This window comes from Euleptes europaea, chromosome 9 (assembly GCF_029931775.1).
Source record: "Euleptes europaea isolate rEulEur1 chromosome 9, rEulEur1.hap1, whole genome shotgun sequence".
In the NCBI taxonomy this organism is placed as follows: domain Eukaryota; kingdom Metazoa; phylum Chordata; class Lepidosauria; order Squamata; family Sphaerodactylidae; genus Euleptes; species Euleptes europaea.
The window spans coordinates 494,638-551,380 of NC_079320.1; the positions used below are offsets into that span (position 1 = coordinate 494,638).

At 53.6% G+C, this 56,743-nt stretch overlaps 4 protein-coding genes across 5 annotated transcripts; 3 read left to right on the top strand and 1 right to left on the bottom strand.

Annotated features, from left to right (window-relative positions):
* The first annotated feature begins 4,347 nt into the window (after positions 1–4,347).
* Positions 4,348–10,165, top strand: LOC130482832 (rho-related BTB domain-containing protein 2-like). The gene is made up of 9 exons (XM_056855702.1): positions 4,348–4,539; positions 4,655–4,758; positions 5,318–5,503; positions 5,650–6,557; positions 6,692–6,810; positions 8,201–8,351; positions 8,826–8,914; positions 9,256–9,361; positions 9,958–10,165. Exons 1-9 carry the CDS (start codon positions 4,348–4,350, stop codon positions 10,131–10,133), a joined length of 2,031 nt encoding a protein of 676 aa, XP_056711680.1. The 3' UTR covers positions 10,134–10,165.
* A 2,956-nt stretch (positions 10,166–13,121) lies between these two features.
* Positions 13,122–21,218, bottom strand: WDR54 (WD repeat domain 54). Of its 2 annotated transcripts, XM_056855799.1 has the most exons (10): positions 20,994–21,218; positions 20,079–20,141; positions 19,835–19,901; positions 19,490–19,546; positions 18,946–19,050; positions 18,802–18,841; positions 14,950–15,042; positions 14,589–14,751; positions 14,231–14,305; positions 13,122–13,253 (listed from the first exon to the last, which is right to left on the bottom strand). In XM_056855799.1, exons 1-10 carry the CDS (start codon positions 21,216–21,218, stop codon positions 13,122–13,124), a joined length of 1,020 nt encoding a protein of 339 aa, XP_056711777.1. The 2 variants fall into 2 exon arrangements, with proteins under 2 accessions (XP_056711777.1, XP_056711776.1); XM_056855798.1 differs by lacking the exon at positions 18,802–18,841 and having other exon boundaries at positions 14,950–15,050; positions 18,923–19,050.
* Positions 21,219–22,853: 1,635 nt separating this feature from the next.
* On the top strand, positions 22,854–37,496 carry C9H2orf81 (chromosome 9 C2orf81 homolog). The gene is made up of 5 exons (XM_056855748.1): positions 22,854–23,078; positions 33,889–34,099; positions 34,159–34,175; positions 36,195–37,007; positions 37,299–37,496. Exons 1-5 carry the CDS (start codon positions 22,854–22,856, stop codon positions 37,494–37,496), a joined length of 1,464 nt encoding a protein of 487 aa, XP_056711726.1.
* Positions 37,497–42,600: 5,104 nt separating this feature from the next.
* LOC130482872 (retinol dehydrogenase 14-like) lies at positions 42,601–50,937 on the top strand. The gene is made up of 6 exons (XM_056855749.1): positions 42,601–42,745; positions 46,610–46,849; positions 47,669–47,758; positions 48,142–48,330; positions 50,139–50,245; positions 50,743–50,937. Exons 1-6 carry the CDS (start codon positions 42,601–42,603, stop codon positions 50,935–50,937), a joined length of 966 nt encoding a protein of 321 aa, XP_056711727.1.
* The last annotated feature ends 5,806 nt before the right edge of the window (positions 50,938–56,743 follow it).

Genomic DNA, 56,743 nt, shown 5'->3' on the forward strand with positions numbered 1-56,743 from the left:
AAACTAACCAGGGCTGACCCTGCTTAGCTTCCGAGATCTGACGAGATCAGGCTGGCCTGGGCCATCCGGGTCTGAGGTAAAACCCTTGGCTTTTCCACAAGCCTAGGAATTCCCACAGTAGACATGTGGGCTCCCTCCGGGGAAAATCCAGTTCTGTGCCTGCTTCTCCCAGAAGTCCAGCCCTGACACCCGTGCAGGTCTCCTGAGAAAGGGGTTTATTTATTTTACAAAATTTATATCCCCTTTCTGCCATCTGAAGGACGACCAAATCAGCTAACAAAACATACATAAAATCATATTTTAAAACCATTAAGAACAACAACACAATATTAAAGCACCAAAAACAAAAGACACAAAAACAACAAACCCTGGGCAGCAAGAAGGGATCCCTGAGGGAATGCCAGGCGAAACAAGTCGTCACCTGCTGTTGGAAGGTGGCAACAGAGGGCGACAGGTGAAGTTCCCTGGGGAGAGAGATCCAGAGTTTCGGTGCCATGACCAAAAAGGCCCTTTCCTGGGCTTCCTCCTGTCTAATCTCAGAAGGCGGGGGCACCCAAAGCAGGGCCTCAGAAGATGACAACTAGCAGTTGGGTACATTTATAAGGGAGTGGGTGGTCCCAGACCATACAGGGCTTTAAAGGTCAGCACCAACACCTTGAATCGTGCCCAGAAACGGACTGGAGACCAAGTCCGATGAGGAAAGGTTGAAGGAGCGGGGTATGTTTAGCCTGAAGAGGAGAAGACTGAGAGGGGATAGGATAACCATCTTCAAGCACTTGAAGGGCTGTCATATGGAGGAGGGTGCCGAGTTGTTTTCTGTTGCCCCAGAAGGTCGGACCAGAACCAACGGGTTGAAATTAAATCCAGAGTTTCCGTCTAGACCACTGGTTCCCAACCAGGGGTCCGTGGACCCCCAGGAGTCCGCGAGAATTAAATTAAGGTCCACAAAAGAAAGTTATAAACCCATAATAAATTAATATTTTCAATTAAAAGTTCTCTATTATAAAAAATATATTCAAATATTATTCTAAGTTTAATGTTTAACTAACAGTTATGATTAAAGTTTATTTTCAAATTCTCGGAATTTTTATTTTGAACCATGGGGTCCCTGCACCGAACAAAAAAGTCCTAGTGGTCCCTGGTCAAAAAAAGGTTGGGAACCACTGGTCTAGACATTAGGAAGAATTTTCTAACCGTTAGAGCGGTTCCTCAGTGGAACAGGCTTCCTCAGGAGGTGGTAAGCTCTCCTTCCCTGGAGGTATTTAAGAAGAGGTTAGATGGCCATCTGTCAGCAATGCTGATTCTGTGACCTTAGGCAGATGATGAGAGGGAGGGCATCTTGGCCATCTTCTGGTCACTAGGGGTGTGGAGGGGGGAGGTAGTTGTGATTTTCCTGCATTGTGCAGGGGGTTGGACTGGATGACCCTGGTGGTCCCTTCCAACTCTATGATTCTAAGTAGGCCAAGACTGTTTGTTGTGAACCTCTCCAGTCAACATCCTGGCAGCAGCCTTCTGCCACCGCTGAAACCCTCCAACCCCTCCGTTCTCAAACTTTGGAGGCTCAAACCGGCCTGCCTGACTCAGAGTGGCAGTCTGGCTGCTTTCCTTTCCCCATCTGGCTCCTTCAGGCATCCATGGGCCCTGACTGGCGCTCAGGTGCCCGACGGACACTCCACACAGGAATGAACGGGCCTGGAGACAGACAGAAAGGGCTGGGACCTTCACCCATCCAACACAGGGAACACTTGTTTCCAGCTCACCTGGACTGACCTGGTGTCAGAAGACAGACTTTGAAGCTCTCCTGCATCCATCACCTGATGGAAGGCCCTCAGTGTACTCAGCTTCTGGGGGAGGGAGGAAAATGACCCAGCGGGGGATTCTGGAAAAACAAATTCATTGCTCCTCCTTTGACTAGAGCAACACCTCGGCCCTGATTCTGTAGCCAGAGAACCCACAAGCAGCCCTAGTCATAGTCACTGGAGGCTGCCGGGACATACAACTGAACCAAACAGAGCAGGGAAGAATGCATTGCATCACCAGCCAAGCGACTGATAGAGAGCTGGTGGAGAAATCTCCTCCCTAGAAGCCACCCCAATAACTCAACCATTGAGGCTGCCCTCCCTTCATGAGCCGGGACCTGGCTTGCCGCTTTGTAGCTGACCGAATAGGAAAGGTGCCAGGGGATGAGTCACCAAGTTCCAGGCACAGAACTGTCCAGTGCTTAGTAAAGCAAATGGCTCTGGCCAGAGCAAGACAAAAGGCTTACCATCTCACACCACGACTAGAATGCCACGCCTAAAGGGACAGAGAATGGGAAAGCCCAAAGACTAGCATGTATTTTCTTCCTTTTGAGGTAATCAGGACTGACCCCATAGGGACGTGGCCTCTTAAGGGGAGGTTATAAGTTCTCTGGACAGGAGCAGGAAGCTGCTTCTATTAGTTCCTCAGATGGGTCCGAGCCATGAAGGACTTGGCCTTCACCCGGGGACTCCTCCGTCTTGTCCATGTGTTGAGGGGCAATGGAAGAAGTCCCAGTTCTGTGAACAAAGGGACTGACGGACTTCTGAAAGTGGCAACTTCAAGTTTGACTAGTCTATCCTAACAGCTACATTGTTAGGATAGGCAAAGAACTTGGGGTTTGGAGGGTTGTTTGCACTGCTTCTTATTAACCCATTTTCAGCCTAATGCTTTCACAGACCCTGTGTACTCTTTTTATTTATTAAACTTTCATACACTTTGGATGCTCAAAGCCTGATTTTTGCACAAAGATGCCATGCCTGTTCAGAGAGCGGTAAATGGGAGGGGCAGCAGGCACCCCTGGAGTGCAAACGCTGGAAGGTTCGATTGCTCATCCTCGTGCTGGCTGGCAGGAGCCACGTGGGGTGTGCAGCCGCTAGGCAGAGCCTTTAAGGGCAGAACAAAGAGCACTAGAGGTACAAATCCGCCTAGCGGGAGGGAGGTACTCTCAGATGTGTTGGTAGCAGTGGTTACTACCCAGAGAGAAGCTGGAATCCCCCCCCCCCCAGGAAGGGAAAGGGGAGGGCATTGCTGGGTGGGGGGCCTGAGACAGGCGCAGGGCTTTTCTGAGCCCCCTGGAACCTGGGGGGGGGGATGGGGGCTTGCGATTCTTCCTCATCTTCAATGCACTGGCTGGTGAGACAAGGGTAAAACCTCTGGGATGTTGCCTCCTGGGCAGGAGCTGGATCTTCACAGTGGGATAAAGTGGGGAGACCCCTTCAGCCAAGAGCAGACAAACTAGAAACTAACCCTTTCGCAACTGCCTGAGAAAGGAACTGTTGCTGCATGGATGCTCATCTCGGGGGGTGCGCCCACCTCCCTCTCTCTCCTCTTCGGGGGGGATTGTCGCACCCGGCCCCGAGAGGCGGGCTGCCTTCTCGCCCATCAGAGAGGAGCAGAGGGTCTGAAGGAGAAGGCCCCGAGAGGCCGACTCCGGAGCCTGCCCCCAACCCAGCCAGCCCCGGCTCCCCTTGGCCCAGGGCTCGGCGCTTTGCTCTCTCGGCCTTGAACCCTTGGACCAGGCGATGCTGCCCGGGACTGGAGCAGAGACCCCGCCGCGCGCCCCCCAGGCCCTCGGCCATGGGCCCAGGGCCCGTGGCCTGAAGGCGCCAAAGGCAAGAGGGCCACCCCTCCCTTCTCCCCCCCCCAAAAAAAAGCCCGAAGCCCCCTGGGGCAGCCTGTGTGGTGGGTGCCTGCAAGCCAGGCAGGCCGTCGGGCGCGCGGAGCCGCGGGGAGCCTGGCAGCCGCACGAGCGTGTGCGATAAGCGGCGGGGCGGGGCGGGGGGGGGCGGCCTCGGAGCCCCTCTGGGCGCGCCCAGCCCAGCGCCACCGGGCCAGCTTCCCTGGCAGAGGCCCGCAGGGGACGGCAGCCTTTCGGAGCCCCCGCCGCCTCCCCCGACACGGGCGGACAGACGGCCCCGGCCTCCTTCGCCGGCGACCCCTCCCCTCGCCCCGCGGCCCGCGGCCAGGGCTGGCCGCTTCCCCGCCAGGAGGGCTGGCGAGCCCGCCGCCCCCTCCCCCGCCCCCGAGGGCCGGAGCCGCGGGAGCCGCGCCCCACGCCCTTTGCCCGGGCGGGGGGGGGGAGCGGGGGGGGGCGGGCGCTGCGGCTGGCCGCCGTCTCCTTTGTCCGGGGCGGGGGGCGGCGCCTGGCCGCCATTGGCCGCGCGCGGCGGGGGGCGTGGACACGCGGGGGGGTGGGTTGGGGGGTGGGCGGCGGCGGCGATGGCATGGCGCCCCCGAGACGGCCCCGGCGGGCGGCGCTGAAGGGCGGGCGAGGCGGCCCCTGCCGCGCCGTGGGGCGGGGGCGTGGGGGGCGCCGTGGGGGCCGCGATGGAGCTGGACGTGGACTACGAGCGGCCCAACGTGGAGACGCTCAAGTGCGTGGTGGTGGGCGACAACGCGGCGGGCAAGACGCGGCTCATCTGCGCGCGGGCCTGCAACGCCACCCTCTCGCAGTACCAGCTGCTCGCCACCCACGTGCCCACCGTCTGGGCCATCGACCAGTACCGCGTCTGCCAGGAGGTAGGGGGGGCGGCCGGGCGGACGGGACCCTCCCTCCCCCCTGCCCCCCCGGGGCTCCTCCGCCCCGCCCTAACCCCCCGCCTGCCTGCCTGCCTCCCCCCCCCCCCCCGGGCAGGTGCTGGAGCGCTCGCGGGACGTGGTGGACGAAGTCAGCGTCTCGCTGCGCCTTTGGGACACCTTCGGCGACCACCACAAGGACCGGCGCTTCGCCTACGGCAGGTACGGACGGGGCGGGACGGGGCGGGACGGGGCGGGCCCGCCTCCTTGGCTCCGGCCCGCCGCGGAGCATTCCTGGCCGCCACGCGCTGACCCCCCCCCGGGCCGGGCGGAGGGGGCTGATGTGCGCCGAGGCGGGGGGCCCTGCGGCCGGCCCACCTCGGGGGCTCCCCCCGCCAGTTTGGGGTAGGGAAGCGGAGCAGAGGGGGGCCCGCCTGTGGCTGCAGGGGGGGCTGGGGAGGGGGGCAGAATCGGAAAGCAAGAAAGGGGGCCGGTTTAAAGGGGCCCAGAACTTCGCTACGGGGGGGGGGCAAGGGGTGGAGACCAGCTGTTGCAGCGTCTCGCTGTGTGTGCATGGGGGGGGGGACCCGTGCTTGCAGTGGCAGGAAGGTTGGGTGGTGGTCTTCACCTCCCGTCATCTGCTGGTCCTGCAAGAGCTCCGCCATGGTGCCTGGGCGTGTCCCCCTTCTGGGGCTGGGGGGGCCTTCCTTCCTTCCTGGTGGCCCTAGCCGCGCGCCTACACCCGCTCTCCTCCGTCTCTGTCCCGCCTTCCCCTCCGCAGGTCTGACGTGGTGGTTCTCTGCTTCTCCTTGGCCAACCCCAACTCTCTGCGGCACGTGAAGACCATGTGGTACCCCGAGATCAAGCACTTCTGCCCGCGCACGCCCATCGTGCTGGTCGGCTGCCAGCTGGACCTCCGCTACGCAGACCTGGAGGCCGTGAACCGCGCACGCAGGCCCTTGGCCAAGTACGGAGCCCCTTGCCCCCCGGGGGGGGGGAGAGTGGTGGGCGCCCCTTGCCGTGAAGCATGTCGAGGGTGCCTCTGTTGACACACACTCCCTCAGATCGAGAAGGCTTCCCCTTCTGAGTCCTGCCCCTCTCACCTCTTCCCAGGCCCATCAAGCCGTCGGACATCCTGCCTCCCGAGTGTGGCCACGAGGTGGCCAAGGAGCTGGGCATCCCCTACTACGAGACCAGCGTGGTGGCCCAGTTTGGCATCAAGGACGTCTTCGACAACGCCATCCGGGCCGCTCTGATCTCGCGCCGCCACTTGCAGTTCTGGAAGTCTCACCTCAAGAAGGTGCAGCGGCCCCTGCTACAGGCCCCCTTCCTCCCCCCCAAGCCACCCCCGCCCGTCATCCGCATCCCAGAGCCCACCCCCGAGGAAGGCCGGGGCCCCGGCAGCCTCTTCCAGGAGCCCCTTTGTGCCGACGTGGTGTTCTGCCTGCAGGGCGGGCACCAGGTCTTTGCCCACCGCGTGTACCTGGCGACCTCCTGCTCCAAGTTCTACGACCTCTTCACACTGGAGGCGGGGGAAGCCGCAGGTGCGAAGGAGCCGGCCAGCAGGACTAAGAGCCTGGATTCCGAAAAGCGCTCTCTGGGAGTGGCGGCCGCCTCCTCCCTGCGGGCCTCCCAGAGCGACGACCCTCTGCGCCTGGCTCAGTCGCCCCGGGAGCTGTCCGGCTGGGGCCGGGGGTTCGTCAGCATGTGCCAAGAGGAGGTGCGCGACCCGGTCACGCAACAGGAGAAGCCCATGACAGCGGTGTACCTGGACGGGCTGGTGCAGCCGAGCCCCTTCCGAGCCGTGCTGGAGTACCTGTACACGGGGCACCTGGACCAGCACCGGGCTGACCTGATGCAGGTGGCTGCCATCGCTGAGCTGCTGGAGGTCTTTGACCTGCGCATGATGGTGGCCAACATTCTAAACAAGGAGAGCTTCATGAACCGCGAGATCACCAAGGCCTTCCACGTGCGCCGGGCCAACCGCATCAAGGAGTTCCTGAGCAAAGGCACCTTTGCAGGTGAGGAGAGCGTCACCTCGTTACAGGTGGGGGTAGCAGAGGCTGCAGCTGTTTGCTGAGGCCGGTGCTGAGGGGGAGCCGCTGGCGATGCAGGATGTGGCCGTGTTGAGCGTCTTCCGTGCCTCCCTCTCCAGACGTGACGTTTGTGGTGGACAACGGCTCCCTGCTCGCCCACAAGTCGCTGCTGCTGGCCGGCTGCGACTTCATGGTGGCCATGTTCGGCAGCACCTTCCGCGAGAGCCGCGCGGCTGAGGTGAGGACAGAGGGAAGCCCTCCCTGTGGTGCGTGCGTGCGTATGGGGCTGCCTTGTGCCCAGGAAGGAGGCCGCTCTTGGGTCCCTCGTTTCCTAGCTGGCCCCACAGTGTGGGCTTCTTGGGTCCGACGGGCCAGGAGAGCCACCCTGGCGGCTGCGCGGATGGCTGACCGCCAGCCCAGATTTGCCTACGTGTCTTTTCTTCAACCAGGCCTTGAGTTGGCTCGTGGCTCAGTGTTCTTGCCTCAGCCGATGCGTGAGGCCCGTGCCGGAAGGAGGGTCTCCTTGGCTTCCTTGGGCAGCCAGACCTCCCCTCTGCCTTCTGGAAGCCCAGTTCCCGAAGGGCCAAGGGCTGGCCTCAGAGGCCTCGGCTGCCACAACTCAGCGTACTTCTGTCCCCTTCCCTAGACAGGGACTATGGCGCTGTCTGCACATCCGGTGCTGGCAGGCCCAGCCGGTGTTTTCCCAGGGCTGCTGCTCCCCCCTCCCTCTAGCATTCCAGGTGTGCCTTGGAAACCTGGAGGAAGAGGTGGCCCGGAGGCACACGCAGGAGGTGGCCAAGGTGTCTCCTTACCTGGCCTCATGAATTCACTGCAGAGCCGAGGCTCAGGGAGGGGCTCGAGTGGTCGCTATGCCACGGGGGTCCAGTTGGGAGGGCCTTGGAGCCCAGGCGAGAGTGCCCACCCTTGTGAACGCGCAGCTGTGGGCTGAGAACCTCTGTAGGCCTCTGTAGGCAAGGGTGCTGCGTAGTGGCAGCTGCAGCCAGCGTTTTGGAGCCAGGAGGGCGGGCAGGTCAAACCCATCCATCAGAGGAGAGGTCAGGCTTCGGATCAGATGAGCCCCGGGGCGGGGGCCAAGCCCCTCGCTCTGGGCTCTGGGCCTGGCCCCTCCCTGCTCCTCCCTGGACTGGTGGGCAGCAGGAAGGCCAGCTGGTGCACAGAATGCGTCCTGCAGTCAGTAAGCAGTTGGCTTCTCTGGGGGGGAGGGCGGGCAGCTGCCGCCTCCCGGCAGGACCCAATATAGATCAGGCCTCTCAGAAATAAAGGGTCAGAGGGATCGTGTGGGGATGTGGCAGTAGGCCCAGGCAAAGCCTCCTCTGCCGGGCTGTTGCTGGACCTAGAGTGCAACCAGCGGGCAGCTTTGGGCTATATAAAGTAGTAGTGCAGCAGTGTGCCTCTGAGCATGTGCAGAGTGAACTTCTTTGGAACAGCCTCTTTGGAGCAGTAGAGAAAGCTCCCTGGAAAGATACTGCTGTATCCGAGGTGGCTCCTCTTCTGGAGGTGGGGGGTAACGTGCAGGAGGAGCCGTGAGAAACAGCAGGTCATGGGGCTAGGGGGTGTCTGGCCAGCTGATTCTGAGCAGCCTCTTCTGCATGCCTCCCACTCCCCAGGTCTCCCTGCCAGGCACGAACCGCGCTTGCCTGCTGGCGGTGCTGGAGTTCCTCTACACGGGGCTCTTTGTCCCCAGTGCAGACCTGGATGCCACGGAGCTGCTGGTGCTGACCGACCGCCTGTGCCTGAGCCGCTTGCAGGCCCTGACCGGTGAGTTCTTGGCTGGCCAGGGCCGGGCTGTGGGGGGGGGGCACCTGCTGGCCATCCATCTGGCTGCTGCTGGGAGGCCTCCTGCATAAGCCCCCCCCCGCCAATAAGATAGTGAGGCCGTTGGGGACGAAGCGTCCCTGGGATCAATGTGTCCCTGAGGCTGGCTGGCTGGCTGGCTTTCCAATGGAAAAAGGGGGTGGGGGCATTGATCTGTTTCAGGCGGGGGTAGGGGGGGAGATGTCTTGTGTGGCTCAAAACAAGGTCCAGTGGGGATGGGGGATGCGCACTCTTGGATGTAGCAACCAAGCCTCTGAGCATCTGTAGTGTACGTTCCCGACACCCTCGTTCTCACTTCACTTTAAGAGCAGGTCAGATGGAGAAGCAGGCAGGCGAGCATTTTAGAAGACTGAGCAGAGGGGGCTGTGGGTTTTGAGCCCCCCGCCCAGCTCACAGCCCTTGTCTTGGTCCTCCCAGAGCAGTATGCAGTGGACGAGCTAATCCAGGCCAGCCTCCAGCAGGTGGAGATTGACGTGCAAGTAATCCTCTACCTGGAGATGATGCAGGTATGGAGCTGTCTCTCTAGGGCTGTGGAACTTGGGGGGTGCACATCTTGTGGGGGTGCCCCACCTTCTGTGGGAGCTCCTGGGGCAGCTTTCAGGGGGAAGGGGGCTGGGAGGGTTGGGGGGGGGGTCTTTTGCTGCTGAGTTCACAAAGCCAAATATTGGAAATATTGGGGGTTGCGCCCCAGATCTGGGGCACGTGAGAGTGTGGCTCCATCCTCTCCAGGATTCGGGCCGTAGCTTCTAGCCATCCCAAGGAGCTCTTTGTCCCCTATCCATGGGCAGGGGTGCGCGTGCCCTTGCAGGTAGAGGGTGGGTCCATCATTTTCCCCTCCCCTTCGCAGTTCCACAATGCCCGCCAGTTGGCTGCCTGGTGCCTCCACTATATCTGCACCAACTACAACAGCGTTTGCCGCCGCTTCCCCCGTGAGATGAAGTATATGTCGGCAGGTAGGCAGGGGCTGGCTGGATGCTGGGCTTGTTAGAGATGGAGCTGGGAGGGGGAACTGCAAAGATCCCGGAGGGGGAGAGAAGGCCCCCTGCTTGACCAGGGGGCAAGTCCGTATGAAGCCGTGTGGAAGAACTGGCCTCTTCTCTGAGAATCAGGGCTCGCCTCCTGCCAGGGCTATGCGAAACGGCCTGCTCCGAGGTCCCGATCCCCTCACCGGGCTACTCCAAAGTGCCTGCTGGTTTCCCTGACCCTCAGCGCCAACCACAGAAGCGCAGCACTGTCCATAGACAGCGGGTGCCTGGGCAGGGGAGCCAGTCACCACCAGAGGCCACGCGTGGCATCCTATAATAGGCCTTGGCTGGCATGCCTTCTGCTCATGGTGGAGGGAGAGGGGAGGCTGCATGGCACAGGCTGCTTGGGTGTTGTCGGGGGTGGGGGGCTGGTGCTCTGGTTCTGCCTGAGCTCCCTCCTGGTCCCTGGCAGGCACAACCTGGGTTGTGGTAAGTTTCAGCTGATCCTGGGGGGCTTGTCGGCAGGCAGTGGGGGGCTCTGGCTGCTATGGAATCACTCTCCTCTCCTCCTCCCCCCCCCACAGAAAACCAGGCCCACTTTGAGCGCCACCGCTGGCCCCCGGTCTGGTACCTGAAGGAGGAGGACCGCTACCTGCGCTCGCAAAAGGAGCGGGAGCTGGAGGAGGAGGCCGTGCGGAAACAGCACCCGCGCAGCAAATGGTGCTTCTGGCGCCCCCATCAGGCCAGCCACATCTCCTGAGCACCCCCTGCGCCCTCCCCGCCTGGCAGGAACAGGGGACGCCAGGCCACTGGCCTCGCTTGTGCCTTTGTGGGGGAGGGCAGGGGGCAGCCCTTGGCCCGCCAGGCGTACGGGGGGGGGCTCTCCTTGCGTCGTTTCCCCTCCCGTCTGCCTTCCTCTCGGCTCTGTGCCTCTTGCCGTACCGCTGCGCCTTCACTTGGTGTTGACACCCCTGTGGTACCTGGTGCTGGAGGTGGGGTCCACCACACTCCCTCGTGGGCCTCGAACCCACCCTTCTTCTAGTTGCTACCTCTAACCATAGCAGTATTTGGGCCCCAGCCGGGTGGGGGGTTGGGAGCTGCGGTGCCGAGAGGAGGCAGCAGCGGAGGGTCCGGGCTACTCCCTGTAAGGGGGCTGCTGTGTGGGAGCAAGATCAGAGGTCATCTGGGTCTCTGCCGGTTGATTGGCTGGAACTGAAGTTGTCGTACTTCTTGCTGAGTCATGTGACTGTAGGGGGAATGGAGGGTGGGTGGGTGGGGTGCATGCAAAGACCAGGAGCCACCGGCCCTGTATTTTGTGGGGAGGGAAGAGTAGGATTTCTGTAAAGGTCTCTAGTTAGTAGCAGCTGCTTCAGGCTGCCCTCCTGGCGGAGCCGCGCTGGGCACCCCTTCTGGGCCACCTGGTGCCTTTGGACGCAAAGCAAGCCTTCTCCACCCCCCCACCCACTGGAGCCCGCTTCTCAGCAGTAGGGGGAGGGGACTGCCCATCCTTCCTTCTGGTGGGAGAAGGGCAGCCGTCCCGTGATCTCCAGGGAGGGGAGGGCCCTCATCCTCTTCCTTCCCACCCCAGGAATTCTGCACAAAGGTTTTTACACTTTTTCTAGGCGTCCTGTTTTTTCTCCCACCCCAGCTGAGCACAAATCTCCCCGGGTGGTGCTGTTTGCGGCACTCACTGTCCTGAAGGGCTGACGGATGCCAGCCCCCGCGGCTGATGCGCATCTCTGTTTATAACCACTGTGAACTGGGCCTAGCCCACCCCTCATTTTCTTACACACTTTTCAGTATTGGACTGTTTTAACCTTTAATAAAAACCTTTTGTATTGTGGATTTGGTCTGTGTTTTTGCCGTGCTGGGGTGCGTGTACTTGCGGAAGGTCTTCTACATTGAACACTCTCAGGAATGCCGCATTGGCTGCCCCAGCAGCAGGAGCAGCAAAGTCCAGCCTGCTCCCAGTGGCAGCGAGACCTGCAGGCCTGGCTGCCGGGGAGGGTCCGGAGCAGGGGCAGCTGCAGCCCTTCTCCTGGGCTGGTCGGCCCATCTTGCTGCTCTCCGTCTCTATTTGGCAGTCAAGAAAGGGGCTGGGTGGGGGGTCTGCAGTCCATGGGTGAGAGGGGCAGGGAGGGGCAGCTGGACTGGGTGTGCTGCTATGTGTTCTGGGGGTCTCCCTCTGTACAGGGTACAGTCTGGCGGATGGGAGGCTGCTGTGGTCAGGTACCAGCCAAGCCCCAGAAGTCAGCAGCGGCCCCTTTTTGAGGGGAGGAGCTGGAGCAGTTGTGGAAACAGCCCTTGCCCATATGGAGCGTGGAACCCGGACTCATCACAGCTGGTGGGGGGGGGGGCAGAGAGCTGCACTTTGCTCCATCCAGTGAAGGAGAGAGGAGGGCGCTTCAGTGGGTCACTGACCAGCCCATCTTGCTAGGTTGGTGTGGGAATAAACAGGAAGCGGAGGTGCCCCTTGGAAGAGTGGGCAGAAATAAAGCCCCGGGGCAGCTGCCCCTTCTACTCATCCCCCGGACAGCAGGCTGAGTGGCAGGCAAGAGGTTTCCAGGCAGGTCCAGCAACGAACCTGAGGCCAGCGGCCTGCCTGCATGGGGCACAAACACCGCCCTGGCCCCTTCTGCGGGCTGCACAAACCTTTAGCAGATCCATCCCGGACCCTCAGCTGGGTCAAAAGATTCCTGCCCTGAGCAATAAGCCACTCTCCACTCCAACGTGCACCCGTTCTTACCAACCTCCTTCCTGTGCCATTGGCCAATTGGGGGCGGGAGGCAGGCCTGACCCTGCTCCGCTGGGGAGCACAAACGAGCAGCCTGGTAGAAGCCAAGCGGGGCCTTGAGGCCTCCCCTGCCCTCTCCAAGGGGGAGAGCACCCATTTAGCCAGTGGCTTCCTGGATGGGCCCACTTCCCTCCCAGCTGTCAGTGGGCAATACTGATTCTTCTTATTTACGGGGCAAAAGGCACCTGCTCTGCTATGCCAGCCCTTGCCAGGGACCGGTCTACCCAGCCCCCCAGCCCTGCAGAGCCTGCGCTCACCCCACACAACCATTTGCTCCCCTGCCCCGGCCACCAGGCTCAGCTGCCAGGGTTGCTCCAAGAGCCAGGGGAACTGCTCTTGCCACACCCAGCTTATGACTCAGCTCCCCCCCCTCAGGTTCCTTCCTCCTGCAGCCTCAATACAGGAGGCCAGGAAGTCTGCTTATTGCTGGGGGGGGGTGGTAAACTGAAGGGCAAGAGACCTGCCCTCCCCAGAAGAGCAAGGAGGGAATCCCAAGGGCCAGCGGGAGAGGCAGGCAACCAAGGCCGAGTATCGGCAGCCACCACTGGGCCTGCTTGGGGCCGTCCACATGAAGCAACAACCTCCAGAAAATTACAACTTTAAAATGGGTTTATTTTAATGGGTGTGTGTGTGTGTGTGTGTGTATGTGTGTGTGTATATATATATATAAGGGGTGGGGTCTCCAGACCCTGCAGGGCCTGCCTCTAGGGCTCGGCCTGCACAGTTTCCTGGCTGAGGGCCCAGGGGGCCGTACTAGGCTGAGCATTCCTGCGCCCTCCAGCCAGCGGAGCTTTGAGCGGGATATGCCCAGGGCCCACCCCCAGAGCCTCTGGACAGCACCTCCTGCAGCCCCTGGGTGGGACACCCAAGAGCCCCTGAGGGAAGAGCAAATGTGGCCCCCACAGGTTAGTGTCTGCCCCTCCATTCTTGTGTGTGTGTGTGGGGGGGGGGGAGCTACAGCTGGACATAGCGGATTATCTCGCTGAGGTCGTAGCCGGTGACAGCAAAGGTGCTGCCCTCTGGGTCGCAGAAGCGGGCGCCGCAGATCTGGGTGTCCGTCAAGCATTCCGTCTGGCAGTGCTTGATCTGCAAAGAGATAGGAGGGAGTCACCCCCAGCAGCCCCCAAGAATGCACCCCAAAGGGGGCTGGGGGCTCTGATTGAGGCCCAGCGGGCACAGAGCACTGGTGACAGTCAGGGACAAGGGAAGGCCCTCCCCGCTCAAGGTCTGCCTGGCCCAGTGCTCTGTGCCCCCCCTTCCCTTCCCCTCCCCGCTCTTTTCAAGGCTGCGTTGCCAGGTGCCAGAATGGACTGGGGGCCTTTCCCTTGGCTTCCCTCTTGAGGAAATGAAGAAGAGCTTGTTTTTATACCCTGCTTTTTCTCTACCTTGAAGGAATCTCAAAGCGGCTTGCCATCCCCTTCCCTTCCACCCCCCACAACAGGCACCTTGTGAGCAGGTGGGGCTGAGAGAGTTTGGAGAGAACTGTGACTGGCCCAAGGTTAGCAGGCTTCATGCAGAGGAGTGGGGAATTGAACCCAGTTCTCCAGATTAGAGTCTGCTGCTCTTGACCACTATGCCACACTGGCAGCCCCTTTCCTTTCAGCCTCATGGAGAACAGAGCAATGACAACAGAGCAATGGGGTTCACTGGCAGACCAAACTGGCCCTGGACTAAGGTCTTGTGTGTGTTACATTTTACCAGGGATCGTGATAGTGTCTTGCACTCCATCAGCTCCTCGGGCGGGCGTGTGTGTGTGTTGCCTCTCCAGAGACCTTCTGTGTGTGTGTGTGTGTGTGTGTGTGTGTGTGTGTTGCCTCTCCAGAGATCTTCTGGGCCCTGAGCCACTGAGCCCCGGCGCAGGTTAAATCCAGTCCCAGGATAAGGCTACACAGTGTGGACAGGGACATATCAATGGCCAAGCTCTTCTGCTCCAGATCAGCAGGGGAAAGTCAGTTGTGGATGGGGAGGGAGAAGGGGGGCACTTTGAGACAGCTGCCTGAAGGCAAGAAGGAGGATTCAGGGCTCCCCTGGCGGAGAGTGTGGCACAGAAGCTGCCCACTTACCTCAATGTCTTCAGTGTCTGGATTGCACGTCAGCCCCCAGACTGTTACAAAGGAGTCTTCGGCCCCTGACAGCAGCTGCAGGGGAAAGGAAAGGCAGGGGGGTGAGTTCTCTCCCTCCCACACTGAAGTCTTGGCCTGGAGGAATTGTCCTCTGGGCCAAGACCCCTTGCCGGGGGGGGGGGTGCTCCTGGCACCAAGGGGGGAAAGACCAGGGTATTGCCAGGCGACGAGAGTGGAAGCAACCAGATGGGCACCTCAAGGAGGTTCACAGGTGAGACTGGGTCAAGTCCCCGCGCTTCACTCTGAAAATGGCAGCTGCATTTGGGCTGCATTTGAGTCCAGCCAGGGACAGACTCACCTTCCCCGAGAGCGGAGCAAGGTCCAGGGCGTAGATCCAGCGTGCGTGAGCAGCCACCTCAGCTCGGAGGGTGCCGCCAGCTGCCTCGTAGAGACGGATCTGGCCATTGCCGTAGCCAGCCATGATCACACCGTTCCACAGCTTGACGGAGGAGCAAGGGCACCTGGGTAGTGAGGGGAGGCCTCAGGGGAGAGTGTGACCTTACCTGCCCACTTTTTAAATCATGGCAGTGGGATCACTGCTCTACCCCTCCCGAGGCCCTGAAGTGGGAGTGCATCCCAAGACATCTGCTTTCTGCCATCAGCTTGAGGCACAACTGCAGAATTGCCTTTGGCAAGCCCATCCCCTCCTCAGGCCTTACCCAGAAGCCGGGATTTTGGAGACCAGCTGGAATTCTTCCCCAGAACGCCAGGCACACAGTGCCCCAGCATCATCGGCAGTCACCAGGTCAATGCTTCCTTCCTGCATACAGGGAGAAGGACAAGAACAATCCTGCAGCTTTGGCCTGCGAGCAGAGCTGGACCCAGCGCCTGGGAGCCCCCTGACAGAGCGGGGGGTTAGGATGCACACGCCCCTCGGCACCCCAAAACAAACTCTGAGGCACTTCTGTGACTTCTCCCGTCAAGACGCTCCGTTGCCATCTTCTGGCCTCCCAAAGCATGGTACTACTAGGCCAGCCCTTAGGAATTAGGAGCTGGGGGCAGGCTGTCCCACTGAATAAGTTTGGGGCCAGCCCACATCCTACACTCAGGCTGCTGGGGGCCTGTCTCCATGGGACGGTCCCCCCACTGCATCGTGCTCAAAACAACACTGTTGTACAAGTTACTCTCAAGTGTTTACCCCACAGTCATTGCCGCCAACACACCTACTCCCCAAACCAGCTGAGGACTCCCCCAAGTTGTCCTTCCCTGCTGCCAGGAGACTCTCATAAGAACATAAGAAAGGCCCTGCTGGATCAGACCAAGGCCCATCGTCCAGCAGTCTGTTCACACAGTGGCCAACCAGGTGCCTCTAGGAAGCCACTAACAAGACAAGTGCAGAAGCACCATCCTGCCTGTGTTCCACCGCACCCAAAATAATAGGCATGCTCCTCTGATACTAGAGAGAATAGGTATGCTGCATGACTAGTATCCATTCTAACTAACAGCCATGAATACCCCTCTCCTCCATGAATATGTCCACTCCCCTCTTAGAGCCCTCCAAGCTGGCAGCCATCACCACATCCTGGGGCAGGGAGTTCCACAATTTAACTATGCGTTGTGTGAAAAAAAACTTCCTTTTATCTGTTTTGAATCTCTCACCCTCCAGCTTTAGCAGATGACCCTGTGTTCTAGTATTATGGGAGAGGGAGAAAAACTTCTCCCGGTCCGCTCTCTCCAAACCATGCATAATTTTATAGACCTCTATCATGTCTCCCCTCGGCCGCCTTCTTGCCAAGCTAAACAGCCCTAAGCGTCTTAACCGCTCCCCATAGGACAGTTGCTCTAGTCCCCTAATCATTTTGGTTGCTCTTTTCTGCATCTTCTCAAGCTCTGTAATATTCTTTTTTAGGTGTGGTGACCAGAACTGTACACAGTATTCCAAGTGTGGTCTCACCATAGATTTGTACAAGGGCAGTATGATATCAGCAGTTTTATTCTCTATTCCTTGTCTAATTATGGCCAGCATGGAATTTGCCTTTTTTACAGCAGCCGCACACTGGTTTGACATCTTCATTGAGCTATCCACTACCACCCCAAGATCGCTTTCTTGGTCTGTTGCTGCCAGCACAGATCCCATCAGTGTATATGGTTGGGATTTTGTGTCCCAATACTCTCCCCAGCCCAAGTCACGGCCTCCAGCTCAAGGGCCTGTTTCAGGCACGACCTGCATCAGGGCCTGATGGGCCGTGCAGACAAAGAGCTCCGAAGGCAGCTTCCCTCCTCTGGGCTGCCAGGAGTGTGGGGGGGGGGCTCCTCCTTCCCTCCTCACACCCCAGAACCACCAGCAGCAGCCAGGTGGGTTTGCAGGACCATCTCTCATCGCAGCCAGCTGTCCCTCTCGATAAGGGCACCCCATTCTTGGCCAACGTAACCTCAGACACCACATACAAAGTTCTCTATGCTCATTCGTCCTCTGAAACTATGTAACTGTGGCATTAGTACACACACGAACACACCAAAAGTGGCCTCACACTGAGCCAGACCATCAACACTGACCCTCGAGGTCAGCACTGTCTACTCAGACTGGCAGAAGCTCTCCAGGGCCTTATGAAGGGGTCTTTCCTGTCACTTGTTAACTGATCCTCATTTAACTGGAGATGCTGCCAGGGATTGAACCGGGGACCTTCTGCAGGCCAAGCGGAGGCTCCACCACTCAGCCTCCCAAGACAAATGGATTCCTGTTACTATTAAGCACAGCAAGGTGTATCAGAAACACCCATTGAAAGCTTCTGCTCCTCTGACTGACTGCTGCTCCCCAGCCAATAATATGCTCCGTCTTTGAACTCAGTCTTCACTGCTGTCCTTGGCTGAGCACGCTGGCCATTCTCGGGCGCTTCTTGCGCCTGGACCCCAGCACTGATGACCACCGGTATGAGCTAGGTGGTGTCCACTGCACGAGGCTGTCAGCAAGGGCTTCCATTCGGGCCCTGGGTAAGCAAGCTCCATTCTCTCCCCCCCCCCCACAACCCCCGTGCTCATTCCTTCTCTCGCTCGGCATTAGCGTTTCAATAGACATCCGCTGCATCTCATCCTTTCGTGTTCCGCCATTACGTGTAATCAATTCTATTGTATGTTCCCTATAAATATCGTCGAAGGCTTTCACGGTCAGAGTTCACTGGTTCTTGTGGGTTATCCGGGCTGTGTAACCGTGAACCAAGACCACGGTTACACAGCCCGGATAACCCACAAGAACCAAAGTTCCTTATAAAGATGACAAGTATTTCCCCCATCTGTATTCTGACCTTAAGTTGGTATGGACCTACTGAACTCGTTTTGCTTTCTTAATAAAACTTTTAACTCGCTGCACAGTCTGGAGTGAAGTTTACTATTACTGATATGCAACGAGTCAAAAACGGCAAGAGTCCAGTAGCACCTTAAAGACTAACAAAAATATTTTCTGGTAGGGTATGAGCTTTCGTGAGCCACAGCTCACTTCTTCAGATAAGTGAGCTGTGGCTCACGAAAGCTCATACCCTACCAGAAAATATTTTTGTTAGTCTTTAAGGTGCTACTGGACTCTTGCCCTTTTTGACTACTGCAAACAGACTAACACGGCTACCCACTGTGATATGCAACGAGGTACTGAAGTCCTGACAGGCCCCGTTATCTCGCTGCCCCAGAATCCTTGCCCAAGACTGCTCTCATCTGGGTTTCCTGAGCCCCTACCTGGCATGGCCCAGGTGGAGAGAACAGGCCGGCCCCAACTTCTGGCCAGCAGAAGTATCTTCAGTCAAGAGTAGCACCTCCTCCCCTATACTTCTGTCCAGAACTGTGACAATATGAATAAAGAACTGGAGGGGGGTACACCCTAAAATAAGCTTTGGGAGATGATATATCTCCATGACCATCAGGTGGCCTCCTTTGAGGTAGGTACACCAGTATTGCCCCTGGTCCAAAGGTTTGGTGCAGGGCAAGATGCTTCAGTGAGGATAAGGACTTCTCAATAAACTTTGGGCCACAAAGAGTGGTCGAATGCCCCTGCCACAACTGTAAAAGCATGCCAGGGACTGCCTGATCTGAGGGGCCCTGTGGTTGGAGAATCTGCTTTAATCTCTGCTCTTCCAAAAAGGAGCAACATAAAGGAGAAGCAGCGGTGTGCGTGCAGAGTGCAGACTTGTGTCAGCTGCCTTGGCCCACGGAGTGCCCCCCCCCTTGAGGGAGCATGAAAAGCCAGCCCAGCTGTTATTGGGCCTGGCCAGCCCCCCAGGGAGAAGCCAGAGGCCTCGGCCCCAACCAAATCCATCAAGGACAGCCTGTAGCCCAGTGAGCATCATGGCAGAGTGGAGATTTGAGCCAGGTTGCTCTGCCCCTGGTCTGACACCACATCAAGCAGGAGCTCAGTCTGGTACCAACTGAAGCCCCCCCACACACACACACACACAAGTGGCACCTGGGCCGCTGGTGATGTGCTGAAGCACATGAGTCCTCTGGGTGACCCCCCTCCCTCCTCAAACGGCAGGAAGGCTCCGAAGAGCCCCAGGCTACAAGGGAGAAAGGGGTGGGTGGCCTACAGGGTCCCACACTCCAGGCCACAGCCAGGACAAGGGGAAGCTGGCGGCGGAGGGGCCTGGGCGCCCACCCCCTGGCAGAAACGGGAACAGCTGGCCCAAGGGGCTCGGGCTTCTGCCTTACCGGCTGCTCACAGAGCTCTGCACCTATGTCTGTGATGGCACTGCGGTGCTCTTCCAGAACCTCACTCAGGGTGATGTTGGTGCCCTTGCAGGGGATGTCAAAGACAAGGACGCACCCCAGCGACGTCCCTGCAGGAGGAAGGGAAACAGGCTGAGGACCCTCTCCCATGAGGACTGGCCTCCCTGCCCTCCCAGCTGAGGAGCCAGCCGAGTTTCTACCAAGACTAGCCTTTGCCCCCCACCCCACCCCAGCCACAAGGAGCCAATGGAGCAGCCACCCTCCCTTCCTCTCCTTCTTGAGAAATGGGGCTACATACCCAGTGAGCCCCCTCCCAGAAAACAGCTCGTCATCCAAGCTCACCCACCAAAGCTGTGATCCCCCCCACCCCTCTTTTGCCCTAACAATACACCTCCCTGGAATCCAGATGCAGCAACTATTGGGTATGTAACACCCAAACACCACCCAAAACCTGGCTCCAGACTTTAGGCCCTAAAAATCTCTGGCTCCCAAGGCCACCGCATCTCCGTCCATCTCAGTCTGCCTCCCTGCCCCTTGACAGTTGCTTACCCACACACACAAAGCGCTGGCCAGTGGCTGCGATCCCACGAGCAAACACAGCCTGCCCTGGGAAGGACAAAGAAAACGGGAGGAGGGGATGGTGGGTCAGGAGCATGCCTGGGGGATCATGGAACGTGACAGGGAGGAGCATCACACACGCCTCCAACCTGGCAGGAGCGGCATGCCAGGAAGCAGGGCCAAGCAAAGAGGAGCAACGGCAGCACCCTGCAGCCCAGAGCTGGAAGGGAGCAGGCCTGCTGTGACTCCTGAACCACCGTCTCCAGGAACCATGGGCTAGACAGCACCCTTCCTCTCCCCCTCCCACAAAAACACTACCTGTTTTCCAAAGAGTACCTGGCGAAGATTCTGAGGCATCCAGAGCATGCCAATAAACCATAATGGATCCATCTGCCTCATACATCTTGGGAGAAAAGAGGAAAGAGATGCACAGTGAATCACAGCGCAGACTCCCTGGGCTGGTCCAGCGGTCCTCTGGAGAAGAATGAGACCAGAGGCCCAAACAGCTGCCAGCCACCGCCTCCGGGTCTTTCATGGCCAGCCACCGCATCCAGCCCAAGCCCTGAGCCCCGTCTCTCACCTGGATTCCTTTCTGCGATGTGACCACCAACAGACTCCGAGAGGGGAGGACGCACCAAGCTGCCTGAGGAGAGTGCAGGACAGAGAGGGGGAAGGATCTGGTGCTTCGCCCAGGTTCCTGTGGAGCTAGCCTCAGCCAGTGAGTGCACCTCAGACCATATGCAGAGTACTTTCCCTCCCTCCTACCAATACTGACTTCGATGGCCCAAGGGTCTGATTCAGCGTAAGACAGCCTCATGTGTTCATGTGTTCGCTTTTCACCCACAGGAGACCGCTAATCATTTTACTTAGGGCTGCATTTGACTAATTTGATTTATATTTATTGGCAGTCCTATTTGGAGATTTTAAATTGTGGTCTTTTACGTGTTTTTTATAATAGTTACTTTATTCACATTGCATGCTACTTTCAGTTCCGCAAGGCAGAAAGGCATTGAATAAATGTTCAAATAAATATTTACGTTCTGTTGTAAACTGCTTTGGATCTCCACTGGAAAGAAAATCAATGCATAAATACCGAGATCAGTAAGGGTTAAGGGAGCAGAGGGCACAAGAGGCAACTGCAGAGCAGCCTGTTCCAGGCAGGCAGATTGGAGGAGCTTCCCCAAGCCATGACCAGATTGGGGGCCTTGGACAGCCAGAGCTCAAGTCACCCTACAAAACCTCTCTTGGGTTTCAAAGCTGCCCTCCCCCCATGCACTCAGGGGCACTCTTCTTGGCTGCAATATGTCTATTGCTGCCTGTTCATCAATCTGGCTGCTCCTTCAGTCGGCCAGTTCCAGGCTGGCCCATGCCGATGCCCCTGGCTGCTGGCACTGGCTCTGGAGTGACAGGAGAGGAGCAGCTGCCCAGCAGGGGCGGGGTGGATGGGTGCTGTCCCCTTGGCACCCTGCCCGCCTCCTCCGCCACGCCCTCTCACCTGGGTGAGGATGGAGGTGCCGGCGGCTAGGCTGCCCTCCTTGGCCTGCAGCTGGCGGTGGGAGACACTGAGCCCGTCGGCGGAGGCGCTGAGCAGGTGGACGGTGCCGCCCTGCACGGTGGCAAAGTAGGTGAGCTGCTTGGCGGGCAGGGGCAGTGCGCTCAGGTTGTTGTAGAGGGCAGAGCTGCTGCCCTTCAGCACCAGGCTCTTCTGCCTACGGTACATCCTGCCCTGGGGAGGGAGAGGGGGAGAGAGGGGGGAGAGTCAGGCCGCGGCACCCCCCCAGCCCTGCAGCCCTGGAAGGGAGGGCCTGAGGGGCTCTGGGGGTGGACACACCTGGGGGGGGGGGTTCGGAAGGCCACAGGCACCGCCTGCCCAGCCAGAAGAAGAAGAAGACCTGTTTTTTAAATGCCGACTTTCTCTACCACTCAAGGGAGACTCAAACCGGCTTAAGGGAGACTCAAACCCTTCCCCTCCCCTCCCCTCCCCATAACAGACACCCTGTGAGGTAGGTGGGGCTGAGAGAGTGTGACTTGCCCAAGGTTACCCAGCTGGCTTCATTTGTGTAGGAGTAGGGAAACAAATCCAGTTCACCAGATTAGCCTCCGCAGCTCATGTGGAGGAGGAGGAGGAGGAGGAGGAGGAGGAGTGGGGAATCGAACCCGTTCTTAGGGTTGCCAGGTCCCTCTTCGCCGCCGGCGGGAGGCTTTAGGGGCGGAGCCTGAGGAGGGCGGGGTTTTGGGAGGGGCTTCAATGCCATAGAGTCCAATTGCCAAAGCGGCCACAGAGAACTGCTCTCTACCGGCTGGGGATCCGTTGTAATAGCGGGAGATCTCCAGCTAGGACCTGGAAGTTGGCAACCCTACCGGTTCTCCGGACCAGGGCCCACCCCATCGGCCTCGCCGGGCTGGAGGCCGATGGGGTGGGCCGGTTGCCTAGGGCCTCCCTCCCGCGCCCCTGCCTGCCCACAGGGCGTGAGAGCGGGGCGGCGGGATCCCTCCGCGCAGGGCCCGCGCGCCCGCCCCCACCGCGCAGCCCTGCAGTGTAGGCCCCTCCTCGGGCCCCCCCCCCGGGGACGCTCCCCGCGCCTCGCCCGCGGCCCTCACCTCCTTCGGCTTCGCCCGCTGTCATGGAAACGACGCGCCGGCGCGGTGACGTCACGCCGCGGCGCCGAGGTGCGAGGCGAGCGTCGCCGTGGCAACGGGGCCCGTCGGGCAACCGGAGAGGAGGCGGCGGCGGCGGTTGAGGCGGTTGAGGCGGAGTCGGCGGGGGGGCCAAGAGGTGCCGGGGCTGCCCCGGAGGGAGAGGCGGGCAGGCAGGCCCGGGGCGGGCGAGGCCCGGCGAGGCTCCTCCGCCATGCTGGGCGTGAGTCTGCCGGCGCTTGCGGGGGGCGGGGCCTCCGCCGAGCCCGGAGGTAGACTGCTCCTGCGCCTGGAGGCTCCTCTCGCCCGGCAAGCGGCCTGGAAGGGGAGCGCGCGGCCGGGTGGCAGCCGGACCCCCCTGGTTGGCCACCGCCCGCCTCTGCCGGGCTGCGAGGGACCCTACTCCCGAGTAGGAGGCTAGATGGCCATCCGACAGCAGTGCTGATCCTGTGACCTCGGGAGGCCATGAGAGGGCACCTTGGCCATCCTCTGGGCAGGGAGCAGGGGTCACTGGCGGTGCGGCGGGGGGAGGCAGTTTGGAATTTCCTGCATTGGGCAGGGGGTTGGTCTAGATGACCCTGGTGGCCCCTTCCAACTCTATGATTCTGGGGGAGGGCAGCCCCCTCCCGGAGAGCCAAACAGCTTCCCACACACACACACACCAGCCCTGCTGAGCAGCCCCCTCCTTTCTCTCCATGTCCTGTTTGCTCTGCAGAAGATGGCGTCCCGGGACCGCGTGGCTCAGGCCAAGTCCCGGGCGGAGCGGTCGCGGCCCCCTACTGTGCCCGTTCCCCAGATCGACATCGTGCCGGGCCGCCTGTCTGAGGCCGAGTGGCTCTCGCTGCTGTCCTTCGAGGATGCCGAGGATGCCGTGGGAGACCTCCTGGCCCTGCTGCTGGACCAGGTGCTGGAGGGATGCTACAAGGTGTACCTGGCCCGCCAGGTGAGTCAGCGAGGGGCCCTTCTGGGGCGTGGCCTCCAAGGGCACCTGCCCTGCGGCTCGAGAGGATAGGCACCACCGGGCACCACCTGTTTCTCTCCCGTTTCCACATCCCACAGCTGATGCCAGGCACTGCAAACGGTAACTGGCCCAGTTAAGCTCCAGCTGTCAGACACAAGGTGGGAGGAGGGGTTCAACCCAGGAACGCTTTCAGAACACACCTGCTTCAGCCGAAGTATTGGCGGCACCCAGGTGACTTGGGCATTCGGCAGAGTTTTTGTCCAGCTGGCCTTTTCTTCTCCCATCAAGCTCCTCCCTTAGCTGTTTATTTTCTTTCTTCATAGTCTGCCTTTTCCCAGGCAGATTACACATAGTGAGTCAGTACAGACAACAAAATGGGGCATTCAATAAACAAGTCTGGAACTAACCTGAAATCTAAAAGTGAACTGAAGCATAACAAAAGTATTCACATGACGCATTAAGCAGTGCAGAAATTACATAATAGGATCCTACTTAGAGTATTCTGCATCAGTGGGGATTTTCAGGTTGAGGGGAGACCCATGCATGGTGCATTATAGTAGTCTAGTCTTGATGTTACGGTGGTGTGGATCCAGGTAACCAGATCAGCTGCATCAAGGTAAGGGGCTAGACTGAGTTGGTAAATCCCTACAGTATCATACATACGAAGCTGCCTTATATTGAATCAGACCCTTGGTCCATCAAAGTCAGTATTGTCTACTCAGACTGGCAGCGGCTCTCCAGGGTCTCAGGTAGAGGTCTTTCACATTACCTCCTTGCCTAGTCACTTTAACTGGATATGCTGGAGATTGAACCTGGGACCTTCTGCATGCCAAGCAGATGCTCTACCAATGAGCCACAGCCCTTCCCCGTTATGTTAGTCGAGATGCTACCCAAGCAAAGTCTTTTAGAGTGTTTAGGCACGTGGGAGCCCCCACCTCCCAGAAAAGCCTCTACTTCCTTTTCCCTGCTGGGAAGGGGCTGGTTGCCAGGCCTGCCTGAGGGCTAATGGGGAGGGGGGGGCTTCACAAAAGATCACTAACGGGCTCTACACACATTGGAGGACTGTACTGGCCCTCTTAGGCCTCAGAGCCCTGCTTGGCTCAGGAGGCAGCAGGAGGTGGTGGCGCCAACTGCTGCCCTCCCTTTAGCTAGCTGTGGGAAAGCCAGGGTCCCTCTGCTGCCCTCTGCTGAAAGCTTTAGCTACCCATGAAGAAAGAGTGACGTGAGTTATTTTCTCAGCTGGAAGAAAAACACTGAGGACTCCAGACAAATTCACAAACTTTCTTGCTAAGTGAAGTGAATCCAGCTTAACAGAGGCCATTAACCCTCAGGGGCGTAGACTTTCCAATTTCCCAGGGGGATTCAAAACAGATAAAAGGAAGTATTTCTTCACCCAACAAATAGTTAAATTATGGAACTCCCTGCCTTAGAATGTGATGATGGCTTTAAGAGAGGAGTGGATATGTTCATGGAGGAGAGGAGTATTCATGGCTACTACTAAAAATGGATACTAATCATGATGCATACTTATTCTCTCTAGTATCTGAGGAGCATGCCTATTATATTCATAGAATTATAGAGTTGTAAGGGACCATCAGGATCATCCAATACAACCCCCTGCACAATGCAGGACATTCACAACTACCTCCCCCCCAACACCCCCAGTGACCAGAAGATGGCCAAGATGCCTTCCCTCTCATCATCTGCCTAAGGTCACAGAATCAGCATTGCTGACAAATGGCCATCTAACCTCTTCTTAAAAGCCTCCAGGGAAGGAGAGCTTACCACCTCCCGAGGAAGCCTGTTCCACTGAGGAACTACTCTAACTGTTAGAAAAGTCTTCCTAATGTCTAGACGGAAACTGTTTTGATTTAATTTCAACCCATTAGTTCTGGTCCGACCTCCTGGGGCAACAGAAAACAACTCGGCACCATCCTCTCTATGACAGCCTTTCTTGAAGATGGTTATCATATCCCCTCTCAGTCTTCTCCTCTTCAGGCTAAACATACCCAGCTCCTTCAACCTTTCCTCATAGGACTTGGTCTCCAGACCCCTCACCATCCTTGTTGCCCTCCTCTGGACACGTTCCAGCTTGTCTACATCTTTCTTAAATTGCGGTGCCCAAAACTGAACACAGTACTCTAGGTGAGGTCTAACCAGAGCAGAGTAAAGCTATACCATCACTTCGCATGATCTGGACACTATACTTCTGTTGATGCAGCCCAAGTCCGCATTTGCCTTTTTAGCTACTGCATCACACTGCTGACTCATGTTCAGTGTTTGGTCTACTAAGACCCCAAGATACTTTTCACACACACTACTGCTCAGACAAGTCTCCCCCATCCTATAATTATGCATTTGATTTTTCCTACCTAAATGCAGAACTTTACATTTGTCTTTGTTGAAGTGGATTTTGTTAGTTCTAGCCCACTTCTCCAGCCTGTCAAGATCATCCTGCATCTTGGCTCTGTCTTCTACTGTATTTGCTACCCCTCCCAATTTAGTATCATCTGCAAATTTAATAAGCATCCCCTCTATTCCTTCATCCAAATCATTTATAAAGATGTTGAACAACACAGGACCCAGTACAGATCCCTGAGGAACTCCACTAGTCACTTCTCTCCAAGTGGATGAGGAACCATTAACTAGCACTCTTTGGGTGTGATCTGTCAACCAGTTACAGATCCACCTAACAGTAATAGGATCTAAACCACATTTTCCCAATTTGTCAACTAGAGTACTATGTGGAACCTTATCAAAAGCCTTACTGAAGTCTAGATATACTATGTCTACAGCATTTCCCTGATCCACCAAGGTAGTAACTTTCTCAAAAAAGAAGATTAGTCTGGCATGACTTATTCTTGAGAAACCTGTGCTGGCTCTTAGTGATCAGATCCATCCTTTCTAAATGCTCAAGGACCGGCTCTTTGATGATTTGTTCAAAAACTTTTTCTGGTACAGAAGTCAAGCTGATGGGTTGGTAGTTACCCAGATCTTCCTTTTTCCCTTCTTGAAGATGGGGACAACATTTGCCCGTCTCCAGTCTTCTGGCACCTCACCTGTTTGCCAAGACTTTTCAAAAACAATGGTCATAGAATCATAGAGTTGGAAGGGACCACCAGGGTCATCAAGTCCAACCCCCTGCACAATGCAGGAAATTCACAACTACCTCCCCCCACACCTAGTGACCAGAAGATGGCCAAGATGCCCTCCCTCTCATCATCTGCCTAAGGTCACAAAATCAGCATTCTGACAATGGCCACCTAACCTCTTCTTAAAAACCTCCAGGGAAGACTTTAGGAGAGCAAATTTTAACAAACTTAAACAACTCTTTTTTGTTGTGTTTAGCATCTCTGGCTAGCCTAAATTCATACTGAGCTTTAGCTTTCCTAACACTCTCCCTACAAGCACTAGTTATATGTTTATATTCCTCTTTGGTTATAAGGCCCTCCTTCCACTTCCTAAATGAGTCTTTTTTATTTCTCAACTCTTTAAAAAGCTGTTTATGGAGCCACCCTGGCCTCTTTAGGCTCCTCCCATTTTTCCTTCTCATAGGAATGGTTTGTGATTGCGCCTTCAGTACTTCATTTTTAAGAAATGCCCACCCTTCTTGAACTCCCTTCTCCTTAAGTATTTCTGACCATGGGATTCTACCCAGCATAAGTTTAAGTTTGTTAAAATTTGCTCTTTTAAAGTCCAACCTATATGTCTGACTATGTACAGTTTTCCTTTCCCCCAAGATTGTAAATTCCAAGATTACATGGTCACTACTACCCAGAGCGCCTACTACTTTAACCTCATCAACCAGTTCTTCCCTGTTGGTGAGAATCAAGTCTAAGATAGCAGATCCTCTTGTTTCTGTGTCCACTTTCTGGAACAGGAAGTTGTCAGCAAGACAAGTCAGGAATTTATTGGATCTTGCATTTTTAGCAGAGTTGGACTTCCAGCAGATATCCCGGTAATTAAAATCTCCCATGACCACCATGTCCCGTCTCTTTGAGAACTTTGTAATTTGGTCCAGGAGTGTCTCATCCAAGTCCTCTGCCTGGTTTGGTGGTCGATAGCAGACTCCCACCATAATATCATGATTATTTCTTACTCCTTTTATTTTTACCCATAGACTCTCGACTGAACTACCATGCTCAGATTCATGTACTTCTCCACATGTGTACACACGTCTTTGACATACAATGCTACTCCTCCCCCCTTCCTTATCTGTCTATCTCTTCTAAACAAGTTGTACCCCTCAATCTTAATATTCCAGACGTGAGTGATATCCCACCAAGTTTCAGTAATACCAATTAGGTCAAAATCCCCTTCCTGTATTTGGGAAGCAAGTTCTTCCTGCTTGTTTCCCATACTCTGCGCATTAGTGTACAGACATTGGAATCCATGGTTTATGTGCCCCGAGGTTTTAGTCTCTGAACTTACCCTCAAGTTTATGCTTCCTCGCATACATGGCACTCCCCGCAAATCCCTCATGAGAGGGAGGGCATCTTGGCCATCTTCTGGGGATGGAGTAGAGGTCCTGGGCTGTGTGCGGGAGGTAGTTGTGAATTTCCTGCGTTGTGCAGAGGGTTGGACTAGATGACCCTGGTGGTCCCTTCCAACTCTGTGATATTGTGATACTATTAGGTACTGTGGAATGCTGCTGCAGGATGCTGCTGCAGTTGTCTTGTTTGTGGGCTTCCTGGAGGGATCTGGTTGGCCACTGTATGAACAGACTACTGGACTTGATGGGCCTTGGTCTGATCCAGGATGGCCTTTCTTATGTTCTTATGATACATTATCAAAGAACTGAATCAACTCCCTATAGTTTGAAGCCACTGACAGTAAGGAAGCTGTTTTATAGTCCACCTAGTGGGGCAAAAGTGTCTCAGATTTATGTTCTCTGCCTGCTGAAAGTGTTTAAACAAAGCAAGACATTTTGGTGAAGTTATCACAAAGGTGATCATGTCAGATAACTCACTTAGGCAATTTTTACACATACTAACATTTTCTGACACATCATGTACCACTAAGTTCACAACATATGCAAAACCATGAACATATAGTGCTCTTGTCTCCTCAGCCTTTACAAGAGCCTGTATACTAAGACATCCAGCAACATTCATTGCACCATCATAGCATTGGCCATAGCATCTTTCAAGAGAAAGATCAAAGTGACAGAGTACATATTTCAAAATAGAAAAGAGAGTTTTAACAGTGGTGGATTCAGTTTCATAAAATCTAAAAAGAATTCCACCACAAAGATATCCTCTGTAGCAATGCAGAAGCAAAATTAAACCTGTACTTGTGTGGTGATATCTGTGGTCTAATCAACAGTTACATTGTAATAAACAGCTGCTTTAATCTCTCTCACTAGCGTACATAGAACATTGTGAGTCATGATATCAAGCATTTAATTCACAGTGGTAGGTGAGATCCATTTGTAGTTTGTACGATTCAACTGTGATTTCAGCTGTGGAACATCTGCAGCACTTAGCAGCAAGAGCTGTTTCAGGTTTGACTCTTCCTCATCATGGCTGTATATTGCAATGCCCTGACAGGCAAAGCACCTTACTGATGCTAAAATTATCAGCAGTGTCTTTCTAGCAACTCGCATTTGCTTCTGCTGGCCTTCTGAAAACTTGCTGTGTAAAATTCATCCTGCTTTAACAGAGGCTATAGCTTGGACAGCTGCACGGTGCAAGTTAGAATTCTGATGGGTCTGAAAACTAAACAGTCCTTGTCTCTCAATGTGTTTGTAAGAGGAACATTCATGTCATTTGCTGCTAAGTGAAAGATGTCACAATATACTTTTTCCATTGCCACATCATGAGAGAGCCATTCATAGGTTCTTTTCGAAGTATCTTAACATAAGAACATAAGAAAGGCCCTGCTGGATCAGACCAAGGCCCATCCAGTCCAGCAGTCTGTTCACACAGTGGCCAACCAGATGCCTCTAGGAAGCCACTAATAAGACGAGTGCAGCAGCACCATCCTCCCTATGTTCCACCGCACCCAAAATAATAGGTATGCTCCTCTGATACTAGAGAGAATAGGTATGCTGCATGACTAGTATCCATTCTAACTAACAGCCATGAATACCCCTCTCCTCCATGAATATGTCCACTCCCCTCTTAAAGCCCTCCAAGCTGGCAGCCATCACCACATCCTGGGGCAAGGAGTTCCACAATTTAACTATGCATTGTGTGAAAAAATACTTCCTTTTATCTGTTTTTAATCTCTCACCCTCCAGCTTTAGCAGATGACCCCGTGTTCTAGTATTATGGGAGAGGGAGAAAAACTTCTCCCTGTCCACTCTCTCCAAACCATGCATAATTTTATATACCCCTTTCATGTCTCCCCTCAGCCGCCTTCTTTCCAAGCAAAACAGCCCTAAGCGTCTTAACCTCTCTTCATAGGGCAGTTGCTAAAGCCCCCTGATCATTTTGGTTGCTCTTTTCTGCACCTTCTGAAGCTCTGCAATATCCTTTTTTAGGTGTGGTGACCAGAATTGTACACAGTACTCCAAGTGTGGTCTCACCATAGATTTGTACAAGGGCAGTATGATATCAGCAGTTTTATTCTCTATTCCTTGTCTAATTATGGCCAGCATGGAATTTGCCTTTTTTACAGAAGCCGCACACTGGGTTGACATCTTCATTGAGCTATCCACTACCACCCCAAGATCCCTTTCTTGGTCTGTCGCTGCCAGCACAGATCCCATCAGTGTATATGTGAAGTTGGGATTTTTTTGGTTCTTGTAGGTTATCCGGGCTGTGTAACCGTGGTCTTGGTATTTTCTTTCCTGACGTTTCGCCAGCAGCTGTGGCCGGCATCTTCAGAGGAGTAACACTGAAGGACAGTGTCTCTCAGTGTCAAGTGTGTAGGAAGAGTAATATAGAGTCAGAAAGGGGTTGGGTTTGAGCTGAATCATTGTCCTGCAAAAAGTAACAAAGGTAATGAGCTAACCATTGTCCTGTAAGTATCAAGCTAATGTGCTAATGAGGGTGTGGTATGTTGATATGGAACCATTGTATCCTGAAGTGATCTGTTAATGTGTGAAATCCAAAGCTAATCTGCATGGCTATTGTTGACTGTGGTCTTTGTTAGTCTGGAGAAGAATACAAAAAGAAGATTGAGGAACTTCTGGACCCTGCCACATACAAAAAACTAAAACGAGATCCAACTTGCAAAATTACCAGGAAAACTAGCATACTGATCAAGAATTCCACTCTTCATCCAGACCCACAGAAAACTATGCAAGACAGAAGCACAACCACCACGATTATATGGACTACCTAAAATTCATAAGGATTCCGTCCCACTCCGACCCATCATGAGCGCCATTGGTTCCCCAACATATGAATTAGCTAGATATTTGACCACTCTCCTACAGGACCACATTGGAAAAACCACTTCTTACATTAAAGACTCAACTCACTTCATCAACAAAATCAGTCCATTGAGACTCAACCCACAGGATATATTAGTCAGTTTTGATGTTGTATCCCTCTTTACCAAGGTTCCAGTAAAAGACACAATCTCATTGATTAACCAGATTTTTCCAGAAGATATAACAGCCTTATTTCACCATTGTCTGACAACAAGTTATTTCCTATGGGATAAAGAATTTTATGAACAGATTGATGGAGTAGCTATGGGAAGTCCACTCAGTCCAGTAATAGCAAACTTTTACATGGAATATTTTGAAAAGACAGCATTAGAATCGGCACCTTACAAACCTACAGTCTGGTTCAGGTTCGTAGATGACACATTTACTATTTGGAGCCATGGTGAAGAAAAATTAATGGACTTTCTAAACCATCTTAATAATATCCATTCAAACATTCAGTTTACTATGGAAAAGGAAATTGAGGGTAAACTCCCATTTCTTGATACCCTTGTCATCCGTAAAACAAACTTTCAGTTAGGTCACAAGGTCTACCGGAAACCAGCTCACACAGATCGCTACTTACACAAAAACTCCAACCCCCCCCCCGACAGAAAAGAGGAATATTCAAAACATTAATGGACCGTGCAAGACGGATCTGTGAACCACAGTTACTCAAGGAAGAAATTAATCATCTAAATCACGCACTGCTAGCAAATGGCTATTCCAGAAATGAAATCAGAAGGGCCATTAAAGCAAACAAAAATCAGAAAACTCAGGAAAAACAGTCTCCCATAGGAAAAGGTATTCTTGCCATTTATTAAAGGAGTCACTGATAGGATGGAGAAACTTTTGAAAAAACATAACCTACAAACAGTGTTTAAACCCACCAAGAAAATACAACAAATGCTACGATCAGCAAAAGACAAAAGAGACCCCCTCACCCCTGCAGGAGTATATTGTATACCTTGCAGCTGCGGACAAGTTTACATCGGGACAACAAAATGCAGCATACAAACAAGGATAAAAGAACATGAAAGATACTGCAGACTGGGCCAACCTGAGAAATCAGCAGTGGCTGAACGTGGACTGACACAAACAGGACACAGGGTCTTATTCCAAGACACTGAAAGACTGGGCAATTCTACCAACTATTTTGTCAGATTGCACAGAGAAGCCATTGAAATTCATAAACATCAGCACAACTTTAACAGAAAAGAAGAGAGTTTAAGAATGAATAAAGCTTGGCTTCCTGTCTTGAAAACCTCCAGACTAACAAAGACCACAGTCAATAATAGCCATGCAGATTAGCTTTGGATTTCACACATTAACAGATCACTTCAGGATACAATGGTTCCATATCAACATACCACACCCTCATTAGCACATTAGCTTAATACTTACAGGACAATGGTTAGCACATTACCTTTGTTACTTTTTGCAGGACAATGATTCAGCTCAAACCCAACCCCTTTCTGACTCTATATTACTCTTCCTACACACTTGACACTGAGAGACACTGTCCTTCAGTGTTACTCCTCTGAAGATGCCGGCCACAGCTGCTGGCGAAACGTCAGGAAAGAAAATACCAAGACCACGGTTACACAGCCCGGATAACCTACGAGAACCAATGAACTCTGACCGTGAAAGCCTTCGACAATATATTGGGATTTTTTGTCCCAATATGCATCACTTTACACTTGCTCACATTGAATCTCATTTGCCATTTAATGCCCATTCTTCCAGTATGTAGAGATCCTTCTGGGGCTCTTCACAGTCCGATTTTGTTTTAACCACCCTAAATAATTTGGTGTCATCTGCAAACTTGGCTACTTTACTGTTTAACCCCAACTCCAGGTCATTGATGAACAGGTTGAAAAGCACCGGTCCCAACACAGATCCCTGAGGCACCCCACTGCTCACATCCCGCCACTGTGAGAACTGACCATTGATTCCTACTCTCTGCTTCCTATTTTTCAGCCAGCTCTCACTCCATAAGAGGATTTGTCCTCTTATCCCGTGACTATGAAGTATCTTGGCACTGTCGGCCTGGCATTGCTTAACATTAGAAGCTCTCTTCTCTGAAGAGGGAAGTGTCACAATCCAGAATTGGTTGTAGGTCGTTAATTATAATACATTGGACTGGTTTGAGTTGTGAGCTGGATGTGACCACCAGAGGTGTTCTATTGTAATTTTCTTTGGGTTTGTCTTGTAGCAAGCTGTTCTTGGGTATCATTCTGGCCTTTCCTGTCATCTTTTTTACCATATCAGCAGGATATTCTAGTTGCAAAAATGCTCACTGTAGCTCCCAAGTGAGTATCTCTGTCTGAGGGGTTGGCGCAGCTGCGACTATAGCGTAGGACTTGGCTATGGACACTGGACTGTTTGATATGGTTGGGGCGGTACCTGGAGGCATGTAGATATGTTTGCTGATCTGTCAGTTTCGAGTATAACGTGGTGCTTGTGCATCCCTCGTGTAACCATGCTGTGGTGTCCAGGAAGCTTATTTCCTGTTCAGAGAAATTAATAGATAGATTGATTGTGGGGTGAAAGTTGTTGAAAGCTTGGTGAAATCGTTTGAGGGGTTCTTTGCCATGAGTCCAGACAAAGAAAATGTCATCAGTTAATCTCAAGTAAAGGAGAGGTACCAATGGGTAGGAATTCAGAAAATGCTGTTCTACATCCACCATGAAAATGTTGGCATACTGTGGAGCCACGCAGGTGCCCACAGCTGTGCCACTGATTTGAAGGTTTAACTCCTCACCAAACCTGAAGTGGTTGTGGGTGAGAAAAAACCTGCAGAGTACAGTGGCAAGATCCTTTGTTTGGGCCATAGGAACAGGTCATTTAAGAGTGTATAAATTCTTAATAAACACACAAATACATACTAGCAAACAGGAACAAAGCCCTAAAGACTAACAGAAATTGTAATATGATACAACAGGAAGGTAGGACAGGACTGCTTCAGCTGCCCTTGTAACTGAGCCCCTCATGTGGGCACTGGTTGCCTGGGAGGGGGGGGGTCTCAAGCCCCTCAGCCCCCCATAGTTTACAGCCCCCTATGTTAACCCTCATCCATTCTTGGCAGTTTATGTCAAGGCAGTACCACAGATTTTTCTGCAGCTGTTCTCCATTCTTTTGTCCTGGTTCAAGCAGGCTCTGTAGAGAGGCTGCATCTAAATTGTCTAAATGAAGCAGTAACTGAGCAGGGCGTCTGCCCACTGTGTGTTTGTGTGTATGGTGGGGGGGGGGTGTATCCTGCAGGCCAGTTCGGACTGGCCTTGCTTACTGAGAGGAAGTGGGATGATAAAGCCATTCTGCAGGACACCTTCTGGCTCCCCACAAGGAGACCCATTCACTGCTCTCCATCTGCACGCGTGTCTCACTCATCCCAGCCCCCCCTCTTCTCTGCAGTGCATCCCCTACGTCATCAACCAAGCACGGGAGGCCATGGTGCAGATCATCGAGTGGCGCTTCTTGGTGCGGGATGAGGGCCAGGCGGATGTCTCAACAGACCCCACGTGGCAGGAGGATGAGGAGCCTGTGGCCTGCATCACGGATTCGTGGGCGCAGGGTTCTGTGCCCGTGTTAGAAGCCATGCCACGTCCGGAGGAGGAAGAGGTAGGCTCACTGGTAATAGCGGAGGAGTCATCTCATGACTCCTTGTCACAAGACCAGGTGAAGAAGAAGAAGAAGAGTTGGTATTTATATGCTGACTTTCTCTACCACTTAAGGAAGAATCAAACCGGCTTACAATCACCTTCCCTTCCTCCTCCCCACAACAGACACCCTGTGAGGTAGGTGAGACTGAAAGAGTGTGACTAGCCCAAGGTCACCCAGCTGGCTTCATGTGTAGGAGTGGGGACACAAATCCAGTTCACCAGATTAGCCTCCGCCACTCATGTGGAGGAGTGGGGAATCAAACCCAGTTCTCCAGATCAGAGTCCGCTGCTCCAAACCACCACTTGTAACCACTGCACCAAGCTGGCTCCCAGAAGAAGAGCTGGTTTTTATACCCCACTTTCTCTACCATAAGGAGTCTCAAAATGTTGCCTCCTGTTCAGCGGTGTTCAGCGGTTTGCTGCCTGTGGTTGTGGAGGTTCCCTCAACTCTCCATGGCTCATAGCCATGGCCAGGCCTCTCCTCCAGGAATCTCTCTTGCCCACAAAGTGCAGATGGCTCTGGCCATCACTGTGTCCACTGGCAGTAAATTCCCCAGTTGATTACTCACTGAGTAAAGAAGTACTTCAATTTCTCTGTCCTGGACCTGTTTCCCATTTACTTCATTAGGTGCCCCTTGAACTCTGGTATTGCAGGAGAAGGGGGGAAAGCTCCCTGCCCCCTCTCTCCACCTCGTTCATCATTTAGTGCACCTCAGACGTCTCTTTTCTAAACTGAAAAGTCGCAGGCCCTTCAGCCTTTCCCCACGGGAGGGGCTCCAGCCCCTTCACTGTCCTGGTGACCCTCTTCTGTACTTGTTCCAGCTCTGCCTTCTTGACTGCCCTGGTTGGCTGTGGCTTTCCAAGGGCTCATTAGCACAATGGACTGAAACCGGGGCCTTCTGTGTGCTGGGGGTCTGCTGAAATACTGCGCCATGGCCTTGTCGTGCTGCTGTAGAGCTGCTTGGGGAGGGCCGTGGCTCAGCAGCAGAGAAAAAGCCCCCCCCCCCAATCCAATCTCTGGCTGCATCTTCAGGGAAAAGCATCAAGGAGCAGGTGATGGGAAGGACCTTGGAGATGCTCTGCGGGTCTGAGTGGACAAGGCCACTGGCCACGATACAGCAGGGGTCTGACTCCGTAGAAGGCGGTTGCACATGATCCCTCCAAGGCTGGCAGATTCTGCATGCAATCGCACCTGTTCTGAAGGTCCTGGAACTGCCTCCAGCTTCCTTTCTTCAGAGCCCTCCATCCCATTTATCCATTTGTGGTGCCCCAACCTAAGGTCCTCCCAGGACCTTTCCTGTGCTTCTTCTAAAGATTCAATGACATAGATGTAACTCCAGGGCAAACAATATCCGTTTCTGTTTTTTATTTCCGCTTAACTACAGAGAGTGGAGAAGACTCCTAGATCAGTGTAAAATTTCCTTTTCCAGTCCCTTCTCACTTTTCACCTGCTTTCCCAGGGCTGCCCAGAGCCACCATGCCCCCCATATGACCCTGATCCAAACCAAATATCATAATAAATCACTTGGCTTGCTGTTACCACACATCTGTAACAATAAAAGGATCTATGTGTCCATCTGTCTGTCTGTTTGTGTCAAGCATAACTCATCACAAAATAAGATTGGGAATGTCAAAATTGTCCACCAGCTTCAGGATGATCCTGGGAGTTCCAGGGCCAAAAATGAAAGGAATCAACATCCTGGCCCTGGTTATCTCCAGACCACCCCCCCCCCATTCTGTTTGCAGTGGATGCTAAGCCTGTGTAGTTAAAGTGTCAGACCAGAATCTTGGAGACCCAGGTTCGAACCGCCCCTCTGCCACGGAAGTTTGCCGGGTGACCCTGGGCCAGTTGCACACTCTCAGCCTAACCCTCACAGGGTTGTTGTGAGGATAAAAACGGAGGCGAGGAGAACCGTGTCAGCCACTTTGGGTGCCCACTGGGGAGAAAGGCAGGACACCAAAGGACCGTCCGGAGCCCAGCACAACCGGTCCTGGGGGGAGGGGGTGTGGGGGATCCGGGCAGTCTCGCGCCACTCTCCTGCACGTCTGTCCCTCCAGGTTCCTCCCCGCGAGCCGCCCGAGGAAGCCGCTGCTCCCCAGGAGGCGCCTTGTGACGCGGGTGCTGCTGCCCCCCGGGCGGAGGAGCCGCCCCGGCAGCCCTCCCGAGAAGAGGAGGCCCACGTCGCCACGGGGCTGCCGGCGCCCCCCCGCCGGGCCTCCTCTCTGCCGCGGGCGAGCGCGCCGGCGGCGGCCCGGTCCGGCGGCCCCCCGGGCGGGGAGGGCCGGCTGTGCCGGGCCGGGAAGCACCTGCTGCTGCTGCTGGCGGCGTCGGAGGAGCGTCCGCCGCGCGGCCCCCGCCCGCTCCTGCCGCCCTCCTGCAGCAACCTGCTGCGCATCCAGCTGGGCCGGCCGCCCACCAGCAAGGACGTGCTGTACGACGGCGCCGGCAACGTCACCGCCGTGCCGCGCCTCGACCCCGCCCGCCTGCCCAAGCGCTGGCTCAAGCCCTGCGTGCAGCTCGTGGACCCCGCCGCCGAGTGCCTGCGCCAGCAAGCCCTGCACACCCGCTCGGGCCAGCGGCCCCCCGCCCGGCCCAGCAGGAGGCGGCTCCCCCGCCAGGCCCCGCCCGCCGCGCCGCCCCCGCCCCCGGGCAGCCGCCTGCAGCCCACCAGCCTGCTCTTCGTCCCGCCCGCCCTGCTGCTGGAGGCCGTGCAGCTGGCCCCGGGGGTCAGCATGCGGGGCGGCGGCGGCGGCGCCTGGCGGGGGCGCCGCCCCGCCGCCCCGCCCGAGCCAGAAGGCGCCGGCCAGCCCCCGGAGCTCAAGCCCCTGGCCCCCGGCCCGCCCTGCCTCCCCGCCCTGGCCGTGGAGAAGGTGGCGGGGCCGCCCGGGCACAAGCTGCTCTCCCCGCTCCGCTCTCCCCCCTCCAGTAGGTGAAGCCCGCAGGCGGGAGAGGGGGGCCGGCTGAGGAGGAGGGGCGGGAGGGGGCCGGGGCCCCCCGCCCAGGCCCGAGGAGAGGATGGGCCCTCGGCTTTTGGACCGATCCGAGCACGGATAGATCCGTCGATTATTGCCAGACCCAGGTCGACGGGTTTACATGGCTGACCCTCAACCAATCCCTGAATAAACGTGCCCTTTGATATTTCTCCGACTTACACCAACAAGCGTGTTCTTGTGAAACGGGGCGGAGTCCTGGAGGCGAAGCCCACCCTCTCCGCCGGCAGGACGCTGCCCCAGCAGCGGGAGGCTTCTTTGGGCTGCGGCCCAGCCGCTGGTGCTCAAAGCGGCGCGTCCGAAGCGGGACCCTGCCGGGGGGCGCCTCGTGGGCGCAGTCAGGACGAGCCAAGTATTGTCCGCGACTGAAAACCGGGGAGGCCTGCGGGCTGGACCGGGCGGCTGCTCAGAGGGGCTTCGCTGCACTGCTGCCCGCCCACCCCCCTGCCCTTTCTACCAAACCAAACCAGGCTGGCTGCCTCCGGGCCGGTGCGGCCCCAGGGAGCCACCGGGTTGGCCGGGGGAGCCTCCTCCCCGTTGCAGTCTGGCCTAGAAGCAAACATCTGACGAGAGGTGGCTGTGCAAAGGAGGGGGGCTCGCAAGTATGGCCTGGGGGGAGCGGCGCTGGTCAAGGGGCTCCTGCCCGGGGGTCGTGCAGAGAGCAGAGGAATGCATTCTTGGGGGCCGAGTGCTGGGAAAGAGGCGGTGGCTCCCTGGGGAAGACGCTGGTGTGCTGGCAAACAACACGGGGGGAGGGCACACGGGATGTCCTTGGCTGGGCCACCTGCAGCCCCGACACCTCTGCCCGCCTCTCGGGGAGTCTCCTCAGACTCAGCTGGTGTCTGTTCAGAAGGGGAAGTTATGAAAGGCATCAGCCATGCCGGGAGCCGCCTTTAGCACCTCTACCCATGTGGGTCGTATGGGGCTAATTCAGGGTAACCAGAAAAAATTGCACATGAAAAAAGCCTACAAGGGAAAATGCCCACACAGAAAAATACGCTTACATACTTAAGGCCAGGAGAAGTTTGCGGCGGGTTCAGGAGTTGTAGCTCCAAGCACAACAGTGGCGGAAATATGGGCGCTGTATAATCAGAGTAGTTCCATTTCAGTTTCAGTCACCTTTATTGGCATGAGTATTTTTCCGTGTGGGCTTTTTTCTTATGTGCATTAATGACAGTGGGGGTTTTTCTGTGCGCAATTTTTATGTGGGCTTTTTTCATAGAACTGCCAACAGCCGCCCCCTCGAGCCAATCCATCCTCTTCATCATTGGGCTCCCTCCCTCCCGGAATTCCTGCCCCCCACGACCCAGAAGGAGCAGCCACGTGGCAGGAAGGGCAGGCCAGCCCCCCCCCCCCGACATACTAAAACAAAGGACAGCTACTGTCCATAGGGAATGCATAATTGCCAATAGAAACTCAGGCAAAACGCACTTGCCAATACAAAATAAGGGTATAAACGCTTGCCAACTGAGAATAAGGCAAACCACGCTTGCCCACTGACAGTAAGGGAGACCACACTTGCCCATAGAGAAACAGGGAAACTATGTTGCCAATAGAGAATCCAAAAACTAAGGACAGCAATTGCCCATAGGGAATTTATGATTGCCAATACTGAATCAGTCAAAACACACTTGCCAGTACAGAATTAGGGAATACACGCTTGCCAACTGAGAATAAGGCAAACCAGGGGTGTAGACTTTCCAATTTCCGGGGGGGGGGGGGGGGCTGGGGCTGGCATTAATATGACATAAGGGGGAGCCAGTGACATCACAGGGAGGGGCCTCCATTGCCACTATCTACGCAAGCAGGGCCATGAGGGATTTAGGGAGGGGCTCCCCAGAAATTTAGGGAGGCTTCAACAAATGATCATCAGACAGCTGAAAGACAACAACTTTAAAATATTGTCGAAGGCTTTCACGGTCAGAGTTAATTGGTTCTTGTAGGTTATCCAGGCTGTAACCGTGGTCTTGGTATTTTCTTTCCTGACGTTTCGCCAGCAGCTGTGGCAGGCATCTTCACGATTACACAGCCCGGATAACCTACAAGAACCAAACAACAACTTTAACTTTTAATTAACAATGCAAATGTTTCTTTACATTTTTAAAATTACAGTAAAATCAAATATTCTCCTAATCCCCTATTACCTCCTGCTGCTGCTCCCAGAAGCATCCTTTCCTGCCATATCCTACCTACCCTTCCCAATTTCCCTTCACCTCCCCACCCCAATAGTTGCCTCGTCTTGGTATGATTAGTGATAAACCTCAACAGGTTGCTTCATCTAGTTACAACCCACTTGTTAAGATGTAAGAATTCAAAATAACCTGTACTTAAACCTCCTTCTTTGGAGGTTTTTAAGAAGAGGCTAGATGGCCATCTGTCAGCAATGTGGATTCTGTGACCTTAGGGGAGGGCAGGAAGGTTTGCGTCAGTGTTTGGGCTCTTGTGGCCCTTTCTTGCATGGCCCAGGGTAGTGCCGATTGCCACTTTGGGGTCAGGGAGCAGGTTTCCTCCAGGCCAGATTGGCCAGGGATACTGGAGGGTTTTTGTTTTTTGCCATCTTCAGGGCATGGAATAGGGGGTCACTGGGGGTTTAGGGGGAGGTAGTTGGAAATTTCCTGCATTGTGCAGGGGGTTGGACTAGATGACCCTGGTGGTCCCTTCCAACTCTATGATTCTATGACACTGAATGTGTTTGTTCTAATTGATGTTCTTTGGCTATATTATTGGCTGTATAACTATATAACTTATTGGCTATAACATTGAGATCAGTTTCCTGAGAGATCTGTTTATGACCATGAAGAAGACCCATGTGATTGAGCCTTGCCTGTCACATGCTTGACCGTAGAAAGTTGTTTATTCTATAGAGGCCTGAGAAGGACCTTTCTGAGGCACAGGAGGAAACAGGTATTGTAAGGGCTATTCTGATAAGCTTAGCAAATTCTGGTAAGTAGCTGTTGCAGACATTTTCCTTGTTCTCCGCTGAATAGATCGATCACATCACAAAGAGCTAAAAGTTTGACTTTTCCCCCCTTTGCAATATCCAAAAACATCTTGATGAACCTGTAGTCGGGCAGCATCCAAGTCAGTTTTGTAAATGTTTAGATTGTATTGGTTCTTGTAGGTTATCCGGGCTGTGTAACCGTGGTCTTGGAATTTTCTTTCTTGATGTTTCGCCAGCAACTGTGGCAGGCATCTTCAGAGTAATAACACTGAAGGACAGTGTGTTACTACTCTGAAGATGCCTGCCACAGTTGCTGGCGAAACGTCAGGAAAGAAAATTCCAAGACCACGGTTACACAGTCCGAATAACCTACAAGAACCAATGAACTCTGACCTTGAAAGCCTTTGACAATATTTAGATTGTATGTACTATCATCCTCTCTTATGGCAAATTTTTCAATTTTGCGAAAAGTGTTTGTGTAAATTGCTGCAGATATTATCAATGACTATATAAAATATTTTCCCGTAGAAATCCTTAGGAGATTGAAACTGGTAAGGATCACACCCGGCGTCAACACATCATGCAGGCTTTCTGCACCTAGGTACAGTAGGACTCTCTACATCTAAGTCTTTTGGTGTCATGACTATCTGGGACCAGTGCAGAACTGTTCAAAGTTTTTCCGCAGTTGCTTTGTACTTTGCAGAAGCAAAGAGAAGCTCTGCTTGGTGGAACTTTAGGTTACTTTTTTGAAAGGTTTTGTGTAATGTGTCCAAATGACCAAACACAAGCAGCAGTAACTGTCACATGAAGTAAGTAACAAATCTTCACAAGCTTTGTGCATATCCATCTGTTTTTGCCCCAGGATCTCCTCTCTTCTCAGAAGATTCCATGCTGGCCATAATTACACAAGGACTAGAGAATAAAACTGCTACTATCATACTGCCCTTATACAAATCTATGGTGAGACCACACCTAGAATACTGGGTACAGTTCTGGTCACATTCTGGTCACCACATAGGATATTGCAGAGCTTGAGAAGGTGCAGAAAAGAGCAACCAAAATGATCAGGAGGCTACAGCAACTGTCCTATGAGGAGCAGTTAAAACACTTAGGGCTGTTTACCTTAGAAAGAAGGCGGTTAAGGGGAAATATGATAGAGGTATATAAAATTATGCAGGATATGGAGAGAGCAGACACAGAGAAGCTTTTCTCCCTATAATTTGAAGCCACTGTAAGGAAGCTGCTCTAACAGTCAACCTAGTGAAGCAAAAGTGTCTCAGATTTATTTTTTCTGCCTGCTGAAAGTGTTTAAACAAAGCAAGACATTTTGGTGAATTTTTCACAAAGGTGATCATAACTCACTCAGGAAATTTCTATGCACAGTAACATTTTCTGACACATCATGTACTGCTACGTTCACAACATGTGCAAAACAATGAACATACAGCGGTCTTGGCTCCTCAGCCTTTACAAGAGCCTGTACACTAAAACGTCCAGCAACATTCAATGTTCCATTGTAGCATTGGCCATGGCATCTGTCAAGAGAAAGATCACAGCGACAGAGTTTTAGCAGTGGTGGATTCAGTTTCATAAAAAAAAAGAAAAAAAGATTTCCTCCACAAAGATATCCTCTGTAGCAATGTGGAAGCAAATTGAAACCTGTTCTTGTGTGGTGATATCTGTGGTCTCATCAACAATTACATTGTAATAAATAGCTGCTTTAATCTCTGTCACTAGTGTACATAGAACATTGTGAGCCTTATGGTCAGTTGGCAAGCGTGTATTCCCTTATTGTGTTTTGGCAAGTATGTTTTGCCTGAATCTCTATTGGCAACCATGCTTTCTCTATGGGCAATCATGTATTGTCTAAGGGCAATCGTTGTCCTTAGTTTTCGGATTCTCTATTGGCAAGCGTAGCTTCCCTGTTTGTCTATGGGCAAGCGTGGTGTCCCTTATTGTCAGTGGGCAAGCGTGGTTTGCCTTTTTCTCTATTTGCAAGCGTGTTTCCCCTGATTCTCTGTGGGCAATCGTGCACTCCTTACGGGCAATCATGTATCGTCTATGGGGCATTGCTGTCCTTATCTATCGGCAAGCGTCGTTCCCATGAGCAGTCGCTGTCCTTTGTTTGAGTCTGGCCCGGGCCCCCCGCTGCTCCAGATCCTCAAGGGCGAACGTCCGTCTCCCGGCGCTCCCAGGGCTAGGGTGGCCAGGGCCAGGCTGGGAAACGCCTGGAGATTTGGGGGTGGAGCTTGGGGAAGAGCGGGGCTTGCGAGGGGTCCCACGCCCCACGGGCCCTCCTCCGAAGCAGCCGTTTTCTCGCGGGGAGGGAAGGGGCCTCCGTCGGTGGCGAGGAGGTGGCACGGCGGGGCTTCCCGCCGGGAGGCCGGCCTCCCCTGCCCCAGCCCGGCCAAGCTGCTGCGGGACGCCCCGTCCGGCGGCCGCTGGGAAGCGTGGGCTGCCGCCCGCGCCCCACCCCGCGCCGCCGCGCCCTCCTGGACCTTGCCCCGCCGCCGCCGCCCATGTGCCGCCACCATGCCGCCGGCCCGGGCGCTCTTGGCCGGCCTGGCCCTGCTGCTGCTGCTGCTGCTGCGGGCGCGGCGGAGGCGCACGTGGCGGCCCCGCGCCTGCCCGGTGGACCTGCGCGGCAAGACGGCCCTGATCACCGGGGCCAACAGCGGTGAGTCCGGCTCGGAGGGCCGCCGCGGACCCCCGACCCGCCCCGCCTCGGCCAGAACCTCTGCTGGAGGAGAAAAGCCGCCGCCCGTTCTGGACACGCTCCGCGGCTGGGAGCAGCACTCTGGCTGCGGATGAGAAGCGCTGCAGTCTGTCTGCTGCGGGCGGGGGAGGCAGAGGCAGGACTCCTGCCCCAGACTAAAAGGGGCAGCTCTGTGGGGCTCTTTCCTCGGAGAAGAGCCAGTTGGGGGAATAAAAGCCAAGGAAAGAGGCCTTCTGGCAGGAAGGGGCTTGCAGGTGGATTGGGCCCCGCCCAGGAGAAGAGCAGGTTCCTGCAGATGTCCCCTCTGTGGCGATTTTAGGGGCCCATCCTGCCCCCCCCCCATTGATCCCCTTCCCTGGGGAGCCTGTGATGTGAGCCCAGTGTGGTTTCCCCAGGAAGTAAGCTCAGACCCCCACCCCCCAAATCTTGTTGATCTATAAGGTGCTGCTGGACTTGAACCTCACTGTTCTGCCAGGGAGAAAAGAGCAAGAGTCCAGTAGCACCTTAAAGACTAACACAAATATTTTCTGGCAGGGTAGGAGCTTTCGTGAGCCACAGCTCACTTCTGCAGCTCATACCCTGCCAGAAAATATTTATGTTAGTCTTTAAGGTGCTACTGGACTCTTGCCCTTTTCTACTACTTCAGACAGACTAACACAGCTACCCACTGTGAATTATGTTCTGCCAGGGTTACCCTCTGAACTATGAATTAATGTCCTTAAAACCTGTCCAGAGTCACAGTTCCCTCGGTCAGAAAGGAGACCTCTGGCTCTTGAAAGCTCCGGCCCTGAAAAACGTGTTGGTCTCTAACCCGTCACTCCTGGAATCCAGTTGAGCTTTTCTACAGGAGAAGAAGCTCTCTCTCACGCCTATCCTCATTTCCAATATATGGCATGACCAGATTAGTAGAAGGTACAAAAGTAAAAAGGCCCTCAGTATCTTTATCAGCATTACCAGTATAGGCTAATGGAAACCAACAGAGACCTGATTTATTATTTTATGTTGCTTAAATGATTTCCTAACTGCAGGGACATGGCCGGTGTGTGTGTGCGTGCAAAGGTGTGTCTGCTACAGGAGCAACCAGTACAAGATTGAGGATGTCTTTAACTGTAAATATTGGGGAATTTACATATATAGCTCCCCCTTTTGTTTTAGTATTACTAGGTGCAAAATATAACTTCCCCAAATTCTGTTTCACCATTAAATGTTGTAGCTTTTCTAATATGTGGGTTTCTTGTAAAAGAATAATATTTGCTTTTTCCTTGCTTAATTTATAAAATATTTTCTTTCTTTTACATGGTTCATTAAGTTTTAACATTGAAGGAGATAAACTTAAGCTTTCCTTGGCAGCCTTTGCATAAAAGATAGATCACAAGCGTTGATTTATGGGGGTCAATTCTATGATGTTGTTGCAATCAAAACTAACACACGGGTTAGACGCGTTACATTGTACACTAATTTTTGGAGATATTGGAATATTTGAGATTTTATCTGTTAAGTCCATTTGTTTATCTTCCAATTGGTCTTGCCACTCCTTTCCCCCCTTCTTTTCTCTCATATTTGTTGTATTCAATATTGCATTTAGTTTGTTTTGTCTCATGTTTAATCTTATTATTACATCCTCTTGTTCTGTTTTTTGTAGCCTTGCAAAGGAATCTGCGACATTTCCCTCAAATTGAAGTAGTGTAGTTGAATTAAGGTCATTTTCATTTACTTGCATGTGAGACACAGTAGAGCTGGTAATTGTAGTTTGACTGCTTTGATTTGTTTTCTTTGTCTGTATCTTATCCATCTTGCCTAAGTCATACTGTAGTTGGCTGGCTTTTTGATCTTTGAAAACACGTTGAACCCAGATTCCATAGTGATTCATAATACGTTTATTTCTGACAATTAGTGTAGGAATCTTCTGAGATTTAAAGCTTAACACCAGTCGTATCTTATCTTGGTTGCTGGGTAGGTAGAGTGTTTCTGATAGGTCAGTGTTTCTCATAGGTACATTTAGGATAGTACTTAAATGGTTGATTGTTATTCTTTTATAGCTCCAGTTGGGTAGGAAACCTCTTAATGGTAAGATTGTTAGGGCAATTTGCTGACCTTGCAGGACTCTGGAGATTTTAACCTTTGATAGAAACCTCTCTTTTGGTGTATGGTATTCCTTTGGTTTTGAAGCTTCTTGCATAATTTTCCCTTTTAACTTTTGACAGTCTTCCATAAGCGAATCTATTTTATGTTCCATATTTTTTAGGATGCCAAAAAGGTGTTGTGTTGTGTTTGCAATGAGGTGGCATTGCTCTGCCAGTAGCTGGTACTCCTCTTTTTCATCTTTTTCCTTTATTCCCATTTCTCCTGTTTTGTTTGGCTTGCTCTCTTGTATTTTCCACTTTCTGTCTAGTTTCTGTTTCTGTTTGGGTACATTTGTCTGATGTTCTGTTAAAGAGTTCGAAGCTGGTCTCATCTTTTTGTGTATTGCTCTGATTTTTAAGGTCACTCATATTATTGGATGGAGCAGGAGTGTCAGGGTTTAAAACACTGAATCTATTCCTTCCTTCTGTGACTTTCGGAGATTCCAGGATATCAGAAGGGGATGGTAATGTTTGATTGTTAATCCATCGCTCCATAATCTCTTTAGAGCTTTTTCTTGCTTGTTTTTCTGGGGGGGGGGGGGGAACTGTTAGTCTATGCATGAGCGTTTCTATGCATGAGCAGTGCTATGCATGAGCATTTCTTCCCCATTTTTTTTCTTATTGTTCTTAGCTTGAACTTATACCTTAATAGGAATAGATTAGTCTACTGTCTCTTTAAGTCTTTAGCTTTTACTTTTCCTTTCTCACCGAGTTGTTTTACAGTCACAAATGTTTTAAAGGACGTTTTTAAGAGAAGTAAGCCAGAGTAGCAATATCTGTAGAAGGGAGCTGTTTTGCAATTTAAAACTTTTCTTATTTAAGCCGCTGTGTGAGCAGTCCCGCTTACTCTTCTTCCCAGCACAGAGGTCTCTAACTACGGGGTGATTTATCAATGTCCTCCCTGGGTAGTTAGCTTCTGTCTTTTGATCCGAAAGAGGGTGGGGGAGGGCAACTCGCTTAATACAGCGCGAAGGTTGAGCAATTAGTTTTCGGCAGCAAACACTTTCCTTTAACTTCTGGAAGCTTATGCCTGCTACTGAAGTTAAGTTAAAGTCAGTTATGTATCTCATGCAGCCCTAAATCCCCAAGATACAAAGTTCTGTAGCAGAGCTCACCTTTCTCACTCCCACACCAGACTGAGGATGTCTTTATTCTTAGCTTAAAAGCACTCAGCCATGCTCTGGCTGCCAACAACGTTTGGCCTCGTTCAGCTCTGAGAGAGACATTGAGGCATGCCCATTATCCTATGCAAAAACCAAGGGGGAGTGATCATTAGATCCTATGATCACCAAGATTGAAATAGCAACACCATAGAGTAGCTGTGAAACTATTTTGGAATTAAACACCTGGATTCCTCTCCTAGTGAAAAGAAAAACACTTAGGAATGCTCCAGTAATAGACTTAATCTTATCCAGTACAAACCTAAGCTGGGAGAACCAAGACAGGTTTGAAGAGAAAACAATCTCCAAACGACAAAACTTCCTAACTAGTTCAATGTGAGAGTTTGCTGCATCCCATTGAGAAAGTACTGAGGATGTCATCACCTGGGACTAGGTACAGTATGTATTCACCCCCACGCACGCACACCCACCCACCTGTGGCCTGGCAACATCCCCGGCTGATGGCCTGAAGCTGATGCCAGGAGGGGCCGCGCTGCAACGCCAGGGGCTCTTGACTCCCCCTCATGGGGCCTGCCTTACAGGGATTGGCAAATGCGTCGCTCTCGACTTGGCGCGCAGGAACGCACGCACCATCCTGGCCTGTAGGGACCAAGCCAAGGGGCAGGCTGCGCTGGACGAGATCCGCAGGGCGGCCGGCAACCCCAATGTGGACCTGCGTCTGCTGGACGTCAGCTCTGTGGCCTCCGTCCGAGAGTTTGCCAGGCGGTTCCTGCAGGAGGAGCGCCGGCTGGACATCCTGGTCAACAACGCGGGAATCACAGGTGGGAAGGGCCAGGCACCCAGGCGTGCCGGGGGAAGATTCCTTCTCCCTTGCAGGGCAGAGAGTCCAAGAGGCCCCTGCAGTGCTGACCGCATCGAGGTGGTGTGGGCTCGCCCGCCACACTTGGCTCAGGAACCCTCCAGAGGCCTGATGGGGGCCTGCATCCCTCTGGGCTGGGGGTGCTCCGCTTCTCTTGTTTATTTTCCCTGGTGAAGGATTCACCCAGCGCCCTCAAGCAGCCAAAAGGGCCCCGTCTGGGGGCTGGTCAGAGGGTGGGGTGCTAGCCCACTGGTGGTCCTGAGGCACGCCCCCCCTTCACTGCCTCTGTGGGCTCTTCAGTCTGAATCCCTTGTTGTTGAGCTTCAGAGAGTCACCTGACTGCTGCCCATGTTGGAGACAGGATGGTGGGTGAGACGCCCCCCCCCCCGCTCCCACCTGCTCTAGCTGGCCCTTGTCTCACGTCCTTACTGGGATGAGGCCGAGGGGAACTGTCCCCTTCTTGGATGGGAGGGGCCAGCAAGGGTTCAAAGACAGCAGGTGAGGCTCATTGGTTTACTTTTTATTTATTTAATTCTCTTTTACCCTGCCTTTCTCCCCACTGGGGACTCAAATCAGCTTCTACCGTTCCCCTTTCCTCCATCCTGTCCTCCTAACAACCCAGCGAGCTCCGATGGTATGAGTGGGGATTCAACCCTGGGATCCTAGCCCGACACTCTAACCGCTACACCGCACAGATTTAAGGAGCAGCACAGGTTCTCTGGTGCCAGAGAGGGTATCAGCCGCTTGCCCCCCCTCCCAATCTTCTTCTCTGCCTCCCCAGGCTTGCCAGTCACACCCACCGCTGAGGGTCTGGAGCTGATGTTTGCCACCAACGTCCTGGGCCCCTTCCTGCTCACCAACCTGTTGCTGGGTAAGGCAGACTTCTCTCTCGTGCCATGGGCCACGCCAGGACCCCTGGGACAGTCACTGGGGGCTGGCAGCCTGGCTTCCGTGTCCTCTCCTTAAGGCGGAGTCAGGGCCCCGGGAGGGACACCTCCAGCTTCTGAAACACAACCTGGCTCTGGCAGCAGCCGACCCAACAACATCAGCTTAGCAAAGGCAGGATATCTGCTGCATCCATCCACGGAAGCTGGAAGCTTGCTGAGAGCCGAGGGCACGGGCGCCTCTTGGGGCAAAGGGTGTGCTGGGGAGAGACCGCTGGCCCAAGGCCTCCTTCCGTCATCCCCACCAGGGGACGCCTGCCTGTGCCCTCTCTCTCTGGCTCTGAGTCTGCCTCCTTCCCTATCTTTGCAGGCATTTTAAAGGCCTCCGCCCCGGCACGGATCGTTAATGTCTCCTCCTTCGTGCACCACAAGGGGACCGTCAACGTCAAGTTCTTGACCGGTGAGGAGTGGCCGAAAAGCTTCAGCCAGGCCTACAACAGCTCCAAGCTCATGAACGTGGTCTTCACCATTGAGCTGGCCAGGCGGCTGCAGGGCACAGGTGAGCACCGGGGTGCGCAGAGGAAATTTCGGTGCCGCATCCCCCCCCCTCCCAAATTAGTAAGGTCGCGGTTGAAGAGAATCCACAGTGCCGCGTCTTCACAGTCTGCTCTGGGTCCAGCATGTTCCAGCCGGCACACCCACCACACACCCCTGGCACAGGTCCCTCCCCTGCCAGCTTCTAGTTCTGTGGCCCCCACCCTTTCCCAGTCTGTATGCACCTTTGGGATTGTGACACAGGGTGGGGGTGAAGGTCACAAAATGTTTGCCACAGGAGGCAAAGCCAACCTCGAAACAGCTGCCACAAACGGAGGAGCCAACCACAAAACACCAAAGAGTGAAATTATGCATAATTCTAGCAGTGATTCTTCAACATTTCAGGTAGAAACTCTTCTTTACAGGAGGCCTTTTAAAACGAACATATTATTCGAAAATATTTTCTTGCTTACACACGGATCACCTTCAGTCACGCAATGAAGATCCTTGAGCTGTGGCGGCAGCTGCTGCCGAAGCAGTGATTTTTGAATTTGCACAGCCAATCTGGTCTCCAGTGGCCAATCAGAAGCCCTGCTGGGCAAAAGCCCCACCTGGTCCCACCCACTGTCTCAGCGGGCACCAGGAAAGGTGTTGAAGGGCACCACGATGGCCATCGGCACCACACTGGGGATACCTGTTCTAGGCTAACTGATGGGGGGAGGGCCACAGAATTCTCTAGACCCCCCTCTGCCCCCGTCCCATGTGTAGCCTGACTAGCCCTGTGCTGATTGCCTGCCTTTGGCGTATCCCAAGTTTCGACCACTGGAGATAAACTTGTCCCCTTCCTAGACTTTCCTAATCAGCGGAGAAGAAAAGGAGGAGGAGGAGGAGTTGGTTTTTATATGCCAACTTTCTCAGCCATTTAAGGAAGAATCAAACTGGCTTACAATCGCCTCCCCTCCCCCTCCCCACAACAGACACCCTGTGCGGTAGGTGGGGTTGAGAGAGCTGTGACTAGCCCAAGGTCACCCAGCTGGCTTCATGTGTAGGAGTGGGGAAACAAGTCCAGTTCCCTAGATTAGCCTCCACCGCTCATGTGTAGGAGGTGGGGAATCAAACCCGGTTCACCAGATCAGACTCCGCCACTCCAAACCTCCACTCCCAACCACTACACCACACAGGCTTCCTTCAGCTTAGGAAGGGTGCTGCTCTGAGATAAACGGTTTGCCCTCCCCGAGACCTCTTCAGCAGAGTGCGAGAGACCCTTGCGTTGTGCTGGAAGAAGGTTGGAGTTCTGGTTGGGAGATGAGCGCTCAACCCCAAGGATTCCCCCATATTCAAAATACCACCCCCCCAGGGGCTTCCTGTTCAGGCCACCTTGGGGCATCCCTTGGCTTGTGGGGCTCTGGAAGGAGCTGCTCCACTGGAGACCCACGCTTGGGTTGCCCGGGAAGTGAGAAGCAGCATCTGGACCCAGGCTGCTGTTGGCTGCATCCCTGGAGCGGGAGGAGGCCTGGGGACCCCTGGAACTGGCCCTGCCTGGGGCTTTGTGGGAGGAGGGGAATTGCGGCAGAAGGGGTGCTGTCAGACCTGCCCCTCCAAGCCCAGTTCTCCCTTTACAGAGGGATCCTTTTTGGGGGGGGGTGCTTTGTTGTAAAGAGGGCGGTGTTGTGGAGGGGTGAACTCTTGACATTGTCACCTGTGGTGCTCAAGCTCTATAACAGCCCTCCCCCCCCCAGCCAGTCCCTGCAGCTCTCCTGTGCTCCCGATGCAACAGAAGCCCCTCCACCTTGGCCTGGGACACCAGGCAGTGACGACCGGCCTCCTTTGCAGGGGTGACTGTCAATTCCCTGAACCCGGGGGTCGTCAAGACGGGCATCATGCGCCATTTCCACTGGGCGATCCGCCTGCTATACAACATCTGCGGCATCTTTATGCAGGTGAGCAGGGTTAGAGCTAAGTAGCCTCTGCCCACCCGCCCGGGACCCCGAGGAGCCTTGCCAAAGCAGGGTAGTTGCAGCAATCCCCAGAGTAGGCAGTGGCAGAGCATCCAGGGAGGGGGCATGGCCTTGGGAGAAGCTGAGCGTGGCACACTCTGCCCTTTTTAGAGGCACAGGCAGCCTCTGCTGGCTGGCATCGACTATCCCATGGGTTCCTGGGCTATCCCCAGCCAGGCATGCATGGAAGCAGCAGATGCCCAGCTGGCTTTGTGGCTGGGCTCTTGCGCAGGACCCCATCCCGCTCCTGTCCCAGGGCTAGCCAAGGTGCCAGCCTGTCTCTGCCTCAGAGGCCGGGGTGGGTGGGGGTGGAAGCAACAACTTGGAGGCAGGGTCCTCTGAGGCGGCAGAAACCATGGAGACTGGGGGCTCCAGGGCGTCCACCCTCAGGGTGGAGGAGGCATTTTTGCTGACTTCTGCTTCCTGCTGCCCTCTCCCAGTCAGCAGAAGAGGGTGCCGTCAGCACACTGTACTGCGCCGTCTCCAGGGAAGTCGAGGGCATCACAGGCAGGTACTTTGACAGCGACTGCAGCCTGGCGCTGCCTTCTGACCGTGCCCAAGACCCAGGTGTCTCCCGAAAACTCTGGGATGCCATGGAGCAGCTGACCGGCCTTGGGAACGGCGAGACCAAGTGAGACGGCACGGGCCAGCCCCGCCTGGCTGCTCCTCTCTCTCTCGTAGGCCCATCCGGCTCTTTCCTGGGCTGCGGCTTGGCTTCCTTGGGGCAGGGCCCCGCTCCGCCCCATCTCCCCTAGGGGCAGTACACCAAGGGCTGGGACAAAACCCCAGTGCGAAACCTGACTTTTCCACTGCTGCAGCACACGACGGGATTGACACTTCCATGGAGCCATCTAGTACGACCCCCAAGATCTTTTCCCCTCCTCAGTCTCAGCATGCTTGAAGATGGGATTTTTTTTGTCCCAGTGTGCATCACCTTTGGCTGATCAACTTTGTTGGTCACATTGTTGCCCCCTCACCCAAGTTGTGGAGATCCTCCTGGACCCTTGGTTTTCACCAGCAGGAATACTTTTGTCTCGTCTGCAAACTTGGCTACTAAGCTGCTCACCCCTCGGTCCAGGTCGTTTGAATTAGATAGGACCGACCCCAGTACTGGTCCTTGTGGGGCCCCACTGCTTACTTCCCTCCATTGTGAGAACTGTCCATTTATTCCTACTCTTCGCTTCCTGTCGTTAACCAATTTTTAATCCATAAGAAAGCCTGTCCTCTTATCTCCTGACTCCTGAGTTTACTCAAAGGAGTCTTTGGTGAAGTACCGTCAAAAGCCTTTTGCAAGTCCAAGTGTTATAATGTTAAAGGTAAGACGAATAAACACCATATAACAGTAAACCAGGTACACAAGTGAAAAGCAGCCATTCCAGATCTGCCAACAGTTCATAGAGTTGGAAGTCACCACCAGGGTCATCTAGTCCAACCCCCAGCACAATGCAGGAAATTCTCAAGTACCTCCCCCCACAACACTAGTGACCCCTACTCCATGCCTAGAAGATGGCCAAGGTGCCCTCCCTCTCATGATCTGCCTAAGGTCATAGAATCAGCATTGCTAACAGATAGCCATCTACCCTCTGCTTAAAAACATCCAGGGAAGGAGAGCTCACCACCTCCCGAGGAAGCCTGTTCCACTGAGGAACCGCTCTCACTGTTAGAAAATTCTTCCTAATGTCTAGATGGAAACTCTTTTTATTTAATTTCAACCCATTGTTTCTGGTCCGACCTTCTGGGGCAACAGAAAACAACCCGGCACCCTCCTCTATGTGACAGCTCTTCAAGGACTTGAAGATGGTTATCATGTCCCCTCTCCGTCTTCTCCTCTTCACTTCCCACTATATGTCCTTTGAACTATAGCCGTTTGATGTGCCTTCCTGAGTGCAGAAAGCAAAGGCACCGTCCGCACCCACTCAGGGAAGCCGTCTCAAAGCACCTTTTCTGTGAGTTTATTTTCAGTGGCAGGACCCCTTCTTTGGAATGGCTTCCCAGAGTGGGTCAGGAGGGGAGCATGACCTCAGCCAAAGGTTTACGTAGCACAGAGGATAATGAGCACCGTGGGGATGCTCCCCATGGCAGGCCCCAGATAGCCAGTTCTGCATCTCCCGTGGAAACTCTTGGCTGCCTGCTTACAAGAAAGGAACAAAATATCCTCAGAACTCATTATGTGTTTTGGTCACTAAATAATGTGTAAAAATATTTTACAACCTGACTTGAGATGAAAGGAAGTTTGACTCAAATATATCATCTTCAAGAGAAAATAAAAATTAATTGGACAGTTAGGACTAAACAGGAAGAAGATTTGGAAATGTTTATTCCATTATAATGGGAAAAATCATTGAGGGGACTATTTAGGGTATCTAAAGCTCTGAGCCTGGCTTTGGCCGGGAAGAGCAGGGCAACAAATGGAAATAACAAGTAAATAAATAAATCTTTGAATTGAGGCGTAAGGGGAAAACTTCTGGAAGGGGGTTCTTTTTCTGGCATCTGATGCTGATTACTTTGGCTACAGTTTCTAGACAATCAAAGAGGTGCTGGAAAGGTGATAATGAAAGAGGGGATTAGTTAAGCTTATGGTGGAGTTGTGATTTAGCTTTAAAATTCTGGACTTCAGTTCATAAAGAAATTATAAACAGAAGAGAGTATATTTTTTATTTGACTCCCCAACTTTACTCCCCAACTGGCTTAATCTGATTTCAGGAAATATACCTCAGAAACATGTAGCCCTGGTAAAATAATCACCGAAGCCAGAATTGGTACTAGCACAAGTATGGGTGGTGGTGGAGGGGCTAATTAAGGTTTGGCATATTATAGTTTTGATTCTTGATATGCGGCCTCATACATTTTGGTCAAGTGAAAAAGTTGCAGACATCTGGTTACCCTTTATTAAATACTAGAATGGTCAGTATCCTAACTCTAATGTGTATCTAGGAGAGGACATTTAATTATACATTAGTAACATAAGATAGGATTGGATAATTAGATAAGGTTAGATAAGGTTGGTGTAAATTGATGGGTTATCTTTTTATATTCTGGCTTTCTCTCTGAACTTTGAAAATTTGACAATTATTTATGGTCCTCTGATCTCACTGAGATATTTAAGTTACACACTGTTTTCCAAGCTTGATTATCAGGAAGTAAAAGTTTAGTTAAATTTTTTTGGTGGAGGTTACATAGGATAAAAGGCCATATTTCAATATTGACTTACAGATCTAGAGCTTTAAAAGCTATCACAGATGACTCACTCACTTATTTCATTTCCTTATTGTATAATGTGTATGAGTATATGATTTAAAAAAAATGAAAATAAAATAAAATTGCACACATAGGAACAAAACCGCTGTCCCTTTTACCCCGAACATTGTGTGAAAGATCCCCTCTCTCTGAGTTTACTTCTCCAAATCAAATGTTCAGACGTTGATAAAGAAACAAAGGATTTATTGAAGACATCAGGAGATGAGACAGGCACAGGTAGAAAGTTGCAAGTGAGGGGCTATTCGGGTTTACAGAATATATTGACTCCAGGGCACTGGGGCACTGGGGTTCACACTTATTGTTATGGGAAGTTACAAGCTTGGCATAATACAAAACATCAGACGAGTCCCAGGAAGTCTGGTGAAGCTATCACACTTCCAAGGCCGCATCGGCCTGAGGGAGTACTGACAGGAAGAACAGCGGGGGGGGGGAAGATACTAGGGGCAATCAGGCCTGGCGCCTGAGACCAGAAGGTGTGAACTGCTTTTACGAGTTCACTGATAACAAAGCAGGTGATGGGAAGCAGAGACACATAGACAGAGACCCTCACATTCTGCCCCCCTCAAGGCCCCCCTCCAGGGTCCTCGAGAGGGCGAGGCTTATCGGGATAAGCGAGGTGGAATTCTCGGATCAAGCGAGGGGCCGCCATGTGGGGTGCGGCCACCCACTCGTCGTGAGCGGACCCAAGGTTTTTCCAACGAACAAAGTAAAACAGTTTCCCTTTCTTCCATTTGGAATCTAAAACCTTGGATATTTCCAAATGGGTATCCCCCCCTACCACGGTAGGAATCTCGTGTGCGGGAGGGGGGTGGAACTGGGGAGCTGGCACATAAGGTTTGAGGAGGCTTATATGAAAGACTGGATGGACCCCCTTGAGGGTCTTGGGGAGTTCCAGTTCCACGGTAACCTCGTTGATTACTCTGGTAATGGGGAAAGGTCCCACATAACGGTCGCTCAATTTTTTGCAGGGACGCAGAGAGCGGAGGTTTTTAGTGGACAGATAGACTTGCTCTCCCACCTTAAGTTCCCATCCCGGAGACCGGTGTTTGTCTGCCTGTTCCTTGTACTTGCCTTTTGCCCTCTCAAGATTCTTGAGCAGCCATGGCCAGGTAGATTTGACTACCTGAATCCACTCCTGAAGACCAGGGGTGGACTGGAGCTCTGGCGTGACGGGAGCGGAACCGAAAGGACCGAATTCCGTCCCGTATATTACTTGGAAGGGACTAAAACCGGTAGAGGAATGAGGCGCATTGTTGTACGCGTATTCGGCAAATGGCAGCAGGTCGACCCAGTCGTCCTGGTGGAAATTTACATAGCAACGCAAATAACATTCTACCACCGCGTTTACTCGTTCAGTTTGACCATCCGTCTGGGGGTGATAGGCGGAAGAAAGGCCCTGTTCCTCCACCCCCATTAGCTTTAGGAAGGCTCGCCAAAATTTGGCAACAAACTGGACCCCCCGGTCGGAGAGGACCTTCCTCGGGATCGAGTGTAGCCTGAGGACGTGTGTGACGAACAGTTTAGCCAAGCCCTGGGCTGAAGGAAGACCTGCACATGGAACGAAATGGACCTGTTTGGAAAAGAGGTCCGTGATTACCCAGAGAACCGTCTTTCCCCGACTTGGAGGTAGGTCGGTGATAAAATCCATGGCGATGACTTCCCAGGGACGGGAGGGGTTCTCAAGCGGTTTGAGAAGCCCTGGGGGTTTTCCCATCCGTCTTTTAGCTGTGGCGCAAGTGGGGCAGCTGCGCACGTACAGCTCTACATCGGATCTCATACCGGGCCACCAAAACTGCCTCCGTACCAGGTGAAGAGTTTTTATGAAACCAAAATGACCCGCCAACCTGGCACCATGTACAAGTCCCAATACCTCTTTACGAAGGGAGGATGGGACATATAGTTTACCCCCTTGCACCCACCAGGTGTTGGTTCGTTCCAAGCCCGTGGGGAGGAGATGGTGCTCCTCCTCCTGTAAGGAGGCGTCCCGGAGCCGCTGTTGAAAGGCTTCCGGGATACCTTTGAGCGTAGGGGGGGTGTCAGGTTGTTGGGCTTGGGACCGGGTAGTGACAGCTAAGCTAGGAACCTCCCCTCGCTGCTCGGGAGTGAACAGGGAGTTGACTGGGCGATCGAAATCGTTGCGATACTGGGGAAGTCGTGACAAAGCGTCGGCTAGGGCATTCTCTTTGCCAGGGACATGCTTGAGGGTGAACCGGAATTTTGCAAAGAATTGGGCCCACCGAATTTGTTTGGCGTTGAGTTTTCTAGCTCCCTTGAGAGCCTCGAGATTCTTGTGATCGGTACACACTTCAAACGGCAGCTCGGCACCTTCTAAAAAGTGCCTCCATATGGTGAGGGCATGTTTGACCGCCGCCGCCTCCTTCTCCCAAATAGCCCAGTTGATTTCGGACTGGGAAAACTTCTTGGAGAAGTAGGCGCATGGTCTCAACCGCCCCCCTTCATCCCTCTGCAATAGGGCCCCGCCCATGGCCACATCCGAGGCATCCACCTGCACCACAAAAGGCTTGGTGCAATCCGGGTGAGCCAAAACGGGTTCGGATGAGAAAAGCAGCTTTAAACGTTCAAAAGCTTGCTGGCACTGGGGGGACCATTGCAAACGGGCTGAGGGAAGCGCGGCGCTAGCCCCCTTGTCCTTGGTACGCAACAGGGCAGTGAGGGGAAGCGCAACTTGGGCAAAGTTGGGAATGAAGTTGCGGTAAAAGTTAGCGAATCCCAAAAACTGCTGAAGCTGGCGGCGGGTAGTGGGGGGTTCCCAATCCCGCACCGCCTGGACCTTTGCGGGGTCCATTTCTAACCCTTGGTGGGAGATCACGTACCCAAGAAATGTAATGGAAGGTTGGTGGAACTCACATTTGGACACCTTAGCATATAGTTTGTGCTCCCGCAGCCGCTGGAGCACTTCTCGCACTAGGCGCACATGTTCTTCCATGGTTTCAGAGTAAATAAGGATGTCATCGAGAAATACCACCACCCCCCGAAACAGCAAATCATGTAAAACCTCATTAATTAATTGCATAAACACACTGGGAGCCCCCGAAAGTCCGAAAGGCATGACTAGGTATTCAAACATTCCAAAACAGCTGGAAAAGGCTGTTTTGGGTTCGTCTCCTTCTTTAATGCGAATGCGGTGGTATGCTTCCACTAAGTCCAGTTTGGTGAAGATTC

Coding starts and splice junctions, on each gene's coding strand:
- LOC130482872 (XM_056855749.1), top strand. CDS start 42,601: ATGCCGCCGGCCCGGGCGCTCTTGGCCGGCCTGGCCCTGCTGCTGCTG. Junction 47,759..48,141: donor GCTCACCAACCTGTTGCTGG/GTAAGGCAGACT, acceptor CTATCTTTGCAG/GCATTTTAAAGGCCTCCGCC. Junction 48,331..50,138: donor CAGGCGGCTGCAGGGCACAG/GTGAGCACCGGG, acceptor CCTCCTTTGCAG/GGGTGACTGTCAATTCCCTG.
- WDR54 (XM_056855799.1), bottom strand. CDS start 21,218: ATGTACCGTAGGCAGAAGAGCCTGGTGCTGAAGGGCAGCAGCTCTGCC. Junction 19,547..19,834: donor TGCCTCAGAATCTTCGCCAG/GTACTCTTTGGA, acceptor TGTCCTTCCCAG/GGCAGGCTGTGTTTGCTCGT. Junction 18,842..18,945: donor CAGTGCCATCACAGACATAG/GTGCAGAGCTCT, acceptor CTCCGCCGCCAG/CTTCCCCTTGTCCTGGCTGT.
- C9H2orf81 (XM_056855748.1), top strand. CDS start 22,854: ATGGCGTCCCGGGACCGCGTGGCTCAGGCCAAGTCCCGGGCGGAGCGG. Junction 23,079..33,888: donor AGGTGTACCTGGCCCGCCAG/GTGAGTCAGCGA, acceptor TCTTCTCTGCAG/TGCATCCCCTACGTCATCAA. Junction 37,008..37,298: donor CCGCCCTGGCCGTGGAGAAG/GTGGCGGGGCCG, acceptor TACACCAACAAG/CGTGTTCTTGTGAAACGGGG.
- LOC130482832 (XM_056855702.1), top strand. CDS start 4,348: ATGGAGCTGGACGTGGACTACGAGCGGCCCAACGTGGAGACGCTCAAG. Junction 6,811..8,200: donor GCGAGAGCCGCGCGGCTGAG/GTGAGGACAGAG, acceptor CCCACTCCCCAG/GTCTCCCTGCCAGGCACGAA. Junction 8,915..9,255: donor TCTACCTGGAGATGATGCAG/GTATGGAGCTGT, acceptor TCCCCTTCGCAG/TTCCACAATGCCCGCCAGTT.